The 71,843-nt window shown below is 48.3% G+C and overlaps 2 protein-coding genes across 2 annotated transcripts in view; one reads left to right on the top strand and one right to left on the bottom strand.

Moving 5' to 3' along the window:
• PCARE (photoreceptor cilium actin regulator) overlaps nt 1–2,459 on the top strand; it is a gene marked incomplete at both ends in the record, with an annotated part of 8,077 nt that extends 5,618 nt beyond the window's left edge. The window contains 2 exons of the mRNA XM_080911403.1: nt 1,125–1,208; nt 2,246–2,459. Coding sequence (XP_080767529.1) covers nt 1,125–1,208; nt 2,246–2,459 — 298 coding nt within the window. The remainder of the gene's footprint in view (nt 1–1,124; nt 1,209–2,245) is intronic.
• Nucleotides 2,460–15,725: 13,266 nt separating this feature from the next.
• On the bottom strand, nt 15,726–57,303 carry TOGARAM2 (TOG array regulator of axonemal microtubules 2; the record flags this gene model as incomplete). The annotated part of the gene is given in 19 exon segments (XM_080911392.1): nt 15,726–16,063; nt 19,875–19,961; nt 28,036–28,252; nt 28,996–29,118; nt 30,544–30,651; nt 30,985–31,102; nt 35,596–35,754; nt 37,714–37,949; nt 39,072–39,177; nt 40,127–40,280; nt 43,357–43,521; nt 43,712–43,862; nt 46,447–46,610; nt 48,482–48,528; nt 51,995–52,185; nt 52,880–53,091; nt 54,134–54,421; nt 55,421–55,534; nt 57,276–57,303. Coding segments are annotated over 19 exon segments (3,006 nt in total).
• Nucleotides 57,304–71,843: the final 14,540 nt, after the last annotated feature.

Genomic DNA, 71,843 nt, shown 5'->3' with positions numbered 1-71,843 from the left:
CTTGACTCTCCCTCTGTCACTCTGTGATAGGCAGAAGCCTGTTTTGTAGACCATCCTCCTGTTTGGGTGGCCCTGGGGATCAGGAACAGTCCTTGGAGGTATCCCCTGGAAGCTCAATCATGGATCTTTGACTGTGTATATACTGAGTCCCCAGGTGAGACTGCATCTGTAGTCTTAAAGTACTGAGTCCTACAAGCATTCCAGAAGGCTCTAGACTTTCTCCCCACATGTGTTGCCTGACCCTGAACACTGGCAAGAGCTTTGTGGGAGTCCCACAGGGTGTGTGGCTCAGGCTGCCCAGTGGCCAGCAGGACAGTAGGTAGGCAGTCTGTCTTAACAGTTCCAGAAAGAGTCAGAGCCATGGCCACAAAGTGACAGCCTGTAAATCATGCAGACAATGGAACATAGGTGGGGCTGTAGAGATAGAATTTTATTTATTTTTCTATTGATTTTGTTTTTATTTTACATTTCAAATGTTATCCCCTTTCCAGGTTTTCTCTCCAGAAAACTTCTATCCCATCCCCCTTCCTGCTTCTATGAGGGTGTTCTCCCAGCTCACCCACCCACCCACCCACCCACCCCCTCCCACCTCCCTGCCCTGACATTCCCCTACACTGGGGCATCGAGCCTTGACAGGACCAAGGACTTCTCCTCCCATTGATGTCCTACAAGGCCACCCTCTGCTACATATGTGGCTGGGCACTGGGTCTCCCCATGTGTACTCTTTGGATGGTGGTTTAGTCCCTGGGAGCTCTGGGGAGTCTGGTTAATTGATATTGTTGTTCTTGTGGGGTTGCAAACCTCTTCAGCTCCTTCAGTCCTTTCTCTAACTCCTCCATTGAGGACCCCATTTTTAAATCAAACTTTCACACCACCACTGTGTCGGGCACAGGGTAGCATCCTCTTCCCCTCCCTTCCAGCCCCTGGGACTCAGAGAACAAACCCAGGGCATGAATGAAGTATGTGCATGCCCCTTGCTTCCCAGGGTCCTGTGGACCCTGAACACCTGCAGGAAGAGCCCTGTGACAGTGGCTTAGAGGCCCAGTGCGCCTCTTGACCCTGAGATACATGAACATGCTCTGCCCTGTCTACACTCTCCTCCTGATGCTGTTCACATCCAAACACTGTGTCCACTGGTTGGACATCCATGTTCAGGGTAAGCACACGAGAGCATTTTGTCACAGGCAGAGTGTCACAGGGCTGCCGAGGTGGGAAATGACTAAGAGCTCTCTAGCCAAGGACCAGTTCTCTGAGCCTTGGGTAGGGAAACTGTATGATGCGTGGTCCCTAGAGCTGCTTCCGGATGGGACTTCCTATAAAGTTGCACTATAGAGACAGGTCCCCATTATCCACTGAGCATGCACATGGGAGTCATGCACAGATTTCTCCATTTCACCCAGTACGGGTACCTGATGGCCCTGGTGAGCCAGACACTGTTATGATTTCCAGTGTACAAAGGAAAAACTCAGACTCAGTGGGGTTAATTTACATGCAGCAAGGCACACAGATGGCAAGAGGAAGAGCCAAGATTTCAACCCTGGCAGCCAGACTCCCGCCTCCCCCAGCAATCCTGACGCCAGCCTGCCAGCAGCCAGCCCTGTGTGGCTTCAGAGTTTGTCCTGCCCACCTAGGCTTCTTCCATGCTTGTCAAAATCTGCACTCCATCCTCCAAAAGCATAGCCAATCAGATCTGGAGTTCTGTGAGGGTCCCTTTCCCTTTCACAACCCTTCCTTAGTCAGGGCACTCAGGGGTAGGGACCCTCTAGTCTAAACAAACACTGGGTGTGACTGCCTAAAGCCATTTCTATTTGACTCCATTCAGAAATGGAATGCAGCTGTGCCCAAGCAGGGAAGGTTTTTCCCCTTTGCTGTTACTGTTGTTTTTAATTCAAGCAACTAAGCCTAGCTCTTTATTAAGCAAGAAGTGCTTTCGAAAAACAAAACAAAGCAGAGGCTCAGTCCTCTCAGGCTCAGTTCAGAGCCACGTGATTCTAAACATGAAGAGAACAGAAAGCAATCCTCCCTCCATTCCTAACCAGACCAGGCATGCAGAAAGGACAGTCTGGCCTGCCAAGTGTGAAATGGAAAGACAAAGGCCTGGTACCCAGGCCAAACCCAGGCTAGATGTAAAAGGAATGCGGAGGGGGGGGATGGGCAGAGGAGAAGGAGGTACAGAAAAGGAACCAGAAGGAACATTATAGGAGTGTCTGACCTGCTCTGTTCTTGTACTTTCTCTTGGCAGCAGCAGCAGCAGCAGCAGCAGTGAAGAGAACCCCAAGCAAGAACTCCCACCTTGGAACAACTACAATGTCCCAGAATTTCAGGGTAGTGGCACCAAGTTGGCATCTCCTTTGGAGCTCTGTGTTCTGGGCCATGGGCTGCAGCCAGAAGCCCGAATGAGCCACAGCCAGGACAGACTCCAGCCAGGGTCACCACCCCAGCACAAGGAAGTGTTGTGACAGGTGGCCAGTGAAGTCACACTGATGCCGGTCACCCTAGAACATGAAGTACTAGACATATACTCACACTGCACCATGGGTAGTAGGCAAACCAACTCACATTGGGGTTGACTTGGAAAGACCCCCAAGACACCCCGCCAAAGGGTCTCCAAAATCTTACATGACAGCTGGACTTACTTCCAGATCCTGCTCTGCCTTGGTCTTAAACATTAATGAAAAACGTTAGACCCCACAATGATACCCTTTCTCTTTTCGAGTGCTGGTGTTAATTAGAGGGATAATATATTCATGCTTGGAGGGCCATGTGTCTTAGGAGATAACAGCTGGTAAACATTTAAACCACAACAGTGTCCTCCAGTTTTACAGATAAGAAAACCAAATGTGGGGGGAGGGTGGAGCTGGGGTTCAGGCAGACGTGAGAATGGGACAAAAATGGGTACAGATGTGGGTGGCCTTAGACTGCTTTCTTCATTCTGTTCCATTGTCTTTGACAACTCCATCGCTGCACCTGCCTGTGGCAGAAGAATAAAAAGAATAAAGAGAAAGCTTTTTAATTTAAGGGTAAATGGCGTGGTGACTAATGTTTGGTCAGGTCTGTGAGGGAGTTTCTAGGCTGAGGTAGAAAGACCTACCCTATTGTAACAGGCAGCATTCCATGGGTGGAGAGAGAGTCCTGGACAGCAGGAGGAAGTCAGCTGGCTACCAGCATCTGTTTCTTCCAGCTTCCTGAGTGGGGATGCAATGTGCACAGCAAGCTCCAACCTCTGCCAACTCCATGATGGACTGCATTCTCCAACCCGTGAGCCAAAGGAAACCCTTCCTCCCTCACGCTGATCTTTGTCAGGTGATTATATCCAATCCAGGAGAAGAGGAACTAAGACAAGTACATCGCAGCATTGACATCTCAATGAAAAGCTTTATTTCGAAGCTAATTGTTCCTGACATGAGAAGATGAGGGGGTTGAACGTCTAACCCCTGCACCCCACCCCTGTACCCCCTGCTCATTCCAAACACAAAGCTTCCAGCTCCTGCTTGCAGCCCCCTCAAACTCCAAGTATATCTCAGTCTCCTGCTGAACTAAGCACTCACCTGCTTCTCGGTCTGAGTGAACACAACCAAGCCTCCAAAGCAAGAGAGGCCTGCTCTTTGCACCAGGTGGAGGCTGACCTCCAGAGGTGGGAAGAGTGATATAGGCTCCTTTGCCTGGCTCCCTGAAGCTCCTGGCCAAGTGTATTTCTAGGTCATCAGTGGAGAAGTTCTGCTGGAGCTGGAAGCAAAGCAAAGCAGTGTTCACGCCCCAAACCCCACTTCTGCCAAACAGCTAGGTACTTGCAGAGAATCCTGGAATTTTTCCATTGGGAGCTGTGGAGTAATTTCTATTTAGAAAAGAATTTGCAGTAATTGGGTGATTCAACGCCTCCTCAGTGGGTTGTCAAAAGACAAGAATTCTCACCCACGGGTACAGCTAAGCAGGCTGAACTTATCAGATCTGCCGCAAAACTGATGTTTGAAGTTTGGGAAAATTATAGACCTCAAATCTTGTTCTTGTTTTGTTGTTGTTTTGTTATTGTTGTTAAAATAGTTTGTGGCCTCGAGCGCATGTTATACTGGGTCCTGGAGCCTCCAGCTAACTCCTGTTCTTCTCAACCCAGGGTCAGACTTGTGACTCTGACTACAAGAATCGCATGTGAATTATCATCATCTTCTTCGTGTTATTAAAAGGAGAGTGGCAGGCTTATCTCTTCAATGATGTCAGAATTACCATTGAGTAAATAAGTGACCAAGAGGCGCTGTGCTTGTCCCTGTTATACAGGCTCGTGGGTTTCTTCGTGTTTTTGTCCTGACTATAAACAGTACCTGAGCCATGGGTGTAGTTCTGGGATGGAGTCTAAAACGTTCTGCCTTCAACCTGGGTACCAACCAAAATGATTGGCAAGCAGCTTGGGGAACAAGCAGGCAGGACTGGGCAAGCCCAGCACATCAGGACAAGCCCAGCACATCAGGGCAAGCCCAGCACATCAGGACAAGCCCAGCACATCAGGACAAGCCCAGTACATCAGGACAAGCCCAGCACATTAGAACAAGCCCAGTATATCAGGACAAGCCCAGCACACCAGGCAAGCAGAAGCCAGCAATGCAAATGGCTTTTGAGAGCTTACCCAATGCACCACTTCAGGGACTGGCAAGTAGCTCATGACTTGCTCTAAGATTTAGAGCAGCAGTTCTCAACCTTTGGGTCCCAACCCCTTTGTTAGGATCACTCGTCAAATATCCTGCATATTAGATACTTACATTATGATTCATAACAGCAAAATTAGGGTTATGAAGCAGCAATTACATAATTTTCTGGTTGGGGGGGTCACCACAACCTGAGGAACTGTATTAAAGGGTCTCAGCATTAGGAAGGTTGAGAACCATGGGTTTAGAAGTACATTCCTAGGGTTCTAATGAAACAAGGCAGAGCCCCAGCTGTTGGAATTACACATAAGCAGAGTAGGTGAAATTGGGGTGTAAGGGACCCTGACAGCAGAGAAATGATCAGGTGAGGTAAGAAGGAAATTCAGTTCAGCTCAAATTAGCCAGTGCTGAGTCAAACTTGTGGAGTTTGATGCCAAGTGGTTTAATTTTTTTACAATAAAACTTGAAAAAAAATCAAGTACTGACAAAATATATTCATATTGTTTTATGAAAAAATGCTTTTAAAAATCTGTACATTTATCTCTTTTTTAAAATAAAGTTGTTTTAAAAACTTGAAAAAAATTTTATGACAATTAAAAAAAAAAGCTTTAGTCAAAACTCCTTTGCAAAGTACTCTTTAACAGAACCCAGTACCTTTTACACTAGAATGGTTTCTATTGACTGATAAGCAATGCTCAGGATTTGGGGAGTTTCAGGGGAGGCTCCATAAACAACTTATCAAACAACGACCACTCCAGCCTTCCAGATGGAACAGGTGTCAGTTTCTTCCACTGAAGAAAAGTGCCCGAGTGTGCAACAATTGTGTTTTCTCTAGTCCTTACTTATGAGCTCATGAACCCTTGCTCACTACACTGGGGTATAGATGGGTGTAACAGAAGAGTTTTTTAAAGTTGCAGTTTTTGGAACCCAGATTCAACGATGAACCAACTAATCCCAGAGGAAGGCAGATCACCAACCCATACCTCCCTCACCTAAGGGCCCAACTGTACAAGTTCAGGTTAGGTTGAGTTCTCTACTGCAGTTGTGAGAACTAGAGGCAATCAGCCTGAAACCAGAAGATGTGCTACCTCATAGAGGGTCAGCACCCTAGACAACTTCCTAGAAGAACCAGGGATGAACTTACGCTGTGCCCCATGAAGGTGCAAGCTAGGGGCCTCCCAGAGACTAGGCCTTCCCCTTTCTCATGCTGTGATGCAGGCAGAGGCAATGAACAGTACTTTGTCAGTCACATGTGCAGCTTCTTACCCCTCCAGAATTGTCCTGTACGAGAGCCTTGATGAGTTGCCATATGTTCTTACGTGTGATATAATGTGAGGCCCTGTACTGGCTGGTTTTGTGTCAACTTGACACAAGCTGGAGTTATCACAGAGGAAGGACCCTCAGTTGAGGAAATGGCTCCATGAGATCTAGCTGTAAGGCATTTTCTTAACTAGTGATCAAGGGGGAAGGGCCCAGCCCATTGTGGGTGGTGCCATCCCTGGGCTGGTAGACCTGGGTTCTATAAGAAAGCAAGCTGAGCAAGCCAGGGGAAGCAAGCCAGTAAGTAACATCCCTCCATGGCCTCTGCATCAGCTCCTGCTTCCTGACCTGCTTGAGTTCCAGTCCTGACTTCCTCTGGTGATGAACAGCAATGTGGAAGTGTAGGCTGAATAAACCTTTCCTCCCCAAGTTGCTGCTTGGTCATGATGCTTTGTGCAGGAATAGAAACCCTGGCTAAGACAGGCCCCAACTGCCACTGGGCACAGGATGCAAAGACCAAGTGCTTATATGGTCCAGTTGCCCACAGGCCATGGGAATTCTGAGTCACCTTCTGTCAGAGCATGTCAGGAGAGGGTTGCCAAAGCTAAGAAGATGGGATCAAGAGACACAATGAAGTTCAAAAGTCAGACATGATAAGCTGACACCAGAGCAGGTGGCTAGAAGTGGAGGCTTGGTCTCCATACCAATTTCACCTAGCTTGTTACCTGTGCATTAGACTCCATACAAAAAAAATTAAACCCACTTCGAGCTGCAAGACTTAAAGAATCAACTCAGGTGTATCCCTCCTGGAGACCAGGCAGGCCTTCCCCAAAAGCCATATCTCTGATCCTGCCATAGGGAGAACATTACTGGTCACACCAAGGGCAGGTTCAATCGCATGGGTTCTCAGAGCCTTTTACCTATGCTTGCCCATTCTGTCAAAGAGCCTTGCCCTTGCTGGGGCCAGATCCATTTCTTCTGGCTGAAGAGAGAAGATAGCAATTTTGTTTATTATTAAACCATTGAGCCCAACCCATCAAGCACTCATGAATGCCCTTTCCCAAGGTAGAGTTAGAAACCAGCAGGCAACACCATTCTAATCTGCCATCCTTTATACAAGACAAGGAGGTATCTTCACAGATCCGTGGGGTGCATCACACCCACAGTCTTAGTTGGGCTAACTTGCCTCCGGTCATGCAGATACAGCCTCTATCCCCATGGTAACCTCAGAGCTATAAGGAGGGAGGTATCAGCCCAGCTTTACCCAAACACATTTAGTAGCACAGCAAATAGATATGCCCCAAGGGGAAAACACAATCTTTTATTTCCATCAAAAGTATCACAGAGGGAGAAAAAACCTGGTGCAAATATAATATTCCGACGGAACAGAACAGGGCCTTTTGCAAGTATAAATACAATCCTCACGATGAAATATAACTTCTCTCTGTGGGCTCTACTGTTGTTTACTATAAGCTATATCTATTTTCCCTCTGCCACACACCCAGTCCAGAACCTCAAATAATCCAAATGGCTAGAAACAGATGGCAGACAGACTGGAGAGATTTTTTTTTCTCCTTCCATTGCAAAGAGCTGATGCTCAACAAGGCTTGATTCATAAATCCTACCATGTGAATGAAAAAAGGAGTTTAGAAATGTATTCTTTCTGCTAAAGTAAATCAGTGTTTTGCATGTACCAGGGGAGCTGGTACAGTGAATTATGCGTGTTGACATGTTTGTCGATTGATCATCTGGTCTACCGCTTACGGGCTGCCAAGCACCCACTTTGTCTTCCAAAGGAAATCTTTTCAAAGGTAATATATTTTTAAGTAGCCCCACATCAAAGATTTTGTTGAGCCACCATAAAGTAAATGAATTCTGAGCCTGTATTAACAGAACATGGTATATTGCACTACTGTTTACTTCCTGTGCCTACCTAAAGCTTTAACAAATGTTCCATCAATCCATCCAGACGTTTTTACAGAATATAATTAAAGATGCATTGCACATGAGGCACAAACAGTTAATTCACTCAGCTCCCCTAATTCAATTTTATGGAGAATTCGGACTTTGCTGGCTTGACTACCCTTGTGGACTTCAGAAAGTCACTTCGAGGGTTACGTATGGGCCCTGCATTGGATAACAGTAGCTTCCTACTGATCCAACAACCAGGGATCTGAATGCTGACATCCCAGACATCCTCCCTACAAGCCTATTGTTGGAGCCATCCTCAGACCTTAGCTGTAATGGCACTGGCAGGTCTTAGCTAACTTAGGGATAGCCACATGGGGGCAGGGGTATAACCAAGACCTAGAGTAGACTCAGAGAAGGGGGAGGGGATGGCAGAAGTATGACTCACTCCTGGAAACCAAGATGGCTTCTGCTGACTGGGATTAGGGGGCAGGCACACCATATATAAATCGCTTTTTTGAGCCATCTTAGGGATCACCCCCTCTCCCCACTCCTCTCTCTTTGTGTGTGTGTGTATGTGTGTGTGTGTCTTGAATGTTCACCTCTTCCTGCCTTTATTTTACAACTCTGACAAAGAACTCAGTATCATTTCCCATCTTCCCAGAGCTTCCTGCTGACCCATAAGGACAGAAAGCTGGGCCTAGTAGCACAAGTCAATCCCAGCAGTAGAGAGGGAAGAGGAGGAAGATATGAATGTCAGACCTGCATACACACACACACACACACACACACACACACAAATGTCAAGGCACCCTAAGCTATATAACAAAACTTTGTCTAAAGAAAGAGGAAGGAAGGGAGGGAGTAAGAAGGAGAGAGGAAGGGGAGAAGACAGGAAGGAAAGAAAACTTGGTTGTCAAATTCTGTAAGAATTGACTGGGTTCTTTGAAAGTTTCCATATCTTTTAATGTAAAATAGAAGACATAAAACATTTTGCTCACAGCCCCAAGTCTATGTGTCAAATATACCAAACGTGGGGGAACTCAGTCTCTGATGCTCATTTATCTCGGGCGGAGTCTTAGGGTGACCTGTCAGTCAGATTGATGGTCAGCAATTACTTTGACCCCTTAAAGGCAGCCCTGATACAGAGGCTGGAAGAAGGAAAGACCTGACAAGGATTATATGTTTTTCTCTGTAATAATCTTCCTTTCCAAAATACAACTACCTCCATTGTTTCGTTAAACGTGCGTCCTACCAGATTATGAATAAAGCATTTCTTCCCCAGCTCTTATAAGAGTGAAGAGAAAGTGTTGAGAGCTGCAGAGATGTGTCACCAGCTAGTGGCAGGGATTCCAAACCAGCTTCCTTCCCAACGCATCTGCCACAAGCAGCTTCAAGTCCAGTAGTTCTGAACCTTCCTAATACTGTAACCCTTTTACACATATGATTATTTTGTTACGGCTACTTCACAACTGTAATTTTTGCTGTTATAAATCATAATGTAAATAACTCTGATTTCTGATTGAATTCTATTAAGGGGTCATTTGACACCCACAAGGTCTCAACCCACCACCATTCTAGATGGTTCTAGGGTGGGGTGAGGCAGCTCTTGAGGGAGACAGCATAGCCTTCTTGGGGGGGGATCCAACTATAAATAGAAAACTAATTTTCATATCCAACCACAGCTCCACCATAATTTTATCATTCCTCTTAAACTGACTTGGGTAGAATTTTAAACAATAATCCTCTCTGTGGACCTAACTAGTCCCCTCTTCTCTCTCCAAACACAAACTGCCCCTAGCATTAAGTGGGAGTCTTTTTTCAAAACTCTCACTGCCCTGGCCACAGAGTGGCTGCCAGGTGACAATATGACAGCTCACAGCAGTTGCTGCTGCTTCTCCCCTTCAGGGAACAACAGTCTATCCCAAAATGGTGAAAGAAGGCAGATTCAACTGAAAAAAAAATGTGGGCCCTTTATGAAAAGTATTTATCTGGCTATCCCCTTCCTTTCAACAGAACAGAATCAGCTGTGTTTACAAAACCTGGTGCCTTTTAAAAACTATTGTTTGAGTATGGGCTTCTGATATCCGCTCCAGAGGTGCTGGATGCTTTCTGCATGTAAAACTCTTCAAGGAGAGCCCAAGGTGATGCTAATAACAGCTGTCAACCCACACGGAGGTAATTATAAAGCCTTGATTAAAACAAACCAAACCCTTCAGATGTCACAGCCTTCTTCAAGGGAACACCAGCTTGACAGGAAATCAGACACCAGACTGCCCCCTGAATAAGCCCAGGAATAATGACCAAACACATAACCTACATGGTCCTGACTAAGAAACACCCACTGAGTGAGCCGTGAGCGCCCTGTAGCCCAGCAACAGCAGCACCTCCTCCAAAACTGCCTCCTCTTAGGTCTCATCAGCTTTGCTGCCCGGTCCTCTGCCAAGCCCCAGACCCCTCCCCCAGAGCCAGATCTACAGGAAAACTAACCAAGCAGCCATCCTGGCCTCCTCTATCCCCCTCCACTCCCCACCCCAGCCTCCCCAGAGCTTTTCACCAATCACTTGGATGAGAGCTTGCTTGGAAGCTTAGCAATCAGTATGAAGAAGATGGCAGAGGTCCTGTATGGGCTGGTTCTGAGCTGAGAGGATGGCTTAGTTGGTAAAGTGTCTGCTCAGCAATGTGAAGACCTGAGTTCAATCTCCAGAATTCACACTAAGAACCTGGGCACAGTAATTTGTATCTGTAACCCCAGAGCTGGAGAGGTAGAGACAATTGGGTCCCAAGGGCTCACTGGCAGCCAGCACAGCCTTATTCTCAGATTCTCAGTGAGCCCTGGGTCAGGAAGAGAGAGAGAGAGAGAGAGAGAGAGAGAGAGAGAGAGAGAGAGAGAGAGAGAGAGAGAGAGAGAGAGAGAGAGAGAGAGACTCTGCTTCAGATACCTAAAGGCTCTCTCTGATCTGAGGTTTTGACAGAAGTAACACCAGGAACCCACCTGATTTCAACAGTTTCTCTCAAGGGCTATGGCTGACCTGGGGAAGAACTATCTTAAAGGTGCAGAGGACCATGACAGGTCCCGCTCAGTAGAGAGCAGACCTGAACACACACCAAGGTCCGGCTACTTTCTAGCTACATTTTAGGACCAGGTCTGATCAAACTCTGCACTTGACCAGACTCCCTGAAAACGCTACACTGGCAGAGGAGTCTCAATGTACCCCTGGGTCCCAGCTTCCTCCAGGGAAGGTGAGAAATAACCTCTTCCTTCAAGGACACTGAGAAGAGTGACAGCCCAGCACATGACAGGCATTTGATTATCAGGCTGCCTGGTTCTCCAGCCTCCCTGGCTCACTCCACAAGGAGAGCAGAAAGTGTGTTACCCTCCCCTGCCCCCCTCCTTCCTCCTGGTGGAACTGAATCATAATGAGGAAAAGTCAGTCAGCTGGAGAGTGCTCTGCCAGACACACACTTCTGCTTCCAGCTGTGAGCCTCCTGAGGTGTTAGAAGAGACCCAGCAGGGAGGAAGGCCTTGTCCAGGTCTCCTTCCCAGTAGAAGGGGTGGGAGTGTGACAGCCCAGGTTATACCAAGCAAGGGCAAAGGAGCAGAAAGGACAGGACCCCAAAAGGTAAGGGGGACCTACTTCCCAGTAGAGAGGACAAAACAAACCATTTGTTGCCTTACGCCCTCCCTGACCCCAAGAGAAACAAATTTCAGCATCAATAGTGTCTCCAAAACACTGGCCCTCCCCAAATAACACCGCAGCACAGTCCAGGGCTCCCTGTGTCTTATGCTAAACAGTTTGTAAAAATTACTTCATTAATCTTCATAGCAGCTCAGTTAAGGTAGATATTATTATCATATGTATCCCACCTCCACTACCACATGTGAAAGCACACGGAGGCTGAAAAACGGTCTCAGAGTCTCACATCAGCAAGTCACAGTGCCTAGTCTTCAGCTCAGGCCTCAGGCCTCTGTACGTGACCTCAAGCCCAGGATGCCCCAGAGATAAGAGGGGAACTGACAGGCCCAAAGCCCTGTAGAACCAGAGACATTGTGCTGTTTCTGAAGTTGGACACAGATTAGACAGACTCTCTTGAAGAAAGAAGGTGGGAAGTGGAGAAGGAGAAAGAAGGAGAAAGGGAGGGGAGGAAAGAAGAAAGGAAGGAACAAATGAAGGAATGGATGAGGGTGGGAGGATGGAAGGAAGGGAGGGAGAGAGGGAAGTATCCTGAGCCCCACCAACTGAACCAAAACCATGAGGGAGGGGCCCAGCTGCTACATTGTTTGATTGTAGCCAGATGGGTCTGAAGCAAAGGTAGATTGTGAAGCTATGTCTTCCTCCCACCTCCCTTTCTAGGCCCCATTTTCTCTCCTCCACCAAGGAGCACAGAAGACCCAGTCTTTACATGGAAGAAAGATATGAATATAGGTGTTTCCGGTAGCTTTTGAATGCGCCACTTTGTACTCCCAGTGGATGGCACCCACACACCCACCCAGGAGCTATGTCAGATCCAGTGGTCACTTACCCCAAGTCCCATGTGGTTGAGTGGCTTTATATCCTGCTGCTTCTGTGTCCCTCCCTGCCCTTCCTGTGTGCATTGCTTCTTCTTCACCTCCCTGCCCAGATCCCACCTCATGCCCAACCATTAGCTGCTGGCATCTTTACTGATAGATCAAAAACCAATTAGGGATAAGTACCTTCAGCATCTTGACATTCCGATTCAAAGCATTAGCATCAATCTCCAACACATAGAAAGCAAAAACAAGATTAAAAAGCTGGGTTTGTGGCAATGTTTCCTAAAATACCAAACATTTCACTTGATGAAAAAGGAAGTTATAATAATCACTGTTTACTGTTGTCTTGACTGGATTTGAAATTACCCAAGACACATGTCTCTAAGGGTGTTTCCAGAGAGGTTTAACCAAGAGGAAAAGACCTACCTTGAATTTGGATGGCACCTGTCTTAGATATTTTTTCTATTGTTGTAATAAGATGCCATGACCAAGGCAACTCAGAAAAGTGTATTTAAAGTTTATGGTTTCTGAGAGTTAGAGTCCATGACTATCATGGCAAAGAGTATGACAGCAGGCCAGCAGGCAGGCATGACAATGAGCAATAGCTAAGAGCTCTTAAACTTTGAGACACACAGCCACAAAGCAGAGAGAGAGAAAAAGAATAGAGAGAGAGAGAGAGAGAGACAGAGAGACAGAGAGACAGACAGAGACAGACTGGGAATATTATGGCTTTTGAAACTTCAAAGCATAGTCAGTGTGACACCTCTTCCAACAAGGCCACGCCTCCCAATGTTTCCCAAACAGTTCCATCAGCTGGAGACCAAGTATAATATGAGCCGATCGGGGCCGTTCCATGGGCTGAAGCTCTAAAGAGAATAAAAGGAGTATGCAATCTGAGCACCAGCGTTATTCTGTCTGCTTCTATACCAGGAGATATAATGTAGCCAATTGCCTCTCTCTTCTGTCCCCATGCCTCAAACCATGATCCAAATAAATCCTTCAGGTGTTGTCTCAGAAATGGAGTAGTATGGGATCCTGGTAGTCATTTGCCCTCTCCCAGGAGTAGCTCCTGTGTCTTGTAGGGCTACTGTTGCTGTTATGAAACACCATAAGTAAAGCAACTGGAGGAGAAAAGGATTGGTTTGGTTTATGTCTCCACATCACTGTTGATCACTGAAGGAAGTCAGGACAGGAACTCAAGCAGAACCTGGAGGCAGGAGATGAGGCAGAAACTGATGTAGAGGCTGTGGGGGCAGCTTGCTCGTTGTGGGTTGCTCAACCTGCTTTCTTATAGAACTCAGGACCGCTAGCCCAGGGATGGCCCCACCTACAATGGGGTAGCCCCTCCTCCCTCATCAATCACTTAATAAGAAAATGCCCTACAGGCTTGCCCACAGCCTATCTTTTTTAGTTGAGGTTCCCTCCTCTCAGATGACTTTAGCTTGTCAAATTGATACCTTGAGCCAGCAAATCCTAGCTGTGGAGTTTCTGGCACACAGACAACCAGTCAAAGAATGGGATGAGCCCTGCTCTAAGCCACCATTTCTGGGGTCTATTGGGACAATGCTCACTGCCTATAAACTACGTTCATATGAGGCTCTTGGAGAAATTCCCCAAAGGCTGAGGCCAGGCTATAGGGCTAGCTTCTCTTTGGCTAAAATTATACAGCAATCACACATCCACCAGCACTGCTCTACCTTCTGGGGATCTGAACATCAGCTCACATGCTTGCACACAAGCACTTTAACCACTGAACCATCCTCCCAGCTCTGTTAACTTTCATTTCTGCCTTCAAAAATCTCTGTCAGCTACTGGTTCCCTGGGAGTTAAAAATTCCAAAGAATCTTAGCATAGGCTCATCCCTCCTTGGATCATGACAAGCTGAAAATACAGATCTCTGCCACCCTCCCCACCACCACCACCACATACAAACTGAAAAAAGAAAAAAAAAAGCTTGCTCAGACAACAAGGAAACAGGTAGTTAAATTATATAAATCCTTAGAAATATTTACAAATCTACCCTCTTTGAGTGTATCTGCATAACTTCCTTTGTAAGAATTTCTCCTGGTCCAGACTCAGATGGCTTCTGGGAAGACCTGCTAGGGTCACCACTGGGTGATAGCCTCTCACACTGGCTCTGGAATGACCCAAAGTCATACTTAAGCCGGCTATTAAAAGCTAAGCCCCAACCTGACTTCCAATCACCCACTCAGCATGGGAGGGTGGGGGAGACTGGCCAACATCCATCTGGCACAGAGCTTCCCTGGCTGAGGGCCTGACTCCCCTAGAGAGGCTCAAAACAGTGCAGAACTCTCATCAAACCCAGAGGCCAGATGGCGGCTGGTACAGGGGGATTCTTCTGGGTGAGCAGACCCTGCCAGAAAACCTCCTGAGCCTCAGAACTTCACCATCTGTACCTGTCCCCTATATGGTGTTATGTCTGAGTCCCTGACCAATAGTGAAATGTTACCCCTTTAGCCTTTACCATGTCAGAGCTGCCTGACTGTGTGTTCAAGGCAGTGACCTGAGCTCTTAAATCCTAGTCATATTGTTGCCAACTGGCGAAGGCAAACCAAGTCTACCACAAGGATGTCCAGACTCTCCTCTCTTAGTCAGGATCCCTGGCTTTGCCTTAGGAACCAATACTTTTCTCTGCTTTCTCACAACCTGCCCCACACTAAGACCAGAATTCCCATGAGTTAACCTATCTATAACAGCTGTGCCATTTCAGATAGCCATGTGACATCCAGGTATTGTACAGCATGAGGACTCTACCACATGTCCTCGACCACGTTCCCACCCATGCTGACTTAAACATAAAACATCATCTAGTCCTCGTCAGAGTTAGCCAGATGGGCAACCTCTGGCTGAGGCATTTAGTGGTACATTTGTCAGGTCCTTCCTGCTTTGAGACAAGCTGGGCAGATCCTTCGAGAAAGTCCCATGGGATAAAGAGATACTTAACTCACAGGGCTAAGGCATGATTGTTAGAAGACATGTGGTACAATAACTTCTAATCTAGTCAATGACTAACAGACCACATCTGAGTGAGCAGCTAAGGGCACTGAGATGCAGGAGAGCTTCCAGATGCTCACAGATGTGGAGGTAGGGGCTGTATTCCTGCCACCTGTGGGTCTAGATGGTTCTTTCCTAGCTAATTATCACTATCTGATCTAAAACTAGGTTCAAGATTGCCATGTTTCATAAACCTGTCTACTGGAAAATTCTATGGTTTAAAAAAAATGTAAGATAAGAAAACCTTAGGAAAAATAAGCAATTCTTTTATTTCTACTTCAAAATATACTATATACATTGGGGACCCTAAGGGGAAAAGTAGGCCATGAGGCGACTCCAACATAAAAATAAAATAAGGTAAAAAATAATAATTGCCCATTTCAGACACATCTTTAATTTAGGTGCTGGTGACAGATGGTTCCTGTCATCGGGGTGTCAGTGGCCATTCCTCTCTCGGTGACCTTGTCGTTGGTCCCCAGAGATTCAGAAGCTAAAAGTCCCTGGAGTGTCTTGAGGACTTGCTGGGGCTGACTGGCAGCGAAGTCCCTCAGGCGGGACCCCATTTGCTCCTGCAGACTCCTGGCCAGCCTGCACACCGCTGCGCGGAAGTTCCCGCCATGCCCAGGCAGCACGCCATTGCCAGCCATTTTGTTCAGGAAGTACCAGAGGACTGGAAGGATGTGCCTCTCCACAGCCTGAGGCTTCCGAGGGTAGACTGAGGCAACCAGCACTGTCACAAAGAAAAGGGAGAGGGTCATTTGAGCTGTACACTCTCTCTTCCCATCTCTGACATCACCCATTCCGTACTCCGAAGGACAGGCACCCAGCAGGGCTTACTTTCCACCTAGGCCCTGTGCTCAAGACACTTAGAGGCCCGTTAAAATGTTTCAATCTATTTTAACATCAGAAGAGAAGTATTGGTTTGTACTTATAACAGTCATAAAGTACAATCTTATTTTTTATGAAGGAAAGGACCACAAAGCCAATGCAAATGAGGTAGGTCCATGACGATCAAAACAAGTTCCCTCTGACCCAGTTAGGGGGACGAAGTGGGTCACAATCCCACCTCCACCAGCTGCTTCTGTGTGAACCTGAGAAAGGCACACCACCTCTCTGAGCCTTTTAACATTCGTAAAGTCAGGACCACAGGCCTAAGGCAGCTTTTAAGATCATTAGGATCTCATAGTAAATAAATGTCAGGTATATTAAGCAAGCAGGTGACAAACAGGAGACAGTATTGCATTATGTGAAATCCATGTGAGCGTCAGAACAACACCAAGAAATCCTACACTACCAATGTGTGACCTGGTGGGAGTGAAGTTATCCTAGGGACATAACGTGTAACCCTCGCTTTGACAATTTGACTATGGAGACAATGGCCCCTAAGAAACTGGAATTTCTCCAGAAACCCTGTGTTGCTAGAAAGAAAAGGTGGAGGGTTGCTGCCAACCAGTGGAGGCACTTGTCTCCCTGGTCCTTCCACTGCCCGGCAGTAAGACTGGAGGCAACGGTGCACATAAATGCACCTGGTCTGGGGCAATGTGGCTGTGTGTGCCTCTATTCCAACCTAACCTTCAGGTCAGGACCCCAAAGTTGGACTGGGGAAGGCCACTGGGCCTCTTTGTTGCTCCTCCCAGTGTAACCACATTAAATAATTCTCCTTTCTCTATTTTTCCTTATAACTTGTTCTGCAGCTGGCTTCTTGAGGATGGGCAAAAGAGATTAGCTTGTCAGGGGTACCAGGGTCCTGACTCTGACTCTAGCAGCTTCAGGAATAGGGAGAGAAGTTGAGACTCTCCAAAGAAGCAGTCTGGTCTATAAAACCCCAAGCAAGGAACAGGATCCACAAGGCCTCCCCAGCATCTGGACATCTACCAAGCAGCAGTCTGTGAAGATGAATGTATTAAGCCATAGGGCTCCAAATAGACCCTCCATCCTAGTGAAGAACCTCAAAACGTAGTAATCTCAAAATCCAACCCTGTAAACCTAATCACCAAAGTAGGTATCAGGGTTACAACCAACAATCAAAGTCTCCCAGGCCTTCGTGGAAAGGGTGCCCTGGCCTGAGGCTGGTCTGGGGCTGCCCGCTCAAATGGTAGTAGAGGTAGCCAAGCAAGAACAGTGCTTCACTGATGTATAAGGCCAAGAAACTGTAATGTTCTAGACTATGTGTCCCTACTTCAGTTCAACACTTAGAAATTCAAGGCTCCACTTCATGCTAAAAGAATGAATGTGAGCCCATTGCTCAGAAGAGAAAGACAAGATTCAGGCCAAGGACTTTCCTTCATAAAGGCCTCACTGGAGACAGAGGCTACTTAACCTTGACTCTAAAGTCTTCACCTACATTGTTCTCCAAACTTGAGGAGCTCCATATCTAGATTCCTAGTCTGGAGCTTTAAAAATCCCCAATTTGTCCTTCCTTTATCAAATTAACATCTCCCAAAACCTAGAATGCTCCTCTGATTTCTGGAACAGAGGGAAACCAGATGGCCTGCATGTCCCCTCAGAGAAATGGATATGCTCCACAGAGTTATCATGGAATAAATGTTGACATAACTACGCCAAGGTTCCTTCATTCCGATCTTGGGGGGAGGGTCTCCTGGGACCACCACTTGTCACGGTTCCCTCAGATGTCAAGGTGATGGCTGGGAAGGCAGGTTTGCATCCTGGAAGCATCTGCCAGAAAAGGCTTGTTCTATGAGGAGCCTTGAAGATGTTAAATAGAACATTCTGGGTCTAAGCAAATGGTTTTGTCAGTAAAGCATGAGAGCTGGAGCCCAGTCCCCAGAACTCATAATTGAAAACAAACAAACACTTAAAAAGAGCAAGGCATGTGTGCGTACGATGTACCTATAATCTCAGCAGTGGCGAATGAAAGAAAAGACAATCTCTGGGCTGTCTGGTCAGCCAATCTAGCCAAACTGACAAGCTCCAGGTTCAATGAGAGACTCTGTCTCAAAAATAAGGTGATGGAGATAGGGAAGCTAAGTCAGTGGTTTAGAGCACTTGTTGCTCTTACAGGGCACCCGGGTTCAGTTTCTAGCACACACAGAAGATCTAATGCCTTTTCTGATCTCCTGGGGTTTCTGCTAACATACATAGAATTAGTAAATATGTAGTTTTATAAAAAGGTAGAGAGCAACTGAGGAAGACACCCTTGGTCATCCTTGGCTTACATGTGTGCACATGTGCGTGTACACATGAGACTAGAGGTAGGAAGGTAGTTGCAGGAGCAGAAGGGAACAGGGAGTTACTGTTTGATATGGTGAGAGCTTCAGGGTTTTTTATTTAAAATTATTTATTTACTTTCTGTGTATGAGCACACTGTTACTCTCTTCAGACACACCAGAAGAAGGCATCTGATCCTAGTACAGATAGTTGTGAGCCACCATGTGGTTGGTGGGAATTGAACTCAGAACCTCTGGGAGAGCAGACAGTGCTCTTAACCGCTGAGCATCTCTCCACTGAGAGCTCCAGTTGAAGAGGCGTGGACAATAATGACAGCTGGAAAATGTCACAGACACATTCGATACCAAAGAACCTCTTTAAATGGAGATAGTGGTAAAAATGCACGTTATGTGCATCTTAAAACAGTTTTTTTAATGAGGGAAACAAAACAAATAAAAAAAATGAAAAATGAGAGCAAGCCCAAGAATTGTTCCCAACTCCAACCTTAACTCCTAACTCTAACCTAGTCCAGGGACAAGACACTGACCTCCACCAATGGGTTCACCAGCCCTTCTCTATCAGAGCTCCTTCTATACCACCATACTTGCCTACACACCCTCATGGACCTTGGCTCTCTGAGTAATTAGGTACTCCCTCTTTGATGAAATTCTCCCTCTTTGATGAGGTGCTCCCTCTTTGATGAGGTGCTCCCTCTTTGATGAGGCATACTTATTCTCTTGGCCTCCAAAGACCAAGAACAACAACCTGCCCACCACAGCCACCCAGCCTACACTCTCTCACAGACTCACATCTCAGCCACCTCAGAACCATGGTCCCCAGACACATTAGATAGTTGATTGATAGATAGATAGATAGATAGATAGATAGATAGATAGATAGGTAGGTAGATAGATAGATATATAAGAGAATAAATAAGTAAATAAATAAATAAATAGATGGTAATGCATAACTAAATAAATGGGTGTGGTGGTTCATGCTTTATATTCCTAGCACTGAAGAGTAAACTCCAGCCAACCTAACCTACTTAGCAAGTTCCTCTCTCAAAAATCCCTAAATGGATTCCTCTATGTGCATGTACACACACACACACACACACACACACACACACACACACACACACACCCCTTTTCTAAAGGTGCTCAATGGGCTAGAGGAACCCAGGTTTGTAAGAAAAAATAAATATATTTTTAGAAACTATTTGGTTATCTTCATTCAGGCTTTACTTTGACCAAAAACAAAGACTGTCACCCGACAGCAGAAAGAGTGTCACAGAAGAAGCAGACTATGAAAATTCTTAAGAGTCCTTTGAGAGAACAGTGATAGACAGGCTGTGTGGGGTCAAATGTGCTCACCTGAGAGGCGATCTGTGACATCTAGCACTGCAGGACCAGTCAAAAAACGCACACGCCCAGCAAACGCTTGCAGGAGGCAAAGGTGGTCTGAAAGAGATGAGGACATCTGTGACCATGATGTTGCCAGCCATTCCAACACAGCAGGTGCTCATGGTGCTGGGTGTCCGATGCCCTCATGACTAAGGGGTCCTATGGGGTGCTGAATTAATTCTTTGAGAGCACTGTGTGTGTGTGTGTGTGTGTGTGTGTGTGTGTGTGTGTGTGTGTGTGGAGGTCGGAAGATAATCTCAGGTGTTGTTCCTCAACTTCCATCTGATTTAAGGCAGGCTCTCTCATTCGCCACCTCTGTACATTGGGTTAGCAGCCCGTAAGCTCCTGGGAAAACAAACGTGTGTACCCAGGTCCATAGAGGACCTGATCAGGACCTACACTTTCATGACTGGTTCACTATCCCAGCCTGGAACCAGCTTTTGAAAATGCAAATGAACACAGGATATTGGGGGAAGAGTGGGCTGTCTCAAGTGGTTAGATTGACTCCCAAACGATCTGCCATTTACTCCCGTATGGTCTGCGATTTTCTAAATTGTCTTAAAGTGAGGTTTGAGAGGAAAGACGGTAGATGAATGACTGGCAGACAGAAGACAGACACAAATGCTGACGCTTTCAATCGATGAAGGAAATTAATAGATGGATACGAGTGTATTTATAGCTTCAGGGTTAACTGAGGCCATCACAGGGCTGGGGATAGCATTGGGAAGTCAAGGCTTTCAGTAAGTCAGAACTCACAGTCTGCTCATTAGGACACTCCATGTCAGAGAGTCATTTATTTCCAGAGTGAACACTTCCTGGTGCCCTTCATGGAATGGACATGGAGCCCAGAACCAGTACAAAGGAGTCCCCTACCCTCCAGGAGGTTTCTTTCATTTGAAATGAACCTCATCCAGGGAAACTATGCTCATGTAGCCCGAGCCTGAGCACCCATAAGGTTAGATCAATACCTCTTGGTCTGTTCAAAAAAGGGGCAAGCTCAGATAACTCTCCTGCTACCTCCCTACTGCTCCTGCCAAGAACCCGGAGGCTCATTGCTTTGCCCAGCGCCCAGCATGCCCAGCGCCCAGCATGCCCAGCACCCAAGCATGCCCAGCGCCCAGCATGCCCAGCACCCAGCATGCCCAGTGCCCAGCATGCCCAGCACCCAGCATTTTGCAACCACAACGGTCCTGGAATAACTTAGTGGAAGGTAAGGCAGGTAGTGGAATGCCATCTAAGAGCTGTGGCTGTGAAGCTTGCCCACACCCAAGGGGGAGGAGGGGCAGGTGTGTGTGTCCTTAGTTGATTTTCTGCTTCCATTAAAAAAAAAAGAAAGAAAACTCGTAATTTAAAAAAAAAAAAAAGAACAAGCAATTTATAAACAATAAAACTTTATTTGGCTCAGGGTTTGGAGGCTGGAAATTTCTAGAGTAGGTACCAACCTCTGATGAGGGCATGGGTGCCCAAGGGAGAAAGCAGGAGTGTGCCCTGTATGCAAATAAGAAAGGAACCCAAAACCATCCTTTCCATCAGGGTCCCACCCTGACACCTGAGCCATCCCTGCAGCAGTGTACATATCTGTCCATGGTGGCAGAGGCCCTGAACTAAGCAACTCTGAAGGTCTTGCCACTACCACAGAAGGATTTCAATTTTAGTGCGGTTTCAGAGGAGGGGACATCAAAGCAAGGCACCTGAGGTCAAGGAGCCTGGCTTTAATAAGTGGGTGGTCCCATTTAGCTCTTATCCAACCTTTGTCCTGTCCACAGGGCTCAGCCCAGCTCCTGGCCCTTGGCACAGTTCTCCAGGGCCAGAGAGAGGTGCTACTGTGAAGTCCTTGAAAATAAACAACCAGCAGATCAACCAGACCACATCCTACTGGCAGCATACGGTGCCTCCTTAATGCTTGCAGGGTACATGTAGTTGACAAATACTTATAGAATACAGGTGCTTGAAATATTCTGGCTGAGTACATGTGCTTAGCAAATGCTTTCTGAGTACACTGCCTAGTAAATGTTTACAGAGTAGTTTTTCCTGACTGGCTTATGAACGCTAGAGCAGTTTACATGTACACACTTGGCCTGTCTTGATTTGGTCATCTCTGTAAGACTCACCATCTTGGGTCACATTCAGATTTAATGAGACAGGAAAGCATAGTGAATGGGTACAGTTTCTGGGCACAAGTTGCCCAGAGCCTCTATCTTATTTCAGTACATAACACTGTATAAGCCACTCCCTCTATCTATGCCTTGACTTACCTATCTTTAAAATGGGGATAATCCAAGCTCCTTTCTCATTGAGTTGCTGTAAGGATTAGATGGGTTCACTTAATATTTAGGATCAGCCCCCATATCATATGATCAATAATGTATCTGCTATTTATAATGAGTTTTATTGTAAATAATAACATTCCTAAAATTCTCACAGTGGAAAAAATCAAATAAAAGGCAAGAATCTTGATGTGGCTTCAGGTAGCTCAGCAATAGAATACTTTCCTAGCATGTGCAAGGGCCCTTACTTAGTTCTGTTTCAAACATCATTAAAAGGGGGGTGGCGATGGCAGTGATGATGGTGGTGGTAGTGGTGGTGATGGTGGTGATTGTGGTGATGGTGGTGATGATGGTGGTGGTGGTGGTGGTGGTGGTGATGGTGATGGTGGTGGTGGTGGTGATGTTGGACTCTAATAGTTGAAAGGCTGAAGTCAGTACTCCATTAGCCTGGCCCACATTTCTAGAGGGTTCTTTTTGCCTCCCAAAGCGGTCGAGACTTGCTATACAGTGAGAAGAACAGAAGAGACTGTGCCTAGAAGAAAGCAGGCCTGGCTTGTTGGTCTGAGACCCTGATCTTCGTGGTTCCCATCTCTACAAAGGGACAGGAGGTTCCACTTAGAGAAGCCCTGAGGCCCGCAGGACATTTTATCTCCAGACTGCTTGGAAGCCACAGAAGAGCTGTATGGGTCCGAAAACCAAGTAAAAGATTCAATAACAACAATAAAACCTTAGCATCTAGCGTCTTTTACTTAGGTTCTTTTTTTTTTTTTTTTTGAGACTGGGTCTCAGGGTGTAGCTCTCGGAGGTCTGCCTGTGCATATTTGTGAATGTAATTATGATATTACACATTGAATTTGCATCCTCTTTAAACAAGTTACAGCATTTTGTATGAGAACACTGGAGCCACAGGCTGCCCTGACATACGCATGCAGGTAGATCAGTTCCCCTCCTTGGAGTGTCTCCTGCATGACCACACCTGGTTTGGGCCACATCGGGACTGTGTAATATTCAGTTACTGACTTACGATGGTTGTTCACGATTGATCACCATGCTGGTGTGCACACTTTCCTTACGGAGATAGGTCACTCGGTAAAGCACTTGCCACACAATCATGTAGACCTGAGTTCTAAACCCAGAATACACAAGGGGAGCCTGCAGTGTTTTTATGCCCCGGGATGTAGAAGCCCAACACTAGAGAAGGAAACAGGCGAATACGTGGGACTTGCTCCAAGGCTATTCCAGGTCCCAGTGAGAGATCCTATCTCAAAAACTAAGGTAGACAGATCCCAAAGAACTATGCCTGAGGTTGTCCCTGCCACCCACATAGGCAGACAGAAAGGAAAGCTAGCAGGCAGACACACACACACACACACACACACACACACTTTTATGAGTTGGTATTGGCTATAAATGGGTTGTATTCTTTTCAAATGCTTTAGAGTTTCCATTTCTCAGTAGCTAACAAGCATGATTTTCACAGACAAAAATAAAAAGAGCCTTTTATGTTTTAGTAACTAGGGACCCTATAAAGTAGCATTGAACGTTGGTTGGTTTTCACTTGTTTTCTCTTTGACTTTTTCAGACGGGATCACATGTAGCCCAGGTTGGCCCTAAACTCATGTGAATCCTCCTGCCTCAGCCTCCCAAAGACTGGGATTATGTAGCACCAATGTCTGTTCAGAGTAGAATTAAATGAAAGAGCACATATCCAAATTACATCCATTTGAAGTAAACCTGGACAAATGTGGAACTTAGAGAAGGCAGGGATTTTGAGTGTTTGGTATATTGGAGAAGCACCTGGACACAGAGCCTAAGCCTGTTAACAATAAAGTGCCAGTCATATGATTTATAGACAGTTAAACTCAGAGAACACACAGAAAAACTAGATCCAAGGCCACCAGTACCCCAAGCTTATCTGGTCTCTCCAGCACTGGCTAGAGACTGAGCTAAATTAAGAAAGTCTCCTGACTGTGAGAAACCTGAACACCAAGGTCATCTGGGGGAGGCAGAACTGTCTGCAACCTGAGGTTTATATCAGGCAAATCTCCAGTTAAACCAATGGTAACAGAGCCCTACAGGGCCAACCATTGTGCTCTGGCACTTCCTTAATCCTCAGAAAAATCCCCTGAAATCAGGTCTCAGTGTCTTTAGGAAAAAGGGCATTGAGCCTTTTGTTCAGAGAAACCCAAAGCAGGAAGTGGGTGATGAAGGGCAGAGGCCAGGGAAAAAGCTGCCCAGACTCCTTCCTCCACCCTAAGGGATTGGCTACAGAATCTAGCAGCTGCTGTATCAACCAACCCATTGTCCAAGATCCAAGCCCTCAGGAAAACCAAGGCAGAAGACATAATTGTGGCTGATGAGATGATGCCACCCCCGAATCTCACAATGGAGAAGCATCTTCAGACTCATCCTAGAAAAAGCTAGCCTCCCCATTCATTGTACAGTCTGGACATCAAACCAGAAGACAGCAGCCTCACTTGGCATTGCTCTTGATCCTTCTGCCCTGCAATTAGCAGGAAACAGACTATAACATGCTGTGCTCTGGCCTTCCACATTTAAGTGCTGGCCAGCATTTGACAGAGCATCTCCAGCCTGGTGCCAGAATCCATGGGGGGCCGTGAGGAAAGGAAGCAGGTTGTTGAGAGAGCCTCCATACAAGGAGTCCAGTGGACTCGAATCACCAGGCTTCACTGGGTCATCAATGTCTCTACTTCCTGACACTCTGCAGCTAACACCCAATGCCCTGGGCAGTAGGGACTTTGGTTACTTGTCATCTGGGCTAAGCTCAGCTCACTCTAGGCAGCCTGTCCTGGGGCCAACATGGTTTTATCTTGTCATTCACACTAGGGGTGATTAAATTTTTTGTGTCACTAACCTAAATCCTTAAGATTGCCACTTTACGGTCAAGAACATCATCAGAATCAACGCTGGTGTGTTTCATAGTAAACTCACCTGGCCCTTACAACTCATTCCCACACCTGCACAAACAGAACCACACTCAGAGTCAAGATAACACACTCCATCAAGTAGGCCCCACAGGAACCTTTTCCAGGGTTTTATAGGACTCCCTTGGACCTTCGAGGCCAACAGTACTGATCTAAGAAGTATAGAAGAAGTATACACACACACACACCTGTAGTATTTTCCCTGTACTAGAGCCTCTGGCTAGTGGACCAGAAGGGCTCTTTCCAAGAGGACTTTGTCCCAACAGGGAGAACTACATGCTTAGAGTGTGCTGTTCTCCAAAGGTTTCTGTGTTCGGAGCTTGGTCCTCGGTTTGGAAGCGTTGGGAGGTGGTGAGACTTTCAGGAAGTAGAAGTTATCGTAAAGTAATGAAATCACTAGGAACATTGCCCGTAGAGATTAATATAGGCCTTGAGAAGTGAATTAGCTCCCAAAATGTTCTTTAAATAAATTTAAAAGTGTGTGTGTGTGTGTGTGTGTGTGTGTGTGTGTGTGTGTGTGTGTGTGAATGTGTGTGTGTGTGTGTGTGTGTGTGTAAATCACAGTAACTTCTGAGTGTCAGCCCTTGCCTTCCACCTAGTTTGAGACAGGGTCTCTAGCTTAACCCCTCCACTCACTAGGCTAACTAAGTGTCCCAGGATTCTTTCTCTGTCTCCTGTTCCTGCACAGGAACACGGGGATCTTAGACGGTTATGCTGCCATGCCCCACTTGAAGTGGCTCCTGGGGTCAGAAGTTGTACTCACCCAGAAAACTACTGAGCACAACCACCTTGTCTGGGGGAAGGTGTAATCTCTTCTGCAGGTGCTCCCACTACTGTGACACCAACCACAACTGTGACACCATCACCATTGTGATGCCATTTCATAATGAGGCCTCCATGAAAGCTGACCAGAAATTGGTGCCACCCTCTTGGACTTCCAGAACCATAAATAAAATTTCCTTTTTTTTTTTTTTTTTTTTTTTTTTGTTCTTTACATAAACTTCCCATCCTTGGAGATTTTTGTTGTAGCAGCAGAAACAGACTAATATACAGCCTACTCCCAGGCCTACTGTTTTTAGAGTCCTTATCTTAGGTGGGTCCAGCAGGTTCTTAGGTAGAGGGCACCTGAGTCATAACTATGGGAGACACTAAATTCTGTTGTCCAAAGTGCCAGGCTCTCTCATGCTAAGGAAGGTTGGCCTAGTGGCAAAGAGCAACTTAAAACCCTTGGCAGACAGAGCTGAAAGAGCCCTCTCCCCTGACGGGGGCTCATCCTCCTATTCTAATTTGTGTAGCTTTCCCAATAAATTCAGGGCCTGGCGTGATTTACCGAGCCTTGATTATTGGCAACAGCAGCCCCCCCGTCCGGAGCAGTGCAGTGAGTGAGCTGTAATTTAGGGCCCGATTTGTACTGTTTGTTCCGCGGTAACAAACTCAGCAAATCATAAATTTCCTCTGAGATAAAAATGTGGAAATTGACAATATTTATGAACTCGGGAGACAAAAAGGGAGTTGGCCAGGCCTTTGATTTGTAACTAAAACTTCTCCTGGTAGCTCTAGCCAAGGACATTGCCTTTGTCCCAGGCCCAGGAATTGAGTTCTGGCCAAGGCATAGGGAGGGAGGGAGGCGAGGTGAGCATGCCAGGGTTGCCTTGCCCCACATGCTTCGTGAGTGCCAGAGACCAGGTGCCACCTCGCATTAGATACACAGCAAAGGCAGTCTGCAGATACAGGCTCCTCCATGCTGGCCCAGCCCACCCTACTCAGGGACGACCTTCTCAGTAGACCTTAAGGGTTAAGCCTCCCATGATGACTGCCCACTGCCTGCCGGCCTTCCCATCTTCTTTTTTCCTCTGTTACAGTCTGTCACCAACAACCCCTGGCACAGATGAACCTAGCCAAACACTCTTCTCTCACCCCTGTGGTACCCTATGGCCCTGAGAAAGTCACTTTGCTCGTATGACTGAGAAGCTAGGTCAGGCCCTCTCTCACTGCCTCCATTCCTGACCATGTACCTAGTAGACTGCAGCAGTCTGAACAAGAATGGCCCTGTATGCTCATACATTTGAATACTTGGTCATCAGGGAGTGGCACTACTTGAAAGGAATTAGTAGGTATGGGCCTGTTGGAGGAAGTGTGTCACTGGAGGGGGCCTTTGGGGTTTCAAAAGTTCAGGCCAGATCTGGTGTCTGTCCTAATGCTGCCTAAGGATCCAGATGTTGATTCTCTAGCACCATGTCTGCCTGTGTGCCACAGTGCTTCCCACTAAGGGGATTATGGACTGACCCTGTGACACTGTAAGCCAGCCCCAGTCATATGCTTTGTTTTGTCAGAGTTTCCATGGTCATGGTGTCTCTTCACAGCAATAGAACATTGACAAAGACATAACCGGAACACGGAAAAGCCGCCAGCTAGAAACCTGGAGGTCCTACAATGTCTGTACCTGCTCCATACAGCTGCTGACATACTAATCAGAGTTGTTTGCAACTCATCTGACTAATACACAAGAAAATGGTTGTGATGGTTTGAATGAAATGGTGCCCAGGGACTCACAGGTACTGGGGCTATTAGGAGGTGTGGAGGAAGTGTTGTTGGAGGAAGCGTGTCACTGGGGGATGGGCTTTGAGGTTTCAGATGCTCGAACCAGGCCTAGTATCACTCTCTCTGCTGCCTGCTGATCAGATGTAGAACTCTCACCTACCTCTCCAGTATTGCATCTGCCTACATGCCAACATGCTTCCAGCCATAATAATGGGCTAAACCTCTCTAAGCCAGCCCCAATGAAATGTTTTCCTTTGAGAGTTTCAGTGGTCATGATGTCTCTTCACAGCCATAGAACCCTTCACTAAGACAAAGAGTGTGGTGGCCCAGATGCAGGGACTTCCCACAGACCCGAAGGGACTGCAGTGGGATGCTCACCCAGGCTGTCCATCATGGCCTTCAGCACGGTGGAGGCAGCAGTGGAAATCCCAGAGTTCTTAGAGTTGAGGTTGTCTGCAGCTGCAATGATGAGGGACAGCAGCATGGGGTGGATGCTCTCTTTTAGGATAGGAAGCATCTGGGCAAGGGATTCTAGCGCCGACTGGTTCACTTTCTTGTTGGAATCGTGAAGCCTTGGGGTAAAAGCATCAAAGACCTATTGAGAGAACAAAAATCAAGAGTCCATGGGTTTGCACAAGTCAGCTGGGACCTCTCCACATCCCTGAAATGGATGCCCAGACCTGTGCCAGCACATTCCCAATCTTGAGGAGTTCAACTCTTCCAAAGGAGAACAGGCAAAAGGAGGAGAGACAGACATGTGCTGAGCATGTCTCCGTGTGTCAATCATGCAAAGCACAGGGTAGGACTGGGGTAGGTCCTCTTCACCATCGCTCACAACCTTAGCAACCCAGGTTGCTGTTATTATTCTCCAGCTTCCCATTATGCTAATGGGAAGGCTCATGGCAGAGACTGAGTCTCCTCAGATCACATGGCTAGTGGGGAATTTGACTCCACCTGGGTTAGCACCTGCCCCTCAGCATCACTCCAAGAAAGAACAGGAATCCCTCCTGGTGTTTAGCCAGTTACCCAGACTGGCCATCATTCACAGCCCAACTACTGTCCAACCCCAAGCTCTGATACCAAATATTATGCAAATAACAAGCTGAATGTGACCCGAGTAACTGATGATAGCACCCTCTCTGGCAGAGGGACACAGGCCACCCAGGACATCTCTGAGCATTCTAAACCCTTGCCCACATCTGCCTATTCTTTTACAAAGACTGTCTGAGAAATGAAGGCTTAGGGGCTCCCTGTACATCCCTCCAAATCAGATCAGAGCTGTCCAGACTGGGTCGTCAATGACAGGAGAAATAGGGGAGAACACAGGTGGGTGCTCACCTGGACTAGGTTGGCAGCAATGAGCTCTGGCTTGGCCTTGCAGTATTCCAGTAGCTTCCCGATGCCTTCCATGCGAGCCTGGAACTCCTTGGCTTCCAACAGCCTGGTCAGTTCCCACAACTGCTCTGCCATCTCGGCACCACCCCGCATGGAGGAGCGTAGCCCCATCAGTCGTGGGCCATTGGAGCCAAGCCTAGGCAGAAGCAGGAGATGACCCCTGGGGAAGAGCCCAGGGGATGAACATATCTTTCATCCTAAGCTGCATCCCATTGCCAGGTAGGACACAAACATTTTGTCTCCTACAGCCTAGTCTAACCCCTGCTAGCCTCTTCTAAATCCTGCACTGAAAGAGTTGAGGGTCGGGTAACTGAGAGTGTACCATGGACACATGACCCATGCAAGTGTAGAGGCAGAGGGAATTAACCCAGGGGCTCACAGATGCTAGACAGGTGCACTGCCACAGAGAAGCCCACCCTGCCACCAGCCCAGCTAGGATATATTTAACCTGACAATAAGGGAAGATTCAAGATTCTGGAGGCCATCTCATCCCACCTCTCTTGGATCCCATACCCTGCCCCTTGTTGGTTTGGCTCTCACACACCTCTAGGAACAGAGAGTATTCCTGCTCCTCACATTGGATCACACATCCATCAGAGCCTAGACTGTCTCAGCCAGCATGAGAGAGGCTGCACACAGGAGTCCCGTCTCCCACACTTAGTTCAAAGCCCTGCATGCAGGTCCCACCCGACGGGCTCCAGTATCACCCATTCCATTGTTTGTCTGTGCACCTCACATTCTTGCATACTGAACAAAGATGAGACACCAGGTCTTTGACAGGAAACTGAGATGTGAAGAAGGGGCAGCCTGTCCACCCTGAGGATATGGGGGCACCACGTCAGCGTCTGAGAGAAGGTGACAGGCACGCTGCATCTTGTAGGATCAATAAGCAAGTCCTAGGTACTCGGAATAAGCACAGCGAAGAAAGACTGAAGATAGGAAAGTTGGCCACTGATCTAGTACAGGGTGGAGGAGTGGAGTAGGAGGTTACAGGATGTCACTGAAGAGCTCAGTAAAACCTCAGGATCCTGCACTACTCAGCTGTAATCTGCCTCGGCAGAAGGGTTCACATTTCATGCAGAGGATTCCTGCTTCTTTCTTAACAGTACACACCCTCCAACCCTCAGGTCAGGTCTTCTTGACTGCCCATGTCTGAATCTGCCTCAAGCTGAATCTGTCTGAATACCCCAGGCTGACCAACCAAGCACCTAAGGGACATGCACCCAATTTAAGTGAACAAAGAGACGATGAGCCTGACAGAGTAGAATCACACTCTCCTGGACTCAACATCTGGGGCAGATGTTGTCAAGCCAGAATTGAGTCTGCCTAAGATGGGGGGAGGAGACCATACCCTACAAACTCATCCTTTACAGATGCAATGATGAAACCTAGCTACAGAAAAGCAACTAAGTTTCAGACATGCCCAGACCACAATCCCACAGGCATGTAAGACACTATTGACAGCTTTGGTCATGGGGCCCCAGAGACACAAGAACAGCCATACCCCTCTTGACTAGGCAGTCCGTTCTCACACACCACCAGACTCTTCAACACCTTTCGACCTTTGGCAGATGGAAGTTCATGATTGTCTTGTGTTCCCTTGAGAAACAGACACAGACTGTAAACCAAAAGGGGCAGCCTGACATAGCAGTATAAATCCTAACAAGAATGATAAGCCTTCCACCTCGGAGCACCCCAGGTCACAGCCTGGAGCCCTGGAGGTAGGCAGTAGAGTCTGTAATCTCCACTTAAGACAAGAGAGAGTGGAGGGCGTGACACACATGGGGAAGACCCCGGTACAAGCACTGGAGACAGAAAGCACATTTAAGCCACCCATCAACAGTCATAATGAAATGGAAGCCTCTGGAACCCAGACTCATTTCCTTGACCTACAGGAGGGCCAAACCGACCACTTGAGTTCCACCAACTCACCCATTGTTTGATGGCCACCATGACTTTCCGTAGGTCATGTGATGGGAGGGACTGCTTCAGAAATACATCAAACTTTGCATTTGCCATCAAGGTACTCACCATCTTCCGGCCATAAAACCTGCCACCAGGGAGAAAGCAAATGGAGAAACGGCCACTGGGAGGCTGATAAATTCACTCTACAGCTTTATACAACTTTCCCATTTATAATAGGAGAGCTATTTGCATACTTCTAATTAGAAAAGCAATCCCTACCCAGTTAAAAATTAGATTCATAAAAGAATAAACATCATCCATAATGCCATTACCAAGAGGAAATTGCCATTAAATTTTTATATATTGTCTTAGGTTTTTTTTTTCCTATGCATTTACATCTTAATAGATAGCAGAATTCACGGGCAATTTGTTTTCAGACTTTTCACTTTCTTATTAATCATCCTCCCAAGCTATGTAATATTCTTCATATGTACCTTATTTTCAAGATTTTCTACAATGCATTTTTATGTATATTTGTCTAGGTATATGTGTGTGTACAGGTACTGCAGAGTCCAATAGACAATGTCAGAACTTCTGGAGTTGTGGGTGATTGTAAGCTGTGCACTGTAGGTACAGGGAATGGAATTTGGGTTCCCTGGAAGACTTCTCAGATGAACCCATCCACAACCCACCCCAAAGCACAAGCAAGACACTCTAGGCAGCTTTGGCCATAAATGTAAGAGCAGCCGCACGACTCCTCATCTCCTCACTGGGAAAGTGCTTGCCACTACGCCATCTCTCCATAAGTGTCTCTTTAATAGATCTCCATTCTAGCAATTACCCAATATATCCAATATCCATATAGCTGTATATCCAATAGGAGAACATTTAATGTTCTGCTGCACGGCTATCAGAAGTGTTATTAACATTCCCACCTTGGTTTGGGACACTCAGAAGTCTGGAAAGGTATGGGAGGGAACAGTCAACTCTACCTGGTAAAAAGTGCTGGCTGGTAAGAATCAAGGAGAGCTTGGTTTGGGGACTCAATGGATGGGTGGGAACTCACAAGTACACTGGGTGGGAACTCACAAGTACACTGGGACTAGTAAGAAATAGAAGGGTCATTCTAAAGTCTACAACACAGTCTGACACAATAGCCAGATGTGGTTGGAGAATATGAGGCTAAAAGAAGCTGGAGGAAGGGGTAGGCTGTATTTAGGACAATGTGAAGGGACTGGGTTTGGCCTACAAGCAATGGGAAGCTGAGCAATGGCCAAAAAAAAATCATTAATCAAAATATCTCCAGGCAGTAAAGATGTCTCATTGCCTATAACTCCAGCTTTAGGGGATTCAACAGTTTTTCTTAACCTCCATGATCGTAATCACCCCCCCACACACACACACACTTAAACTAAACTAAACACAAAATCAGTCTTCTAACTCTGACAGGAGGTGAATGGAGAAGGATGACCGAGGCTGCAAGACCTGTCAGGAGGCCGCCATCACAGACCAGGCAAGACCGGAAGTCCAGACATAGCACCAGAGTGGGAATGATATAAGGTCTGTCAGTTTCAAGAACTGGTAAAGACATTGAAATTGAAGTATTTCAAAGCTTGGAGTAGACAGTATCTAGAAGGATAATATTCTACCCAACCTCAGACTTTTATTTATGAAACGCCTCTCTCTCTTCCACAAAGGAAAACCAATGTAAGAAAATGTTAGCCATTTCCACTGTCTTCAGTGCCACTGCCCCATGTGTGGAGGTTTCCAGAGAACAAAGGTCACATAACTTGTAGTCCTTTCTTTTCTCTTGCATGCACTTCCCGGCTTTGCAAGTAGATGTGGGGTTTGGGTCTGATGGCTGCCATGCTGTTCTCGAACACTACTGCATCTGTGGCCTGTGCCCAGGGACTGCACTGTGCCCAGGGACTGTGCTGTGCCCAGGGACTGCACTGCACTGCTAAGGCATCGAGACAGAAATTAGCTCCACATTCTCTCAACAGCACCAAAAGGGACTTCTGAACATAAACCCCCAGTTAACAAGCAAAGAAAAGTTCTTAGCACCATCCCTACAGTACGAACTTTAATTTCAAAGTTCATGCAATGATCAACCGCCAGCAATGAGTTTAAACAAATCCCAGACTGCAGTCACTGGCCAGTCAACAGCAAGTAGGCGAAGCCTCTGACTAGAAGATGCTAGAGGACGACGTGGCTGGGAGGATACAGTAAAAAATGGGGATCCCCATTTTGCATCTTGCATGACTTAGTGAGTACTGGCGACCTTGAACAGCATAGGGAACACATTCTGACTAGAGAAAGGGTAAAGGACTTTTATAAGGATGGGAATGGGGCATCCAGGAATGAGGTACACTGGTGGTATCAGAGAGAAGAAACTGAGGCTGGTGGTAGGAGAGACAGAGAAAGGAGCTATAGTAGTTAATTATAATTGTCAACGTAACATAATCTAGAGTCACCAGGAAAGGGAGTATCAATGAGAATGTGATCTGGACTAGGTTGGCGTATGAGGATATTCTTAGTTGAGTTCATTGACACAGGAAGACATATTTGCAATGTGCTCATCTTAGCGACTCTGGCGTGAGTGACAGGCGAGAGCTGGCTGAGCCCATGCACGCGCTAACTCATTGCTCTGTGCTCTTGCCCATGAGTGGAACAGAGCGGCTGCTTCAGGTTCTCACTGCCCTGACTGTGCCACAGTGATGGGCTGTAACCTAGAATTTCTAGTCAAAAAAGAAAAAGGCCTTTTCTCCTTTGAGTTGTTTGTGTCAGAGTATTCTATCACAGAAACGGTCAATGAAACTAAGGCAGAGGACAAAGGTCACTCCACGGTCATGATGATAGGTAGAGTGGAGAAGTGGCCCTAAGGGACGAGGAGAAAGAGGGAGTTCTGTGGCTCCAGAAACCAGAGCACCACAGAGGAAAATGAAATCTGTGGCCAGTGTCATACTGTGAGCCCTTAGATCCAGGGAGATCTCAGGTCTGGATTTCCATCCCTCCTTCCCAACAGTTACAGGCAGCCCAAGCCCTCTCTGCAGTAGTCCTCATTCCAGTGAGTGGCACCACCACTGACACCGCTATTCAGTTTGAAACCTACAAGCCATCGTTGGCTTTTATGCATCTTTGAAACCCCCACAGCTCAGATCCTAATGGCTCTGCCTTCAAAACAGACCAAATGCCCAACCCGTGTTCTGGTTCCAGCCTCCAGTATCTCCTGCCAGGATCATGGAACTGCCATCTGTCTTCCGTCATATGAAAAGCAAAGCCATCAGAGAAACGACACTGAAGCACAGGGTGGGGGGACATCACTTTTCCCTGTTAAATCCGTTTAAAAAGAAAAAGGTAAAGAAGGAAGGGGTAGGTACTGCCAGTCACTGGCCAGACCAAGGGGAGGTAGCAGCTCAGGCATCAGGAGGCACTCTGGGTCATCATCCAGCATGGCCACTGGACAGTGGGTGGCAGTGCAGTGCTGGATTTATTCCAGAAGATTCCCACTCAGCAAACAAAGAGGCTATGTCCAGCTCCCTGGGCAGTAGAGGAAACAGAAGAGCGGATACTTCAGTCTTCCAGGGGACACTGAGGTGTGACCAATACTTCTGCCCCACTGATTGGGGAGGGGGAGGAGGGAGATGCTCTAGAGCAGAGCCTGATGGCCTTGATCCCTTGAACCACACTCAATGTTCTTTGAAATGAAGGCATTAGACTGTCAGCCTCACATCCAGACAGACATAGTGACAATATCCCAGAAAGTAAGAGGGCAGGATCAACTGCCATCAACTGGGCCACAACTCTGGTTTGGGAAGACAATCAGCCCTGCTATGCTTTTGCTTCAAGCCCTGTCCCCACATATGCATGCATATGGACAGACAGACAGACAGACACACACACACACACACACACACACACACACACACACACTTTAAAATCCCCCAAAACTCTCCCATCACAAGCCTATAGTCCAGCTTTTGACCTTGCCCTCCAAGGTCCTTCATGACATGTGGCTGCCCGCCATGAGCCAGGGTTTCTCCCAGCCTGGCCATCCTTCTCCTTGTCCAATCTGTTTTCATCCTGGGGCCTTTATACTGTTTCCTTTGCCTGGATTACACACTTAGACCCTCAGAGAACCAGCTCCATCAACCTGTCTCTGCAGTTATCCCTGGTCTCAGCCTCAAGTTTCATCCCTGAATCCCCTCTCCATCTTGTGGGCTTTTTAATGTTTGTGCCCCATATCTATAATCTAAACTGCTCGTTATATTTACTGTTTGTTGTGTGCCTTCCTCAAGTAGGAGGCGAGCTTCAACATAGCCGGGGTGTTCATCTTTCCTAGTCATTCTCCTATGATTACTTAGTAAAGAGAGTGCTCGGTAAACACCCTTGCCAAAACAGCCCAATAGACTGAGACTAGAGCTGGGGCAGACGGACCCAAGAGCCCTATCACAAGGAGTAGAGGAACAGAAGGCAAGAGAGGCAACCGTCACTGAGCGCTGCCTAGATAGGAGAACACATCTGAAAGGAAAGACTCCGCCTCTATCGATCTGAGTGTCCCTTTGCTAAACTCTGAGGACACTGGACCTTATGAATGTTTGTTACCTGGGCCATGCCCAGTCCCGAGTCCAGACCTACCTGGTGTCTTGGTTAGAGTCCTGGGCCAACCTCACCAAGTTGTGCACCAGCATGTCTGTATTGTCTCTGGAGCCCGAGAGAAGCTTCTCCGCCCCGATCTGCTCCAGGACACTTGAGAGATGCTTGGCAGTACATTTCCGGACTAAGGGGTTCCGGTGGCTAAAAGGAAACACAGCTATGGCTAAGAGGTCGGTGACCTGGGATATGAAGACCTCAGACTAACATACATGCAGATCTGTAACTGCAGACTGTAGACCCATGTTCATGCCAGCCGAGACTTCCAACCCTCTCTTGCATGGCCTGGGGTGGGGGGTTGGCCTTTGAGTAGTCATTCCCAATGACAGAACTGAAGTTGACCACAGCATCAATGGGAGTGGGGAGAACAGCTGCATGAAGTCATGTGATTGTCCCCAAAGGGGCCTGTACACACCATTTCCAGGGCATTTGTGAGCACAGGCACTCCTGTCTATACATGAGGGTAGCCATCTTTCTTCCACCTCGGAAACCCCTTCCCAGTGTCTGCTCTTCCCTAGTCCCACAGGCAGAGTGAGATGCTCGCTCTGAGTTGGCACCTGCGTGGTCCCCTGGTAAGTATAGCTGTGTTCTCGCATCCCATCCTCTGTGAGGCTGCCAGGTCCCTGAAATCAGGAACCTTGTCACCCTCCCTGTTGTATCCCCCAGGCTCCTGCTGGTACTAAGCACTTGAGTGGTGCTTAGTGACAGTTGGGTACACTTTTAGTCATTTAATGGGTGGAACCTGACCTCTGGTGAGAGAAACCCATTAAAGTGTTACCTCTCTCAAAACAAGGCTTCCGTGCCCACAGATGAGCAGGCAGTGCTGACACGCTCCACACAGAAACATCCATGGTACCTTCACTATTGTGCACATAGCAAGGAACATGAGAGCCCTCCCTACTCAGTGTGACCCACAAATTCTCACCCTAGATATCTAAAGCATGCTGCACACAATCAAAGTGTCTCAGAGACTCGAACACATAAACCCTGTCCTGGGCATTTGAAGACTGTCTACCCATCCTTGTTGACTGTGATCACTTGTCACAGCCCTATATTAGGTCCCATGCCAGGGACATCTTACCCATCATCTCCAACCAACTGTGAGCTGCTGCCATCACACTACAGGAGAGGAAGCTGAGGCAGAGAGAAAATTCTAGCAAAGGCACCATTTCTCCCAAGTTCATTCAGCCAGTGTTTGGTGGATTAGCTAAAGCAGGCACTGTTCTAGAGGCCGCCTCATGAAGCTAGTCACTGGCACTCAGAACCACCATCAGCTGAGAAAGCAAAGGCCCAGAGAATCCAGGTCATGGGGCCCCGAAGCAGCCAATACTTTGCAAAAGTTACAGGGTCTGCTGGCAGGTGCAGTGGGCACTAGGCAGTCTAAGGGGTACATGCCTCGGGGCGATAAGTGATTTGCAGAAGTAGGGAGTAGTTTTGTTTTGTGGAAGGAAAAACTTGGGAAATGCCTTTGGTGATGCTGCTGATTTGATTTTGACTTGAGGGAAGTAAATCTGGGCCTAACAGTATCTCATCTCCTCCTCCTGAGAAAGACCAGTTTTGTTTCTGGTCCTCATTTCATCAGAAAGAAACATAGCTCTCCTGAGAGGGGCAGGAGCCCCCAGGGTACAGTTGAGGCTGCTTCTTCCATCTCCCAAACGTTACCATGACCACCATGTGCTTCCCAGCCTAAGCAGAACAGCAGCATCCTTTCCTTCCAGCCCTGCTTACTCCATTCTTGGAAGACTGCCTAGGAAAGGTAGCAGAAACCCACAGGGTACACCTCTGCTAACTGTGTAAGCCACTTACAGTAAAGCCTGGTATGGATGCCTCAGCATGCACACACACACACACACACACACACACACACACACACCATCCCAAAAGACCCTCTATAGCTGCAGTTTCTGCTTTCTTCCTCCTTGTCCCTCTCTCCTGCCTTCTCTGCTCATTCCATATGCCGGGGCCTCTCCCCTGACACATAGACCCAGACAGTACATACAAGACACATGCATATGTGAAGCTACCAGTATCCCCTGACACACACACACACACACACACACACACACACACACACACACACACACACACAGGGACAGCACATACTAGACACCCGCAGATGTAAGGGCCACCAGTACACGGGCAGGGGTCACATTTTCCACCATGGCGCCCAGAGCCCGGTTGGCTGCCCTCTGGATGAACTCGCTGGTGTTCCCCATCTTCTGCAGAAGGCAGCGGACAATCTCCTCAGCCTCCTGGTCCATGTTCTTCTTCAAAGCTCGGAAGAGGTGTCCCAGGGTGCTGATGGCCAGGCGGGATACCTTGGAGCGGAGGTTAGTGACCTTGAGAGCAAAGAGAAGGGGCTCTGGAGACAGTGTGGACCCCCCTGTCACTTACTCGGGGATGCCAAGGCCCTGTCCTCCTCCTCCGCCACACCGGAGTTAAACCCTTCAGCATCTCCGGGCAGAGTGGCTATGCTGTCATTGTCATATCGACTTTGCTAGCACCGGAACTAGTAATCCATCTTCAATACTGTCTGAAATTTGTACATGTGCTTGAAACTTAACATTTTCCCCACAGGCCCATGCTGTGAACACTTGCTCCCCAAGTTGGTTAGAAAAATGGGGGACTTTCAGGAGGTGGAGCCTAACCAATGAAAGTAGGTCACCAGGGGCAGCCCTTTGACTGATCTAGGCCCCTGTTTCCACTGGCTTCTCTGCTATCTGCCGTTGTGTGAACAAGGTACACAGTACACTCCTACCATGCACAGAAGCATTCCCAGTTGCCACGCCTCCTCTGCCATGATGAACTGAAACCCCCCTGAGACCGTGAGCTAAAATAACTCTTTCCTCCAGGTGCTTCTGTCCCGAGTTCTGCCACTGTGGTGGGGAAAGAACAGTGGGTTCACAGGAACGGCCCCCTCTTCACTTCACACCACACTCAGGCTTCGGGGGCAGAAACCAACCTCAACCACAAGTGTCCTCAGCATGTCCTCCGCATCACAACCCTCCCACCCTCATTAGGACAGTCCCTAAGGCTGTATTCTGGCCTCTGCTGGGATGAAGCTCATGTCACTGTCTTTCAGGACAGGACCTAGGTTGAGACCCAAGCCTTGAGAGATGCTACACCAGCCCTGAGGTGTAGCATCTACCCAGAGTACCCCATGCTTCTTTAGATGTCGTGAGTACAGAAGACAATGGACAATGACAAATGGGAACACAAGACTCCAAACGTTTCAACTCCCAAAGACTACAAGATAAAAAAAAGCCTAGTTCTCGGTGCTGCTATCTGAGGGATGGGGAGCGAACTCCCACCTCAGCGACTAGAGGCTAATAAATAAGGCTCCAGGGAGCTATAGTCTCTCCTGGCTGCTGTGTAACTCATCCAAACAGCTAAGATGGGGGACAGAATATACATGGATTAGGGGGAAGAGGCAAAGTACAGAAGCTGTGTGTAGGCCTCACCTCCGCAGTCACTGCCAAGGACACATCATGCAGCCGTGTACCGAAGACCTCCGAGTGACAAGCTGCCAGGCGCTGGATGTTCACCAGGCCCTTCTCCTTCATTTGCCTGAGAAGCAAGGCCAGGCCTGTCACAGGAGGGGAGGAGGAAGGTGTCCTGTTTCTCTGCAGATAGCTCCCAGCAGGGTGTGATTCCAAGGCCTCTGAAGCAGGGTTTCTATGCTAAGACCCTGGCTTAGAATCCTAGCTAGCCGGTCAATGCAAGCTGTTTTATGAACTGGCCCTCTACTCTGGTCACACAGGATCTATTTGGGTCTCTGATACAAGATAGACAATGCCAAGAAATTGATTTAAGTGGGGGCTAAAGATTGGAAGGTTTCTGCAAGTGTTCTAGGCCACCAGTCACTACCTCACTAGTGACTAAGTCCATGTGTCTCATTCACATCATGGGGGGACCCTCATATCAGACTTGATTTACATGGGGATATATTTGTGTTAGGAGAATGTTTGCCTAACAAGCACAAGGCCATGGGTTTGGTCCCCAGCACCACACAAACTGCACATGCTTGTCATCCCAGCACTCAGGAGGCAGAGGCAGAAGGAACAGAAGTTCAAGGTCATTCTCACCAAGTTCAAGGACAGTCTGGGATACATGAGATCCTGTTTTTAAACACATAAATTAACAAACTTGATTTAGAGAAACAAAGCTCCGACCTTCCTTCCTTGTTCTCTCTTTTCTGTATTCAGATTCCTACCAACCATGCCTATAACATGCTATAACATGTCACAGAACAGTACACAGGGTAGATTTGGAAGGGCCCAGGGCATGTACAAAAAGTTAGAGATACCAAACATATGAACCTACATAGGGGCATACATACACACACACACACACACACACACACACACACACACACACACACACACTTCTTCCATGGCAGCAAGCCCTAGGGGTGAGGGTACAGGGAAGTAGGGGAAGAAAATCTTCCATAGCCCTCCTAAGTGCCACCCCAGACACAGACCAAGCCACAGGACAGACACCGAAGGCACCTCCTCACCAGTCAGCACTGTTGAGGCACTGAAGGGCATCTGTCAGCCCCAGCTCTGGGTTGGAGAAGGGCCTCAACTCCCTGAGAGCTCGAAGATCCATCTCTTCCTCCTCTTCCTCCCATTCAGGAGAGCCCAGGGTAAGCACGGCAGGTAATGAGTTAGCTGTATTCAAGGGAGACAGCAAGCATCACCCAGGAGGACAGAGAGGCACTCGAGTGTATGCATGTGTGTGCGCGTACGCGCGCGCGCGCGCACACACACACACACACACACACACACACACACACTCACTCCTTCACACACTGAGATGGAAGCCACTAAGCCTGTGACCCACCTCCAGTCCTTTCCTACCCCTGCTGGGATACGGAACAATGAGCGGCTGATGGGCTCCTTTGCTCACTTTTCTCCAGAAACCTCTGTTCCTTCAGTCCTACCATCCCTCCCCTGTGACATGCCTGGTTTGGAAGCACTCATGGACAGATGGCTGGAAGAAGGCAGGGAACAGTGAAAAACACTGAAGGGGGCTGTCGCCTGCAGGGTCAAGATGCGGCCACACTTTCAGGAACTGACAGAAAACAGGGAAGAGCATAGCTGGGTGTAACTCAGTGGTAGAATGCTTATATAATGTGTGTGGTGCTCTAGGTTCAGTCAAGACACACAACACACATTCAGAGAGAGTCGAGGCAGAAAATGACAGATGTACAGAGAAAGACAGAGACAGACAAACACACAGAGAGCACAGAACACGTTTTCTTTCTTGTGGATAGATTCCAGAATCAGAAAGTTCTAGAACAGGAAGGAATTTCGAAAACCCAACATACCCCTTCAGCTCCTCTCTCACATAGCCAGCGCTGAGCTTTCCCTCCCATGTCTCCCTTCCTGGCTAGCTCTGTTGTGAGGCTTCCTTGAGTCCCTTCTCCCAGGACTTTCACCATAGTATACTCAGGAGATCCTGGACCTGGATGTATTTGATTGTGTGCGTATTTGTGTGTGTGTGTGTGTGTGTGTGTGTGTGTGTGTGTGTGTGTGTGTGTGTGTATGTATGTATGTGTTTTATTGGGGATTGAACTCATAATCTTTGAGCACACCAGTCAAGAGCTGTACCACTGAGTTTGTCATCAGCCCTGTCTTTAACTCTTTACTTTATCTCTAGACAAGGTCTCACTAAATTGCCCAGGCTGGCCTTGAACATTCAATCCTCAGCCTCCTGAATACCTGAGGATATAATGCTGCAACACTATTACTACTGGAGTAGTAGCCAGTACTCTGGATGCCTCCCTACCTCCACACCACCCTCCGACATCTTTTTTCTCTACCTAGAATTTAAGCACAGGCTTGCTCAGAGACACACATTCAGACACAGAAGGCCCCGCGGGAGACACTTCAGCTTCTAGTCTCTAGGGTTTGTGTTTACACTGTCTTGGCCTGCCCTCACCCACCAGCCTCTCCGCGATGTTTATAAGTATGCGTCCTCAAGAGTGGTCCAGGAATTTCCATGCTCTGCACACTTGTAAGGAAAGAATTGAGGAAGTGAAGGCAAGCTTGTCTCCAGGCTCCTGAGACAAGCAGCAATGTCATGGAGTTCATTAGGCAAATACAATACATGGCAACCAAGCTCCAGTCCAGAAATTACATCATTTCCAAACGGACCAAAAAGTAGGTGCAGATGTAACTGATTGATAAAGCCACAAAGTGACGCTCTCAGGACTGTCAAGAGCATAAGAGGATTCAGACTCAGCTCCAGGGAGGTCATGAGAAGAAAGCATTGTCTTTTCCTAAATCTACCCATCCACTCACAAACACGTGCAGCTTCAACAATGGCACAGAAACAGACCATCCTGGGTCCAAGACTCAGGTCCAGTCTGAGGCTGGTAGCCCACCATCACTATGGGTGGCATGAGTCTTGAGCTCTACACGGTGAGGGCAGTGGGTATTGATCACTTTCATAATTCATTCTCTCACACAAACACCACCCAGGTCACAGGGCACTCAGAATGGTGGCTCCTCGCCAGTCATGGCTGTGGAGAAGGCTATCTGCTACCTTCGGTGCATTCTCTCCCTTTCTCATGAGAGACAGAGAGTCAGCCAGAGGCTGAGACAGAGACACAGAGAGATAGCAAAGACAGAGACTAAGATAGAGACAGAGGGAGAAAGCCAGGCCTTACACGTGCTACACAAATGCTCTACCACTAAGCTGAAGTCCTAGGTAACCATATCTCTCTAACTACCTGTAATTCTCAGCTGTTTTTCACTTTCTTCAAATAAAACCTCAAAACTAAATACACTTATTTGAAAGGGAATTTTAGGTCACAATCACGGGTAACCTGGTATTGCCTGTGACAGACTATGGTGTTTATAATGAAAGGATATTAATCTTTAAACCTCCGGCTCTAAAATTTCAGCTAGCTTATGAAGTCTCTGAACCTAAACATGGGTCTCTTTGTTAAAACAAAAACCAAAGCAAAGATGAAAGGCAGGATGTTACATGCCTGTGATCCTCGCCCCTGAGAGGCTGAGGGGGAAGATAAAGGGCTACAGAGAGTGACCAGGCACACAAGTGATTAGAATAAAACCATAGATACTGAAGAAGAGTCCCAACTTAAGACTTTCTGTTTGACACAACCGAAAAGATACAAAGAATGGGAAAAGCAAGTCAAAGACGCTTATAGTACCAAAACTCTGCCTTCTCCAACCAGTGTTATCGTCCACGTCACAGAAAAAGGAAACAGGCATCAGAATGTTTAACTTCAACCTTTAGTTTTAAAAAAGTTCAAATGAAGGAACACTAGAATGTCTAGTATGAAGAAGAGGAGGAGGAGGAGGAGGAAGAGGAGGAGGAGGAGGAAGAGGAGAAGGAGGAGGAAGAGGAGAAGGAGGAGGAGGAGGAAGAGAAGAGGCTTTTTTAGAAGTGAGGTGGAACACGCCCTGGTTCCCTAGCATGTAACCCTGAGGTGTCATTGCTAGATCTTGAATTCCTTGGTCCCAGCCAGCCCTATTCAGTCCCAACAGTATGAAGTCCCAGGCAGGCATCCAAAATCTTCCCAGAGCTCCCCTTGGAAGTAGTTCTTGCCTGTATCTTTGGTCCTCATATACTGATGACTTCTCTAGGACATGTCATACTAGGCTGGCAGAACTGCCTAGCCATCTACTGTACAACATGACAAAGGCGGGTTTCCAGGGTCCCCCTGACCATACCCCAGAGCACGCAGAGGTGGTCGAGATAAAGGTCAAGTCCCACCTGATGCATGTCGGGCAAAGCCAGGCTCCTGCTTGCTGACAGGGATGTTGGGCAAGGAGGCTCGGTTAGCCCGTTTCCTCTGGAGGGCTCCTACATTGTTTCTGCATGGGCTGCTCATCCCAGTGGGCTCTGACAGGGTTCCACTGCCCCGCAAAGGAAGGAGGCCTGTGGGAAAAAATTTTGGACTGAACAGGTCCTCCACATCCTTGGCAATTGGTGCATCAGCGGGTGACAAGGGATGATTCTCTGCTCTGTCTCAGGATGGAGAAGGAGAGGTGTGGGAAGCCCCTCTTTTGGAAGGTTAAGAGCACAGGAGCTGTCTAGGAAGCTTTCCCAGTCTCCACTGCATCAGTACCTTCCTTTGCTGAGGTTCTCCGTGTGCCTAAGCCCTGGGAAGCCAGTTCTCGCTCCCGTTCTGGCTCCTTTGTCCTCTGGAGCAGCTCTATCTCCTTTCTTTGCTTCAGACGCATCTTCTCTTGGGCAGACTTGGAGATGGTGACTTGGACCTGGCACAAGGTCAAGGAAATGTCTATTAACCTTGAGAGCTCACAAGAAGCGTAAGACTGCCTTCCGTGTGTCAGCCGCTGTTCCAGAGGGAACAAGAAAGAGCTAAGTCCTGGTGCTCTGTGAGCATCCTGGAAGAGGTGGGGCACAGTGATGTCATATGAGATCTGCTAGAGGAAAAGTAAAACAATAAGACAGCACTGACTTCAGGGAGGAAGCCCCTTAGACAGAGGACTCCCTTCAGCCTGAAATGTAAGTAGAAACACAAATGAAGACAGGCAATGGGTCACATCGTTTTGAGGGGAGAAATGTTTTAGCAGAAGAGTGACTGCAAAGACCCCGAGGTTGTGTCCAGAATAAGTGGGGAGCAGTGAGTTAAAGCAAGCCAGGAGTGGGAAGGATCCATTTTATGCTGACTTTTAGGGCTAGTAACAAGGGGTTCCAGTTTCCATCAGGACATAAAAGGCCATTTAAAATCTTGAACAGAGGCATGACAGAATCAGACTCTTGCACTTAGGAAGAGCAGTTTCTCCAAAGACTGAATTTCCATAACATTTTATCTTTAAATAGATTGATATTCTTAAGAAGTTGTGAGGGCTGGAGAGATCACTCATGGGCTAAATGCACTAAGTGATCTTCCAGAGGTCCTGAGTTTGATTCCCAGCAACCACATGCTGGCTCACAACCATCTGTAATGGGATCTGATGTCCTCTTCTGGTGTGTCTCATGACAGAAAATAAATAAATCTTTAAATCTTTCTTTAAGTCCTACATTTTTTTAAAAAAAAGGAAGAAGTTGTGACAATGGAGCCAACAGTAGTGGTGCACACCAGATCCCTGAGTTCAAGGCCAGCCTAGTCTACAGAGTGAGTTCCAGAAAAAGGAGGAGGCAGAGGAGGAGGAAGGAGGACGATGAGAAGAAAAAGTTGTTGTTGTAAAAATGGGATGAAAAGCCCCTTTATGCAGCCCCCACCAGTGATGTTACCATCAACCATAGAATGCTTTAACTTCTGTTTCCCAAAGATCATGCTCGCTATTTCTTGGAGATAATCAAGAACATGAAGAGTCATTAGAGAATAATGGAACATCCATCCAAGAGTGGAGATGGGGTGGACCAGGGTAAAGGGAGGGCAGGGGGACAGTGGAACATAAAAGCTGTTTGCAAGTAGAGTTGGTTCTGCTGCTGCACAAAATAGGGAGAGAGATAGGAGGCAACAGAAGCCAAAAGCAGACCTGGGATTTTTGGCCTAAGCAGCTAGGAGTTGCCATTCACTAGTAGAGACCTTGTGAATTAAGTAGGGGTTCTAGGCACCGTAGACTCAGACCCTAGATATCTGAGAAAAGATGCTGAAGGTAAGAGGAAGTGGGATGAGAACATTGACAGTCTTTAGCCTGCGGTACTTTAGACACAGGTGATGGTACCACAGATAGAACACACTTTCGGAGATAATTAAGTAGCCCAGAGACCAGAGACTGAGCCCTGGGGTCCTCGGTGTCTACAGGTCAGGAAGATGGAGGGGTGTGTAAGGGAGGGAGGAGATGAACTGGCCTCCTTTCTCACGTGTGTCCCTAGGTGGAAAGTTCAAAAGGGACATATCAGAAGCTGAGTCAAAAGCTGGTGCGAGGCAGAGGAGGATTGAGATGTGACATTTGGAACCTCAGAGGGACAGTAAGGACTCTGTTTCCAGAAATGGCCAATAGAGAGCCATTAGGCTGCTAGGAGTAGCCTGGGTTCCAGGAGAATGTTGCTGATACTTGGAAACAGCCAAAGATGAAGCCAGAGCACTGGGTGGGTGGAGCCAGAACAGGAAATGGTGGTGAGCAAGTAGGACCTTGGAGTTGGGGGACATGGTTGGGACAATGTGACTTGTAGTGCCCAGGCCTGTGCAAAGACTGTGGAGTGAGCAGCTGAGGCAGGCTGTAAGATAAAGTCATGTCACACATAGCGTTTTCGTGGCCACCCTCTTTAGAGCCTGGTTCAAATGTTGTTAGTAAGGCATTTGTGTCTGTGACATAGCACACGCTCAGGGCAGGCCTTCCATATCTGCTTCAGAGCTAAGCTGCCTTGCCTGTGTCAAAGGAACACAGGGATCCCACAACAATAACTATGTGACTAAATTCATCTCAATCATGGAAGAGAGACCACCTTCCAAAGGTCAACCTTCCAAGTGCAAGGTATTTGTCAGCCTGTCAAGAACAGCTTTGACCCATCAGCCTCTGAGTCAGCTGCCTCCTGGCTGCTATGTTGGGGGTCAGTTCAAATTCCTCAGCCTGGTTCAGCTAAGCCTCTGTCCTCTTTCCAGCACCCTGCTCCCCTGCAGCCCACATGGGACCTCTGCCCCCCCCTCCCCGCTTCCATCTGCCTTCCTCCTCGTTCCTGGTCCCCACCCTCAACCTCAGCTTTCTTCTTGTTTCTTATTTCTGTTTCTGCAGTCCTCCTCCCCAAACTGTCCACAGGAGAAACAGCCTTGACAGTTCCTGGCTCTGCCTCAGTCCCCACCAGCAGCCTCACACAGCAGACTTTAGAAGCATATTTGCATCTAGCCAGTTGGACCTCAGCTTCTTCCTCTTCCTGCTTCCCTGGTACCTTGGTGCTGGACTCCCTCTGGTCTTCTTCGTTTGCCAGGGAGAGGGTTTCTTTGGCATGGCTGGAGAAGGCTGCCAGAGTAAAGGCAGGCTGTGACGAAGCCAGGGACGTTGGGAGGGCTTCAGCAGACTTGGCTTTGACAGCTGGGACCAAAGGCTTTGGAGCTGGAGAAGTCAAGAGCAGGGACAGAGCTGAGGACAGTGGCACCACGGGCTGTCAACAGTCCTGATCCTCTCTCTGCCTGATGGATTTTACAGTATGAGCCCTTCAGTCCTTCTGGCCCACAGTTCCCTAATGGGGAAGTTAGATATTCTCCAGAGTAGCATTGCCAAGTCATACTCTAACCATTCAGTCATTCACCCACTCATTCATCCATTCATTCATTCATTCAGAAAGCAAGAACTGCACATTTTATTCTAAGTGGGCAGAAAGTAGAAAATCCATCAAATAAAATAATTCTGCCAGATGTTTATACCTCTCCAGCAGAAGTGAAAGGGGCCTGAGAATTTTTGAACACTAATGGAATCCTCTCTCTTCACTGATGGAGAAACTGAGGCCCAGCAACCTTCTTTTCCAAACAACCTCAACTCCATAAAATCTCACCATTACTCTGTGTTTCCCCCATTTATTAGAAGGTACATTTTAAAACAGAGACAGAGCAGGATGACTCCCCTAATTTCCTCTTGCCCCTGAATCTGGGCATTCACCACCTCAAATGAGCTGGCTTGCCAGGAGCTCGTTGAAACTGGGACTGCCGTATGGGGATGCCCAGGACTGGAAAAGGCATTTTGAGCATGTGTATATACATGCTCTTTGGTTACCATTTCTTTATGAAGGGTCCCTCTGGTTGTGGCAGGGTGAGGGACGGTTAAGAGGTCAAAGATGGGAGAAGGCGCAGATGTTCAGAGGCCAACTGCTCAGAGTGAGGTTTGTAAGAACATTGTGAGATCAGAGACAGCACAGAGCCCTTACAGCAGACTATAGGGCAATGCCACCCCAGCTGACAGCCAGAGACAAACTGCACTCTAAGATTTTGCATATGTCCGATTCCTTACCAACACCCCCAAGGGACACCTAGAAAGCCTTGTCTGAGCAGGCTGTTCATGTTTGAAAACACCTGGTGACATGGTCTCCTGGCCCAAACCCCAAGCCAGCCATCTGAAGGCTAGCGCATAAGGACATACGGGGTCTCCTGTGTATTGTCTTGGGCAACCCAGGCACATGCCACACAACTGAGCCAGGGAGACAGGAGGTATACCTTCCAGGCCTGTCTCTCAGGCACAGCTCAGAGCATCCAGGGCAACAGCCTGTCACTCCACCAGCCACTTCCCTTGCTGAACTGATTAGTCAGGGACCTGCCAGCAAGTCAGTGACCCTCCCTCCCTCAGAAGAACATCAGTCCAGAAGGGATAACCTTCTGTATCCATTCCCCTCCCTTCTCCCTCCTGTCCTTCCCTTCCCTCCTCCTCATAGAAAACTGCCCTTCCTACACATCCACTGTCTGGTTGGCCCTGCTCCCCTGACCTGCCCTGAGAGCAACTGCCTGAGGCTTATGAGCAGTGGTTTTAATGTCTCTGTCCAATGAGGTCGTCTCTGTATGCTTTCCACAGAACAAGAAGCCTCTGCTTGCTGTGTCAGGCCTGCTCTGCCACAGTGCAACCCTGAATGCAGGTCTAGCCGAGCTGCTTAACAAGCTCCAAGAACAGCCCTGTGAGCTCACTGAGCCTCAAGGTAGCCTGGATCAAACTACCCAGCCTGGGTCACCTGGTGCATCCCTCCCTTGTCTGGACCGTCCTGTGCTAAGTGAATTGGTGTGTATCCTGTGCTCAGCAGAGCAGGTGCTGATAAGTACCATTGCCTTCTTGTTCCCTGGCATGAGCTTTTCACCACTCTAAAGTGCAATGACTTCAGCTTCCCCGTCAATCTGTGAACCGAGAGGCCTGAGAGCCCTCGGGTCTCCCCTGGCCTAATTCCATAACCCAGAACACGGAGGCAAAGAAGCAGAAACAAGATGAGTCCTGGTGGGGATACGTACCCAGAGAGTTAGGGGTCTTTTCCAGAGGCCCGTTCTCACAAGTCAATCTTAAAAGTAAGAGAGAGAAAAGAACTGTGTGAAACCCAGTTATCCAGAGACACCAGGGCCAGAAGCCTGAGGATGCTCCAGAGTGGGGGGTGGTAAGAGGGACAAAGAGATAGATTAGTTTCCCTGTCAGAGTGGTGGGAGGTATAGCTCCTTACGCCCAGACTGCATCGATTGGCTATCAGTCGGGCAGCCTGGGAATCCATGCTCAGCCAGGGCTAGGCGGTTCGCTAGCACCCAGTGTACATACGCAAACTGCTGTCTTAAGTTAGACCTACATGTTTGGCTGTAGCCGGATGGAGGACCCGGATTTCTCTCCCCAGCTCTGGCCACAGCCTCTGCCTTGACCCGTGCTGCACAGCAGGTGTGTTAGCTGTTTAGCCGCCTCACCCACCCACAGTCCCCCACACTTTTAAAAACTGTATGTATAAGTTGTCCATGCCTGGCTGTATTGGTGTTTTGTTTGTTGAGGGGCAATACATGTATGAAAGGTGTACATGCAGCTGTGCGCACATGAGCGTGGGGGCCCGAAGTTAACACTGAGTGTCTCCCTCCATCTCTCACTGAGCCCACATTTGCTGTTCCAACTAACATGGCTGCCCGGCTAGCTCTGAGGATTCCATGTGCACCTCTCAGGCATGGGGGCCGCAGACAGGTCCTGATGGCCAGCTGCCGGTGGTTCTAGGGACCCAGACCTCATGTGTCTACTGCACACTTTGCCTGCCAAGCCACCTCCCCAGCCCCACAGTGGCCTTCTAACATCAGAGCTGGCTCATCCCCATACTTCAGAGCGTTCGATGACCCCAAGTTGCTTCAAGAGAGGGCTTAGAGGCCTCAGGTAAGGACTCATGGGCCTCTCGTAGGCTGAGCCAGTCTCACAAGCAGATTCTTTGTAGCTTCCTAAACGCCTCTGTCATTCCTCCCTGAGTGTCTTTGTCCTTCATCTTGTGTTGTTTCTCCTTCAAACGGCTAAGGGGGCTGTTTTCTATGTGACTAATTCCTGCCAGGCTCCTGGTTTAGAATCACAGGTTTTTGAGATATAGCCCCAGACCTATAAAGTGTAAGTGAAAGAATAGAATGAGATTTTAAACAAGACAAGATAAATAAAATGAACAGACATAAAGAAGAAACAAAATCAATTTAAATAGCCAAGATTTGTAAGTTAAATCAATGAAACAATGGAAGGCTCGTGGGGGTGGACAGGCAGTCTGTGGTGTGTGAACAAGACAGAGGCAGTCTCTTCCTGTCCTCACCAGCCATGAAAGCCAGGTGAGGCAGAGGTGGAAGGACCCTGCTGATGTACAGGACAGAAAAGTGCCACAGAGGAAGTGAGGCTCTGGTTCAGGACCCAGCACACCCACAAAGGAGTCAGAAGGATTCTATGGAGAGAGAGGGAGGCTGCTCCCTGGAGGTCAAACCAAGCCGCTCCTCTCAAAGCTGCTGGAAGCAAAAGGTGCAGAAAGAGGAGAATCACAGAAGGATTGCATGGTGTGTGAACATGAAAGGGAGGCTGAACAGCAAGGGGCTGGATAAGGCAGACCAGGCCCTTTTGGATGAAGTTAAGAAGCAGCTCTAGGTGCGAAGTGCGAGGCAGCAGCACGGACAAGAAGCAGATGGGAGCTCCTGTGTGCGCTGCTACTGCAGGACAGGTGTGGGGAGGGCCGCTCAGTGAGAGACCATAAGCACATGAAGCTAGAACCAGGCTGCTGAAGATGTAACCAAAGAGCAGCTCCTCCATCAAATGGCATTTGGGAAAGTGAGAGGTGACCCTTGTGCACGCCCCGCCTCCTACTTCCTCTCATTTTGACCAGCATGTCAGGAGAAACCAGAAGTCCCAGTGAGAGTGTGGCTCTCCAGAGAGAGGTCAGGCCATGGCAAAGTCAGTCAGAGCCCCAGGATCCTGGAGGTCATGGGAATGGGGAAAGAGTCCAGAAAAACAAAACAAAACAAGAACAACAAACACAAATTTTGAGGGGCAAGTTTAAGCAACAGATGAAGGCAGGTAGGAGAGTGCCTGGAAGATGAGTATAAAACCAGGAAGAAGGATGAGAAAATGTCAAGGCTAGCCACAGCCTTAATCATGAGATGGGAGGGAGGAAAGGCCTTGGACAGAGAAAGGACTCTACCATTAACGCTAAGGAAGGAGGAGTGTGTGGGCACCAAGGGAAGCGCCCTGCAGTAGGGGAGGCCAGCCCAGAGTGAGCTGCGTGTGAAGGTGAAAATGGAAGAGCTCCCATCCAGGGCCCAGAAAAAAGGTGGAGACATAGGTGTGTCCAGAGAAGGCAGAGCAGGAAACAGGAGATCACGAAAGCCAGAGAGAAAAGAGACTTTGGAAGGAAATGTGGGAGGAGGATGTGACAGCCATATGTGGTGGCTTATGTTACAAAGGTGCTCCATAGTCTTGGCATTTGAACACTTGGTCCAGCATGGGTAGCAATGTTTAGATGGTGTGGCCTTGCTGGAGGAACTATGCCATTTTTAGGAAGGCTCTGGGGTTTCAAACGCCTCAAACTATTCCCAGTGTTCTTGCTCTGCTTGAAGGTCAAGATGTGAGCTCTCAGCATCCTGTGCTACGATGCCTGGTGTTTCCTGGCCAGAGTGAACTCCTACCCTCTGGAACCACGTAAACACTTCTGTAACTTGCTTGACCCTGTGTTTTTTATTATAGCAATAAAGATGTAAACTAATACTCCCACACTAGGAGAGTCAGACCCACAGTTGGTAAACACCCACTCACACATACCTTCACAGACACTCATGTATGTATACAAACATGCACACATACACAAACATAATTACAGACCTACATTCACAGGCATGTGCCTATGAATTCTTACACACTCGCTGGATCATCAGTCTGGGCTAGCCACTGGATGCTAATAGCCATCTAGAAGGCTCTGCCCGCCTACATACGAGCAGATTCATGAAAACCTAGAGCCTCTTCCAGCTGTTTCTGGATAGGAAGAACATTTTAAAGTTCAAAAGTTTTACAGAAAACCCATATACCCACACATATACATATGCAAACATGCACACTTGTGAGCACATGCCGTGTACATTATACACGCACATTATTTGTGATATTGGTGGTGGTTTTAGTATCTGTCAGCTAAGAAAATACATAATAAGAAAGAGCCACAATAAACTTGATTATGCCCTAAAACAAAGTGTATCTTATCCATCACTATGGCAACTGTAGACATTAAGAAACTAGAAAACAGGCTGCCCATATCTCTTGTCATGTGCCTTCAGAGCCAGCCAGAGTCTAGGATCAGAAAAGCTGCAACAATGGTATGACCTCCGTGTGTCTGGCATTCATAGGAGGGGATTTTATCCTTCCAAACCTGATGCCTCAAGGCTGTGCCACCCATGGTGACTCAGCAGTGAGGAGCCCAAGGGAATGGGGGGGGGGGGGGTTACAGGAAAGATGACGACAAACAGACTTGAGATTTTAAGTAGGCCACTTACCGGGTATGTGGAGCCCTTGGTTCCATAGGCACATCCTGGCCTGAACACAAGGGGCTGGGCAAAGAGCCAGGCCTGCAGGAAGAGGTCCCTGTGGGCATCCGGGCCTTCGGAATGGGCGGGATCACGATGCCTCCTAAAGACTTGTGCATCTTCTCATCAGCACAGTGCAGGTATTGCCTGGAAATCTGCACCTGCGAGGGAGGGAGGCCTGGTCCTTGAAAGCATGACTCACACTGTACTTTCAGCTCCTGGTAACCTCTCACAGAGCATCTCCTACCAGCTGGTGAGAAGACACTTCGAAATATCCTCTTGTTTCCCTTTTCAGTCTCTTAGCCCCACTCCAACTTTGGGAAGGTAGCCCCTTCCCAACCATTCCAAGTAGGAAGAAGGACAAGTTTTTCTGTTGTTTTAATTACTTTTTGGATTTTTTTCTTCTCATTTCAGAAAAATCTTTAACTATGTAGAGCTGGAAGGGACCCTCTAAAACACTCAATTCAGAGCTCTGCTTTTACAAATGTACTAAACAGGGCCGGGAAGGAGGTGGTCCCACATGCCAATGAGTTGACATTAAGCAAGAGATGACCAGAAAAGCAGGAAAATCCCAAAACATGAATAGCAGAGAAAGTCTGGGGGCCACCAAGTCCAGGACAGACAGTACTATAGCCCCTGTACCTCTCAGGAGCCTCCCGACACTCTCAGGGTAGCCACAACAGTCTGGACCACTATGGGAAAATGTGGGATGAGGGCCTAGAATCTCTCTCAATGCCACCCTGGTCTTGAGGACACTTGCAGAGATGCACGGAGGACAGGGACAAGAGTTCATAAAGGAACAGAAAGCAGGTAAGGTAACTGCAGTAAAGACCTGAAGCTGCAGAGCCGCCTTACCTCCTGGGCGCTGGCTCCCGAATCCTGGAGACCCTGTCTGCCTCCAGGCGGGTCCAGGTCCTTCTCCTTGGCACTGCTGGCCTCTGGGGTGGTGGGGGTGCTCTGGATAGGAGGCATTGGCCTGGGTACCCTCAGGAGCCTCTGCGAGGTGGTACGGGGGATGGTGCTCCTCAGAGGAACTCCTTTGGGGCCTCCCACCGGATCTAGAGAGACTGAGCAAAAGTAAGATGGAGAATGAGTTAGTACCTGGAGCATGGAGAGCTAAAGGTGATTGCTATAGTAACCTAGGCCTCATGTCCTGGGAGAAGAAGGGATGATGGAGGAGGGAGGAGAGAGCCAGGCTCCCTCCAGCCCTGTACCCAACCTCCACCAGAACACTAGATAAGCAGCAGGCTTTGCAGGCCCCTTTTAATTTCCATTAAACTTGGTAGAAATGCCAAAGTCAAAGATGGTGCAGGTGGAAAGACTAGAGTGGTGTTGGGCTCAGGGGGCACAGGTGGCCCTGGATAGATGGCATAGGGCCCGTCGTGTCCAAACTTCAGATCTGAAATGTCCCCACTGAGACTCCTGTTTGGAGCACTTTCTCCCAGCTGCCTGTGCTATTTGGAGCAACCATAGAGACTTCAGGAGATAGGCCCAGCTGGAGGAGGGTAGAAATAGGTCACTGGGGACAGGCCTTTAAAACTTACAGCCCAGACTCTGGGACCAACCCTATGCTCAGCTTTCTGGTTTGCCTTGACAGGACCAGCCTCAGCCCTGTGCACCCACTTCCATGAATGGAGTTCCCCAACCCTGCCTGCCCCACCCACATAAATCCACTCCCCTCCAGTTGTTTCTGCTCCGTGTGCTGGTCAGAGACGTGAAAGTAATATATTCAAGGAATACACTCCGGAGAAAAGTCAACGTGTGCCTGGTAAAATCCGGTCCTTCTGTGTGTGTCCACAAAATGCCAACCTGCTGTCAGGCAGATGCAGTGGCTAATCAATTTCTTGTCCCTCTCCACTTCTTCACTTACTGATGTGCGGTAGACCTGCCTTGACACCCCTAAGCTAGCCTAAAAGACTAGTCATCATGTGTTAGACGTCATCCTCAATACTACCTCATATTCCACAACAGCACCAGCCTCAGCAGATACTGATCCACTGAACAGCCCCAGTGGACACCCCCAAAAGCTCGAATGCCTGCTGACCCTCATAGTCCATATGGCCTGGAGTCCTTGATCTCAGAGTAGGCGGTGGCTGGGCCATGGCTCACCTTGAGAAGATGCTGCCATGCCTTCGGAGAGCCGTCTCTTCTTGAGTTTGTCCTTAATCTGAATAGTGTCCCGGGCCACACTGCTGGCCTCTGATTCCAGGGAGGGGATAGCTGCCACCGGGTGGGGCCCCAAGGGTAGAGCTCCGAGGTTCCTGGGGTAGCCATTCCTGGCCTTCCAGCCTTTCAAAGGACCATCCAGCATGAGACTACTCTGGTCCTCATGTCCACTCAAGAGCTGTGATGGCTTCTCACTGCTTGGCAGAACATTTGACGCCGGCTGCAGAAAGGCTGAGAGATATGCACACAAGTGGATTTTTGGCCAGAGCTAATAGGTTCAAGGTAAATATAAGGTGTGCCCTAAGCTAGAGAGCAAAGTGTTCAGCTGTTGCTGTGAGCAGTAAAGGGGTTGGTGAACAACTGGACCCAGAGGAGTCCTAGAACCTGAAAGCTCAAGGGGAATTGTGGGTAGGGGGCTTGCAAAAGCTTGTCCACATTGTTTCTCTTCTCAGGATTCCTAACATAAGTCCTAAGACCTGATGATCAACCTGCAGAGGTTGGACTGTAGCTGGCATGCTACAGCAACAGCCAAGCTCCCAGACCAGCCACAGCCTGAGCGAACACATATGCTGAGTCCCAGCAGTCTCTACTCAGCAAAGGGGCTGAGCCCTGCCTAGACAGTCTAAAGCTAGACACCGGGAGCAGAAGGTGACCCAAACGATATTTTGTTTGTTTCTACTTTCTGTTTAAGGTTTTTGTTTTGGGGATTTGGGAAGGTTTGTTGTTTGGTTGTTTTCATTTTGCTTTGCTTTGTATTGGTTCTCTACTCCTTAAAATAATTCTTAAAAGCAGGCAACACTCCACTCATATAAAATTTGGTATATGAAAGTTCTGTCATATCTAAATGCTCACAGGTGTATAATTTTCAGCTTTGGATTTTTTTTTTCTTTTAGACAGAGTCTCATGTAACCCAGGTTAGCCTCAGACTTACCATGTAACTAACGATGATTTTCATTAAACTCTGAACCTCTACTTCTTCAAACGTCCTAAAATGAGTCTCTAGAAGCATTTTTAAACTGTGCCATGATACCAAAAACCCTGTTATAGATGGAGAATGTCCAAACATCCAGACACCATCATTTTCTCCTCCAGCCTGGGTTCTAGCTTTCTGACCAGCGACCTTGACTGGGTAGTTTCTAAGGGACCCTTTCCATCCCGTCTCATGCCAAAGACCTCAGAGAAATCACCAGAGCAATTTGGTGTGATCAAGTCACCAGGCCAGGTCCTCACCTTCACCATAAGCAAAAAGACTGGAGTTGATGCTTCTAGGTGGGGGCGCTTGGAGGCCAACACTCGTCCGGGGGACACTCCCACAGTACACAGCCACCGGAGCCACAGCTTTGCCTGGGCACAGAATCACAGAATGGTACCTTAGAGCCCTCTGGGGCCAAACCAGAGCATAAAGGAAGAGCAGGAACAACCATACCCACTACCATTTTCTCTGCTAGAAGGACCTAGTCCTCACTCCAGAGCCTGGTCCACTGATGGGGAGACCAGTCAAGCAGTAACCTTAGACAATCCCACAAATCCTACCGGCCCCAGCCTTTGCTAGCATCCCTCTCTCCTCCAATTCTGCCTGCTTCCTCCCCCTCTGCCTGCTTCCTCCTCTGTTTTTTTCTTCTCTGTCTTATTTCTCCCTCTCTGCCTGCTTTCTACCACCCTCCATCTTGGAGTCAAGCTCCTTAGGCTTTTTTTTCCTTCAGCCTCCTTCAAAGTCACCTTCCTCAGGTAAAACTGATTCCTGCTGATCATAGCCCTGGCTATGCCTCAGTGCCTCTCATGTTCTCCCTTGCCACTTGGTGCCCCCCCCCCTTTGCCTTGGCAAAGCCCCTCTCCCCAGGAGCTCTTTAGTTTCCCCTCCTTGGTTTAGCAAATGGCTCCCTTCGCTTCCTAGTGTCTGTACTGTGAAGGGATTCTGGTCTGTACACATTGACCAGAGGGCAGCAAGGCTGACCTGGTCCTCCCTTGGAGGAGCCGGTGACAGTGACAGGAGACGGTGAAGAATAAGCAGTAAGCCCTAGTAAGGGACAGAGGTGAGAGGCTTCCCAGTAAAGGAGGAAGCAGAGCAGAAAACAGGAAAAGAAGAGAGATGCTAGGGCGTCGCCCCTTTAAGAAGCCTTCATCAAACCTACTACTGCTTGTAATTGATGCCTGCTAGGAAGGGGAAATCAGTTTTCTCCAGTGGAGCAACATTGATAATCAACCACGCTCCAGGGCAGGCTCCATGCCCCGGGCAGTACCGAGCTCCACGGATTGCAGTTGGTTTTGTTTGGGTTCTTTGTCTTTTTTTATTTCATTTGGATATCTTTTGTCTTCTTGGGAGGGGGTGCATGTTTATTTTTATTGTTTGAGAGAAAGAGAGAGAGAGATCATGGATTAGGATAGGTAGAGAGGTGGGAAGATCTGGGAGGAGTTGAGGGAGAAGAAAGAATATGAAAAATGTATTACATGAAAAAATTCAATGACAAAAGGGAAGCCTTCCCCTGCCTTTGGCCCCACAGGCCAAGTCCTCTCCATCAGCACTTAACAAGTGCCAGTAACCGAAGTTCTTAGGCCCAGTCCCTCCCAAGCACATCTCAGAACCACGTAAGGACCTGAACCTACCAGCAGATAAGCCCCACATACAGGGGGACACCCTCCTGCACAGACACACACTCTCCCAAAGCAGGACTCAGGTATATTGGTTGTTTCTCTTACTGTGTGACCAGGAGGAAATAAACTACCCTCTCTGTGACTCAATTTCATACCTGAAAACAAACTATTTGGACTGTGCTGGAGCTCATAAAATACCTTCATTCTGTCCCTGGATTGCTCTTAGGCTTTCAGCCTTTCTCTTTTCTCCACTAGAGTCTGAGGCCAGGCTAGAACTGATTAAATTATTAATTGCCAAGTTGTTTTTATATTCTGCAGTATCCTGCCTAAGCAGTAGACCCCACACCCCCAGAAGACTAGGGAACCTTGCAGACAGTCAAGGCAGCTGAAGTCAGGAAACCCAGTGTCAGCCACCACCTGGCTGCACCTCCCCAGCAGAGTGTGACCCCTGGACTATCCGAGGAGGTTTCATAGCCCATCAAGGTCCCCCTACCTAGGGTGACATCATCACGGGTGTCCATGCCCTGGGTGGGGAAGGTGCCCACCAGGCTGCCTGGAGGTAGCAGTTGTCCCTGGGCCCTGAGTGCGGGCCTCATGGGTCCAAAGGATGCTAGTCTGTGACATCCAGGGCCCTGTGTGCAAACAAAACAAAGCAGTTTTAAACACTTTGTGCTATCCACTGGAGCTGAAGCTGGGCTGAGGTGAAGATGGCAGTGCCAGGCCCAGGATGCCTTCCTGTCTTTCCTGACCTTTGCCCTCTCTCATAAATGCCCAAGAGCCTGGGTTCCAAGGCCATATGATCCTGGAGAAAAAAGTTCATTGATATAGTTCAATCAACTTGTCACGCCTTGTCACTAGGACATGGCACCTTCAAACCTGGGGGAAAGGCAAAATCCTATCACTTTTTTCCAGTACTTTCTATTTTCTTCTACAGCTGCCTGGAGCCTGTGATGGATGTTGATCCTCAGCTTATGCTTGTGGTTTCAGCAGGGTTGCCTCAATGCTGGCTGCCCTCAGGTTAAGCCTTGCCCCTTATTCTCACCTGACTGAACAAGCCACACCTCTCCCTCTTGGCCACCTTGACCATTTGTTTACCTCAGTTTATTCACTCTGAGCCTCTTTCCATCTCTCTCAAGCCTTCCGGGTCAGCTGTCAACTCCTGCTCTTCACTGGGTTTCCCTTCTCCTTTGAGAGGGCTCTCAGTGCAGGCTCTGAAACTCCACACAGCTTTATGCATTTCTTCTTGAAATGGGGTGACAGGCAGAGTCTGGGTGACAGACCAGCTTAGTGGCAGAGTTGAGCTCTCTGTGTCACTCCTGAGAATGCTTCCCTCCAGATGCTGTCTGGGTACAGGTAAGGGCACTATGCCAGCTTCCTTTTGTTAAGCAACAAAACCCAGCTCAGGAACTGAGAAACCTTCCTTCTACCTGGAAGCCAGCCTGCCACAGGCCCTGCCTGGTCCCAGAAAGCAGGGGAGGGCCTAGCAACGTCTGGCCCAGCAGGTTGAATGAGGCTCAGTCAGGTGCCCAGCCCTGACCTGGCCCTGTCTCCCTGCTCTGCACCACAAGCTGGTTGGGTCCTTTCCCCCAGAATTCTCCTCAGTGACTATGAGGAGGATTGAACCTCATGGTGGTGATGGCAGCCAGGAAGGCCTATGAAACGAGGTGCTTCTTTCAAGCCAATAGGGAAGATTCTAGTCCACAGAGACAATACCCCATTATTCAGCCAGAAAGATGGGGGAAGAGGTTAAGATACTGGCCAGCACACCATCTTCCCTGAAAGATTCAGGGCTACTCTTCAAAGGCTTTGGAATCCCCCAAAATTGACTCTCATTAGAGGATGCACTTTGTGTGGACAGCCTAAGTAAATAAGAAACATCTATTTAGACTCTTGCTCTAGGTCATGACTGAAGTTTCCAGTTACCTCAAGTCTGATTAAAGTTACAGACTGAGATGCCACCACGCAGGCCTGCCCCCATTGAGTTATTCTAGTAAGCAGAAAACAAGGATGTGCCTGTTGTTTTAAGTCCAAAGTAACTGTTGATGTTCAAACAGTACTGAGCCACTGGGCTACAGCTCTGGCTTTGCCTATAGCAAGAGCTTGGCTCGCTCTCCCTCACTGTAGGCTATCAGGGTGCTTATTGATACCTGTGTCTACATAAAGTGCTCCTTTCTAAATGTGGAGTTGCCCACGAGCACGGACTAGAAGTTTTTCTAGTTGTGTTACTGCAATGTCTTGTGACTAGGACTGTCCTCACCAGCTACCTCTTGGAAGTCAGCATGTCCACAGCCTGAGGCAGCCTCATTCCTCCATGTCCTTGGGAATTCACAGGAAGGAAGCCATTGTCCATCCCCTAGCTTACCACAGTACATTCATCAACAAGTCCATTAGGTAGGTGTGCACCTTCAACCCCCCATCTCCAAAGCTTTACAGAGCTGGGTCTCCCAGGCACCTGCCTCCAGAGGAGGTGGCCAAAGTGGCTAATAGAAAAGCAGCCATGTCCCATGGGACAACCATGAGTAGCTAACACACACAGAGAGAGACAGAGAGAGACAGAGAGACAGAGAGACAGAGAGAGACAGAGAGAGACAGAGAGAGACAAAGAGACATAGCTCTGGACTTGGTTCAGATATACTCAACCCCTGTCTCCTAGGTAGAATTCATGTCTCATTTGTATACAGAGCTCTTCTGGTCATGAAGGTTTTACTCTTTCTGTTGGATCATTCAACCTCAACCTAAAGAGCTCAAACAGCCAAAGATTCTAGTAAGCAGGATTTGATTCTCATTTCTCAATGCTCCACATTGTCCTGAACGGCTGACTCCTTACTCTCAGCCTCAGTTTCCCACTGCAAATAAACAACTATTGTCTGCTCCTTCCCTTAAAGCTGTGGCCTCAGGGGTTCCATGGTGACTCCACTTCAGGACTGAGGCTAAGGGACAGACAAGACTCAGGTTTCAAGTGGAAAGGAAACAAACTTAGCATTGGCTCAGGGGAGTGTCAGCCCCAAGAACAAAGTGTGGTCACCCCTGTGCCTCTCACGGACCATAAGAGCCAGGGCCAGGGACACACACACACCTTGTTCTCCAGGGAGCTACTGCCCAAAGAGAAGAGCAAACAGTCCAGGCAGCAGGGCAGGAAGGAACAGTGTAGTGGGGGTGTGGGGGGAAAGGGGAGACAACCGCTCACTCACACCACCTTGAAATTACAATGGCAAAAGCCATCCCACCCTTCAGAGCAGACTGGTGACTGGTGAGCACATGGAGGAAACAGGCTGAAAGTTCAAACTAGGTTTCACTCCACATACACCCTTTATTTCTTTTCTGAAATAAAATCTCAGTATGTAGTCCAGGCTAGCCTAGAACTCAAGATCTTCCTATCTCAGCCCCAGGTATGTGCCACCATACCTACCTTAGATGTCCCTTTGGCTTCCTCCAGGACTCACTATGAGCCCATGTTTCTATGTAAACACAAATTGTCACCAAGACAGGAAGAACGACACTTTTTGTAAGAGTAGGAGAAGCAGGTGGACACTCACTGCCACCCTGTCTGGGACAAGTACTTATGCCCTGTCACACTGGTCAGAAAGAGCATTCACTGTCAAGGCAGGAGGGACTGGGGACATTCACAGAATCTTGATGGGTAGGCACTGAGAGGACCACACAGTTTTCAGATGTTAACTGTGGGAAAACAGCCTTGCTGGGTCTGACTCAGGATGTCAGCTGGTCCAGGCATGAGGAACAAATTCACCTGTGACCAGAAGCCTAGCTTGGGAAGGCGCTGGTGGCCACGATACAGACCCTGGAATGAGATCCTGAAAGGACATATTTAGAAAGCAATAGCTTTGACCAAATGTAAGAATGGAAGTTTCCAGACTGTACTGAAACTCTAGCACAAACACAGAAAATAAAATTCAGACTACACCTGTTAGTCTAGGTAGAGCTTAGGCTAGATTGAAGACTCTTTGCTCTGCAGCCACACACATCAAAGCCCTCACCCGCCTCTACTTCCATGAGGCAGCCCAGCCATAGACCTCCAGAGGAAACCCTGCTGTCCTTAGGTCCTGATGACTCTAATCTCCAAGTGTCACTCGAGGTGTGACGCTAGAGCTAGTCCACCATGTCCCAGATACTAAGATACGAAGGTGTGTGAGATCACACCTCTCCCTGAGCATGTATGACTGGAAGCACCTTACTGACAGCCCTTAAAGCCCAGCTTCTGCTGCTGCAAAGACATAACCTCAGTCCCTATTCAATAAACAGATAATCACTTTATGTGGGGTCTGACCCCTAGTTAGTGCTCCTGGGCATTAATACAGCTGTAATTAACAAAGGCACAGCCGCTGGATGGGGAGATGGCTCAGTCAATACAAAGCTCGCTATGAACGTATGAGGACTCCAATTCCTGTTACCAGAAACCACATAAAAACACCTGGGCATGGTGGCACACAGCTGTAATTCCAGAGCTAGGGGGACAGAGAGAGAAAGAAGGGTGCCTGAGGCTTGCCGACCAACTGTCTAGACCAGTGGTTCTCAACCTTCCTAATGCTGCGACCCTTTAATGCAGTTCCTCATGGTAAACCCCTCAACCATGAAAGTATGTCCTTGCTACTTCATAACTGTAACTTTGCTACTGTTAGAGCAAATTATAAAATTGTAATATCTGATATGCAGGATATCTAATAAAGGACCCCAAGGGGTCATTACCCAAAAGTTGAGAACTGCAGGTCTAGACAAAGAATAGCCCAGCTTGAGAGAGAGACCCGTCAAAAAACAACTGGGCCAGTGACTGAGGAGGACATCCAGTGTCACTTGAGGATCTGGGGACGGTGTATAAAAGGGAGAACAGGAAGTTGATACTAAGAGCAGACAATTCCTTGGCATTTGCATAAGAAGGTCAGGGAGGGAGGGGGAGCTGGAGACAAGAGGAGGGTGGAACCTTTAACCAGGCCTAGGCCCTTGATGATCACTGACTTTGATTTCCAATCACTGAGAAGAGATACAGGGACCTCAGCGTCTCTCTCATGGTCTCTTTTCTTCCTCCACAACCATGAGTCAAGCTGCTTTGCCCCACCCTATACATCTTCCCATGATACTCACCTCACCACAGGCCCAGAAACAAAGTTAGTGACCGTGCACTGAAACTTCAGAACCCAGGCACCAAGACCAAACTTGCCCTTCAAGTCAGATTTCCCAAGCATTACGTCACAGCAGTGGAGAGTGGATTAACACAGGTGTCAAGTCACCTCCACCCTGAGCAGGGAGACTGCTGCCCACACCCACCACACCCTGTGTCGAGACATCCCTGGCCCTCCCACCCATTCAGAGCTCTAGGTTCCCACTGAGACTGGCTTGTAGGCCAGCAAGAAGAAAGTTCATAGAAAAATCACACACACAGTCAGGGGCCCTTTTCACTCTCTCTGCAGCCACCCCACTACTGCTGGTACTGTCATCCCTCCACTGTAAGACAGATGGATCTGACACTCCCCCTGGAGGCACTCTGCTGGTTAGATAACCTGAGGCTCAGGCCAGCTAGCAGCCTGCAGGAGGATAAAGAAGGTCCTGGGGAAACGGCCTGGTTGCTGAAACACTTTCTGTGTAATCGGGAGAATCCTAGTTCAAACCCTCAGAACTTGTTTTGTTATTTTGTTTGTTTGTTGTTTGTTCTTAAAAAGGACAGGTACAATGGCCTTGTAATTCTGGTACTGAGAAAGCAGAGGCCTGTGGATGCCTGGGACCAGCCAGCCTAGCCTACTCAGTGACCTTCAGCCAACAAGACCCTGACTCAAAGAACCAAGGTGGACAGTACCAACGAAGGCTATCTGGAGTTAACCTCTAGCTTCCACATGCACCTACATACAAACGTGCACCTACACACGTTCACACACATGCCCACACTCACAAGGGAATAAAAGGGCCAAACACAGTGCCTGATGTATAGTAATACCTCAGTAAGTGTTAGTAGTGTAGGGAAATGAATTCAAGGTGGAAGCATATCATCACAGTCTTTCCAAGAACACCCTACATGAAGGAAATCAATGCCCTTCAGTCCCGTGTCACTGTGTTTCACATCTTGTGCAGCATGACAAAGAATGTCATTTGCCTGGAAACAGAGCAAGAAAAGCGTGTTCTGACCCTTGTTTTAAAGGTAAGATGGCTGCGGCTCAGAGAAGTCAGGAAAGCAGGTCAAGGCCACACAACCACCTCTGAAGAGTAAAAGCTGACACTTCTGAGGAAACTTCTGATAGCCACACACATGTGTCAGACCTTTCACTCAGGCGCCAACAGCCAGACCACCTGCTGACTCTGTGGCCTCAGGCACATTAGTAAACCTCTATGAAAGTCTGTTTCCTGGTAAAGTGGAATTAAAAGCTTCTATCTCACAAGGTTATCTAGAGAACCCGGGCTGCAGTTCCTTAGTGGCTTAGCTACTGAGAGTGCTTGCTGAGCTTGCAGAGGGCCTCAGTTCAGTTCCCAGAAGTCACAGCTGGCAGCTCACAGCAGCCAGGAACTCCAGCTCCAAGGGAACAGACACCCTCTTGGCTTCTGCAGGTACCCACATACATACACACAGTGACAACACACACACACACACACACACACACACACACACACACACACACACACACACCTAATAAACAATTAAATCAATCTTAAAAATAAAGGAGGCAGACTCAGAAAATATAACAGGTACTTGGTACTCAGCCCTAAATGAGACACCTATCTCAAACCCGCAGGCTCAAGCATATCAAAGAAGAAGAACTAACTCAGGAACTGAAGGGCAAGGAGGAGGGCAAGGAGGAGGGCAGAGAGGAGGCTGTGAAACACTGTAGCCTGTAGCCACTGTGCTCATGGACACGTTGCTGTGCTATGGACATGCCATGTGCTCAGGGACACACAGCAGCTATTCCTACCTGAACAGGATTGAGTCGGCCACAGTGATCAGCTCTAAATGGACTCAGTGGGTCCTTTAAAAGGACATGAGGCAGGAAAGGCAGTGTGTTGGGGAATTTGGGGTAGTCAGGGATGGATGGACACATCATAGATTGTCTATATGTATGAAATTGTCAAAGAATAAAAGTAAATATATTTACAAAATTATAGATATAGTTTGTGTATTATAAAATTCTATATATAGTCTATGTGTTGTATAAAATATAATAATTTATAATTATATATAATTTTTTAACATGGCTGATGGGAAGCTGAAAAAGGGAGGAGAGAAAGTTTAAGGCCAGCCTGGGCAACTTCATGAGACACTGCCTCAAAATAAAAAGTAGAAAATAAAAGGTATGGTATGGTAAGCATTTTGTCCTGCATGTCTGAGGCCCTGGGTCTAATCCCTAGAGCTGAAAATCAAAAGACCATCATGGAATGTCGTGTCTAGCCATCTCTGTCAACAGTGGGCACTGTCTGGTCAGCAGGTCCTGAAGGGGACCCCTGGACCCATTAAAAGCCTTTGGGGCAGGAAGCTATGGAGGCCTAGCTGAGGTCAGGAACAAAAGTGAAGACACTCCCCACAGAGCATGCCAACCATTATCTCCTGGGTTTTCTGAGCCGAGCAGGTGCTGGCTGAGGCAGGGCACTCGGAAGAACAGATCCGGTACCACAATGCTGAGGAAATCTCCAGGAGATGCCATTGAAGACCACAGTCTGCAGAGGCTGGTAACCTTGCAATGACCTCCTGAGACAGGGTGGAGCATGCCACCGGGAACCCACACACATCCCACACCCACAAGCGGGACCTTATCTACCCTTCTATGTACTACAGAACCAAGAAATATGACTTCTAGTTTTGTGTGTGTGTGTGTGTGTGTGTGTGTGTGTGTGTGTGTGTATGTATGTATGTACATGTGCTTCAGGAGGAAGAGGGCTGCATGTACCCATGACTAGGACCACAGAAGTCAAACAGCTTTCCCAACCCCGGGGAATTCTGATATGAGAATCATGGGGCCACAAGCTTCAGGGGAAGAGCTGCCTTAAACAACAGAATTTCACATGGTTTCAGGCTGGAGATGCCAAGGTTGTGCTAGGCAACTCAGGCATGCTGAGCCCTTGCTGAGTTGCTGAGGGCTTTTTTAGGATGCCCCTACAGAGCAGAGTAAGAACAAGTTCTCTGGTCCCTTCTTGTGGGGCAATCAAAACCTCATGGGGACTCCACTGTCATGACCTTTTTTGAGCTTAATGACTCCCATGAAGGCCATCCTCTGGCACTAATCTATGGGAAAAGGACATCAGTCATTCATGTAAACTTCAGGAGGATACAGTATTCAGTCATAAATGCAAACACAAGGCTAGTGGGAGTCAATGCCTATCCTGGGCATCTACCCCTGCAGATATGGGGGGGTCACCAGCTAACAAGGCCTTAGTGAAGGGGGGGGAAATCTTCCTTATCCACCTCCCACCAAGACCTCTCTCCAGTGGTCACCAGGACACACGTGCTACATAGTTTGGCTGTCCAACTATCCTGCCCATCTCTGAAGCTCAAATTATCCAGCTGTGCTCCATGGGCATAGGCTGAGGGCTGGACCCCAGAGGCTCAGGATGAAACATCAGTTCAGGTGAAGTCAGAGCAACTTGATTCCACTAATCCATCTAAATGCCTACCTGTTGCATTCTTTCCTCAGAGCTCCTCAGAAAGGTCCAGCAAGACCCTCAGGGAACTTTCGGCTACAGCTCTGTTCTTTCCCCAAAGGCCTATCATGAGAAAACCAACTGTTGCACTAACAAGATGGCTCGAAGCGTAAGGGTTCTTGCAGCACAAGCCTGACAACCTGAGTTCGGTCCCCAGAACCTACAGCAGGAAAAGAAAACTAACCCTTGTAAATTGCCCTCTGCCGTGTGCCAAGGCACATGTACAGATACCATATACACACGAAATGACAGTCTTAAGTGAAATTTTTAAAGGAGAATATCAACCATCCTAGCAGGAACCCAAGGCTGGCTATTACCGGAGACACTGAGGGTACTTTCATAGGTAGTCAATGTGTTCTAACCTGGGATTGAAGGGGACTCCCAGGGTGAGGAAAAAGGTGAGAAGCAAGGCTAGCGAGGCCAAGAACAAAGGCATTGAAGACCAAATGGACACCACAGTTCCCAGACAGCAGCCCTGGAGCCCAGGCCTGCATCTCAAAGACCAACAGTACAGAAGTAACAGCAGTGGGTAGAGACTGATGCTCCAGCAGGAAAAGCAGGAGGAAGACAGCAGCCCGCAGCCCGTACACAGAATGGGGTGAAGGAAGCAAGACCTATAGGCAAAGGAAAATGAAGATGGAGAAAAGCTAGGTGCACACTCCCCCATCCCTGCCCCCAGTGGCAAGAGAAAGATTAGAAATATGGTGTGGCCGCTGCTCGACAAAGAGTGACCTTCATTAAGGTGAGAAGTCCCACATGCTGGCATGAGTGGACAGTGATGGGAACCCGTGCTGGCCGCAAGCAAGTTGCACATGGTCCTTCCCCTGGACTCCGGATTGCATTCTCTAACAAAGCTCAAGGTGCCTGCACCCCACGCAAGCATCTCTGCTCCTGGTGTCCAGCAACAGATGATCTTGTGTGCCTGGTCCACAGGAGAAGCCTAAGAATGTGCACAGAAGCTCTGAGCCGGCTAGCCGCTGAATCTGGAAGCAATCCAAATGTTCACCAGGGAAATGGAAGGATGTGTTGTGGAGGGCTCTTCACATGACACAGCAGAGCAAACAAATGGTTGTATATTTATTTGGTGCCAGAGATGACCACAGCAGTGAGTTCAGTGGAGAAAACCAGGCCCCAGGGGTTGGCTGGCTATGAGACTGTTTACTAAGCACCTGAAGGAAAGCATGTGTGAACTGGGTCCTTGGGGACGCAGAAATGAGTGGTGGGTCTTTGTACTAAAAGAAGAAGAAATTAGGAGAGTAATGAGCCATACAGGGAGGTGGCTGTGATAAGGACAAAGTGAGGTCCCATGGGCCTAGGGTCTGCCATGTCTAGCTATTCGTGGGCAGAGGCTCCGGCAGCACTCCCTTTATGACTGTTCCAAAAAAAAAAAAACTGTTTGTGAATTGGATCATAAACAGTACACTGTACTGTCTGACAATGGTGGTGCTCGGGAATGGCAGGAGGATAGTGCGCCTTCAGAGGCCGGTCTCTTTAGAGCCCAGGTTATATCCTCCTGTCCCTGATCCTCATCCTCATTCTCTCCTGGACTAAACTCCAGCCAGTTGTGAGAACAATGTCTAAATCAAGATGTCCTCACTATGGGCCTGTCTCTTCCACACCAGGTGTCAGCATGGACTATGGCGACCTCACTGATGCCCAGCTGACAGAGGCCCTTTCCACCCCTCATGCAGAAAGAGGCCTTCTGCGGGCAGGCACCATGACCCACACCGGTGATCACCACACTCTGGAGAGACAGTGGTACCAAAGTTCAAGACCATCCTCAGTGGCCTAGCAAGTCTGAGGCTAATCTGCACTACCATGTCTCAAAAGAGACAAACAGAAAATAAACAAAATCATCTTCCCAAACCCCTACCATCAGTGTTGGACTCATTCAGAATGGCGGCCAGTAGAACCATAGTGTTGGGAGACCAAAATCAGTCAAGCAAGAAACACACTGATCTTTGCTTTTACGGTGACAGAAGAATAAAAGGGACCCTTTGCCCCTGTGCTGGCCAAGTGACCCCTATCTTCACCCTTAAAACTAGGGTCAGGAGAGGCTTTACATACAAGGAAACTGAGGCTCAGAAGTGCAAATGCCAGTCTCATATGTTCAGCAAGTACACCTGGTGTTAGAATTCAAACCCAGAGCAGAATCTTTCCAAACCTTCACTATAACTGGATGCTCTGGTCCCCAAGCCCAGTACTGTCCCCACTCCTATCAGCACCATCGTTCTCAGCAGCACCACCACCCCAGGGAATTTAGCCCAGAGGAGCAGAACCAACCACTGCCTAGGTCACAACCTTGGGGAAGGGAACAGCCCAGAGCATCCCTCTTCCCTGACTCACACCAGCCTGACAGCAGCAAGTCTGCCTCATTTAGAGAGACCCAAAGAGGGGCAGGGCTCTCCTACAGTCACACAGCTTCCCTCCCCACCCCCAACCCCATTAACGCTCTTTTTGCTTTCTCCAACTTAGGATCTTGTCCCTCCTTCAAAGGATTTCAGAGGCTTGGCCCTCACAGCCAAATAGCTCAGCAAACGAATGCCATTATCTCTCTCACCTCTCAGTCCAGAGGCCAGTTCCCTGTCAGTGGAGGAATCCAGGGTTCTTAGTCGCTCTGGAGACTAGGCTGTCCTTGAAAACAGGGAGGCAAGGGCTGAGCATCACCCACCTAGCCTGCCTTGGCCCTGGCCCAGCTTAGGAGCCCTAGACCACGGCCTCCGTCCAAGCAGGTACAAGAAAGCCCTCAGCCCTGCTGGTGCACTTCTGTTCTCCGCCAGGCTCCTCTTGAATAAACACTGCTGCATGGCAACTACTCTCTGAAGGAGCCCAAGTCCCTGTGTGGGGGAGAGAGAGAGCTAAGACTTTTCCCCTCGGTCTCCTCTCTCCTATGGCTCCCCAGGTGCTTGCTGGGCATGCCCCAGCGGACAACCCGCCCTCTAGGGCCCTGAGACATGGGGGAGGGAAACACACGCAAACATACTAGAGCCAGCTGGGATCCACTCGGTAGTAGCTGCATCAAGAAACGCACAGCAGACTGAGCAGGAGCCATAGGCAGGTGAACCTATGCGCACGGCCTGTGTACCATGGGCCTCTGCTCACTAGCTTGTCCCCTTAGACAAAAGGCCAGGTAGGGGAAGGCTGCAAGTAGAGCCAGGTCTGACCCCAATTTTGCTGTTGCTGTCTCATATTATATGACCAGGGCTTAACCTTGCTCAGCCTCAGTTTCCCCTTCTATAAAAATGGTTCTCTCAGAGTTGACCTGCCAGGAAGAAGCATGGGGTTTGTCTAGAACAAAGTAGGTCCTCTGTGTGTCGCTCCAGAAATAGTTATATAGCAGAGAGCCATGGCATCTGCCCCAGCCACAGTCCCCTGCATGACATTTGGGGATCATGAAGGCTGTCATTCTTCCTCACAGAGCCCCTCCCGGCACTGGTACCTCTCAGACCAGAACTGCTCCTACCCCTTGCCCTGCCCTCTCTTAATCCACTGCACTGGCCCTCCAAGGCATACAGAGGAGGAGCAGGAGTTTCACTGATTGCACAGCATTTCAAAGAACCACTCGTGCAGAGACTAAGGATTTTTAGGTGACTCCCTCCAACATCTCAGAGAGGAGTCAGTGGCAGACCCAAGAACACAGAGCAGACAAGTCTAGAACAGGCTGCCTCACTCCCGGGAAACCTAGTTGCTGAATAGCTGGTATCCAGTGCAACGCTTTCCTCTCTGTGCTCCATCGGGGCCACTCCACGCCTCTCTAAGGAACAAGCTCCAAGAGCAAGAGAGGCCAATAGTGGCCTGCCAGCAAGAACGGAAAACTTGTAGGGTGGTGGCGGCACATGCCTTTAATCCCAGCACTCAGGAGGCAGAGGCAGGCAGATCTTTGAATTTGAGGCAAGCCTGTTCCAGGACAGCCAGGGCTACTAAAGGAAATCCCATCTCAAAAAAAAAAAAAGTCAATTTTGTCAATTTTAATAAAAGTACTAGATATCTGTCTGCAGAGAGTGGTGGTCCCGCCAGAGGGCAGCATCAGAGCCCTCTGAGGGAGGCACTGACTGCTACTAAATCCCTGAGCTTGAGGGGTCTCCTCCAGGGTCCAGATGAGCAGAGCACAGGCTGCCTCTGGAGGATCTGAGGGACCAGATGGTTTACTATCTGCACAGAGCGATATCCCCTCCACGGTAGCTCCTTTCCTCTTTTCTTATCTTTTCTTCTTTTTCTTTTTTCCCCCCAAGTCAGAGTCTCTCTATGTAGCCCTGGCTGTCCTAGAACTTTCTATGTGGGTAATTCTGTCCTGGAACTTTCAATGTAACCAGCCCCGCCTCGAACTCTCTATGTAGCCCTGGCTGACCTGGAACTCTCTGGCCTTGAGCCCACAGAGAAACACATCTGCACCTTCCTCCTGAATGCTAAGATTAAAGGTATCATACCAGCATCACAGAGAGTTCTCTGTGAACACTTGGAATAAGTACGCAGCTCAGAGATGTAGATTCATATACTCGCTGACACATTCAAGGACTTTCTCCACCTTGGCAGCCTCTGAAGAAGGTCCTGTTGAAAGACCCCCTCCTGCTTTAGCTGCAGTAACGCCATTTTGTGCTAGGCCCAGAACAGGCAGGGATGGAAAAATACTGAAACAGAAGTGAGCCAGAGGACAGCCCAGTCTCTGTAAAAATAAGATATCTGCGGATGACCACCTGAACCAGAGTGAAGACAAAATATTTTGCCACACATGTTAAGGCAAGGACGAAAAACAATACCCCTGTCCCAGAAGAGGAGCCAAGGCCGCTCTTCCCGAAAACTTGAGGCTTGTCCTCAGTTCACCCTGGCTTCACTTAAACCAACCAATCACCTCCCTGTAACTATGCTTCTGCTTCTGTACCTTGCTTCTGCCCCTCAAGCCCTATAAAAAGGGAACTGCCCCTTTGTCCGGCGCGCAAGTCCTCTGAGAGACTTTGCTGCCCCAGGTACCTGTGTAAATAAACCTCTTGCTACTTGCATCCGAAGTGAGTGGTCTCCCTGTTCCTTGGGACGGGTCTCTTCAGACGGAAGATACCCCTCCAGGGGGTCTTTCACTGTCACTTTCAAGGCTGGCAACTTTAGTCAGCGGAAGACCCTAATCCAGTGGTTCTCAACCTGCTGTGACCCTTTAAAGCAGTTCCTCATGTGGGGTGACCCCTAAAACATAGAATTGTTTTTATTCATACTTTATAACTGTAATTTTGCTCCTGTAATGAATCATAATGCTGTGTTTTATGATGGTCTTAGCTGACTTCTCTGAAAGATCCCCAAAGAGGTCTCAATCCAGAGGTTGAGAACCACTGTTAGGGCCTAATCCTCTGACAAACATGTCATGGAGGTCCTCTTGGCCTCTGCCAATCTGTGAAGTGGTTGAATGACCATGTCTAAGAACAGAAAGATGTAGGAGTCCTGAGCATTGTACCCAGGGTACAATGCAACCCAACCTTTTCATCACGCCGCCAGGCTCAGCTCTGCCCAGCAAGCCCTGCTGTACCACTGTTCAGCCTTCTCTTGCTTTTCCTATCTCTTAAAGACCCTTCCTCCCCACCTCATACAAAGAGCATCCTCTCCTCCCCTCCATCTCCATCTGCTGGCTCCCAATACAGCCAGACAGCCACCTGCGGTGCTGTGACTCCTGGGGGCTGTCACATCTCATAGCACTCAGTAGGCAGACTCTCACAGGACTAGCAAGAGATCTGACTTGAGTGGGAGAGGGTACATTTAGTCCCTAACAACAACTCCTTTTTATCTGAGACCTGCCACTGTCCCCAAGACCAGACCTTATTTCCCACTTGTAGAGCTGGACTTTGAACGCTGAGAATTGTGTAGCTCTGATCCTCTTGACTTTTCCCTGACAAACCAGGATGGCTCCAGCCTCGGAGATGATGTGAAGCATGTGGAACAGAGGGTAGAACTCTTGGGCTGTGACTCCTCATGCCTTTATGTTCAGTGACACCTATCAAGAGCCACTGAGCGCAGATGAAGAATCCACGGCAGGGCCCCAAGTGCCCGACAAGGGGACATGAGAAATTCTACTCCTAACTGTCACTGATTTTACTCTGCGATTTCTGATGGGGCCCATGGTTTTCTTAGGATTTCAACCTGCCATTCATCTAAGAACCCCACACCCTGGGTGACCTCCAGTGGCCAGAAAGGGGGAGGTGACTGACCTTTCTGACCTCCACATGCCATTTCTTAGACAAGAGGCACCACCCCCATGACCTTGCTGCTCATGGTTCCCTAAATCTCACTGTTAAACACTCACCAGAACCCCTCCCCCTAGGCCTGGACTACAAAGCCAAATGCTTGCCCCCATGGGGTGAGCCAGACCAGATGTATCTGTTCTCCTTTCTCCCCACCCTCCAACCATGGTCAGAGGGGAGCAACTTCCATCCCACAGACACAGCAAGGG

The sequence above is a fragment of the Micromys minutus genome (genome assembly GCF_963924665.1).
Source record: "Micromys minutus genome assembly, chromosome: 1".
NCBI lineage: Eukaryota > Metazoa > Chordata > Mammalia > Rodentia > Muridae > Micromys > Micromys minutus.
Note: the sequence above shows the minus strand (reverse complement) of the source record. Positions and strands in the feature narration are given on the sequence as shown.